We start from the raw sequence: 72,089 nt of genomic DNA on the forward strand, positions 1-72,089 counted from the left end.
ATATCCAACAGATTTGACGGGACATTTTTGAGTCCAATGCCCAATTTTAAGAGAAACAAATTAAATGGAAAAAAATATGTACAAATATTGAAAGCCAACAAAAAAAAAAGTTTTTAAAAATGATCCAAAAAAAAAAAAAAAAAAAAAATGCATGACATACTTTTTGCTATAGTACTGTGTGAAAATCATAGCAGACCTATTGCACTGCTGTGTACAACTGTTGTTCATGGTTTATTATATATTTCCGCAGACAAGATTCATCCATTCACATATTTTTAATTTGAAAAAAAAATAAATAAAAAAGAATTACAAAATAAACAAACACCGCCACCATCCCAAGAGGCGTGTGAAATATAAATATTAATCATGACACAATAAATGATGAATTAATTCATTCGATTTTATAAATTTGTCTTTACATCTTTACACATTCAGTTCTTAAATCGAACTGCATAAAAATAGTAGCAGCATTCTACCCTAGAGTTGAAATTTCCTTTTTTTCTCTTTCTTTTTTCTTCAAATGAGACCTAAATTTAGACTCCGGCTAATTGCTTTGAAAACAAAGCTTAAAATACAGTCCATAGGTTGAATAAATACTAAACATACCATAAACAAAACGGTATACGGTTCAGAAAATAATGCGAGTACCAGACGGCTTTGATATAAACCTATTTGGATGAACCTGCATTATGGTTAATGACAATGATTCTTCTATGTGATCCAATCATAGGTTTTATACATACACTTAATAAAATAATAATAATAATAATAATAATAATAATAATAATAATAATAATAATAATAATGTTTTAAGATTGTTTTTGTTATCTTGTATTTTTTTTTTTTCAAATTAAAAATAATAAAGGTGATGATTGATTGATGAGTTATCTTGAAGTCTTATTTGATTACTTAAAGCACCATTTCATGTTCTTTGTGTGAGCTCCCCAGCCCTTTTAGATAAAAGAATAACTGAATTTATTCTTATTTGTAAATTCCCAAGTCTGACTTCAATCCTACCAGCTCTAAATTAGCAAGTTGTTATACAATCTACACATCCATACAAACACAAACCTATAGACATCATATCTAAATAAGATACAAAAGACTATCTTTTTCAGGTCTAAAAATTTGAGGAAAAAATAAATACGCAAGCTTTCCAACCAATGAAACAAGAATTCCACAAAAAATAATCATAGTTGGAATATGTATGCGCGCATGAAGCATTTATCATGGGGAAAAAATGCTTCTAAGCACGGACAAAACCCTCCCCATCGCTTCTATAAACTTAACTAATTTCTCAAACCAATAGTTGACAATTCATTGGAACATATGCTGCCAGAGCCATTGTTCTCCCATAATCGGGACATTACGTGTTAAGTAAAACTAATATCAATGAAACATATTCATTTATTAAAATTATAATTTCAGAATACACCATATGTACTAGGGGAGGGGGAAAAAAATCAAAAGAAGATAATAACACAAATTTCAGATATCACCACCATCATCACCAGTCTTTCTCTTTTTATAGACTCAGCTGCCTGCTTAGCTGGTTCCCCATTTCAGTTGTGAATCTTAATGGCCTTTTCTAGGTAGTTGTAACGTGCTCGTTTGGGAGTCTTATTCACATGATCAAGACCAAGCCAGGGTCTTGCTTGCATTCCCATACCTTGAGGAAAAAGATGCAAAATAATTCAATTTTCTACATTTCGCTGAAACCAAAACCAACAAAACATATGACAAGTAAATAAAAATATATTCTAAATATTTCATATTTTCATTTAACTTCTGTCTTTAGTGATTTTTGGCAGATTCAGAGTTATCAAACCACACATGTGACCCACAGCCTCAATTTGGTTGGGATGAATGGGTCTTTGTTTTTTTTTTGAATGGGTCCTTTTATAAGGGTGAATCGGTATTGTGTTGGGATGAATGGGTCTTGAGTTTGGGTGAATGGGTCTTCGAGTTAAGGTGAATTGGTCTTTGTGCTGAGGTGAATTGGTATTGTGTCAAGGTAAATTGATCTTAATTGCTTGCATCATCATTCCCCCCCCCCCTCCCTTTTCCCTTTTGAATTTGTAAATTTATGATACTCATTTCACTCTGGGAATATGGAAAGGGATGACATGGATTGTGAAATAATTCTCCCTAAGTACACATGTTGAGCGAACTTTTCATTGGGTGTTCCGGTTCTATTTGTATTGTTCATATATTTCAAGGCGGAGAATTAGGGAAAGTTGCAATAAATTAAAATTGTCAACATGAATGCCAAGCTCAGACAAGTTCGTCCTGATTAGCCGGGTACCTATTCCTCATTAGAGAAGTAAATTATTTAGAGAAAATTCAGTTCCCATAAATTTTGTCCTAACTTGCAAGGTTTCCTCATTGGAGAGGTTTCAGATTTCGAGGTCCCACTGTATTGTAAAAGAACTCACTACCTCCTGACTACAAAGCAAAGAGCACAATGCTGAGCCACTTGGAAGAACTGTTCCTACAATTCTTTTTGGCACTTATCTCCTCAAATTTTGGATCATTTGTCATTATTCTATCCAATGATGACACTGATAAAAATAGTTCCTTTCCCTAGTTTTCCAAATAAGCTAAATGTCATCGTCACAGCCTCATGTGCCTGTTTTATCAGTAATGGTGGGAGGCCTAGATACAGCATAAATATATTAATGACAACAGGTTTTAATTTGAATCTTCGCTTTGGAAGGGTGACAAAAACATTGTTGTTTGTTTGTTTTTAAGGGTTTTACGGCGCTTGCAATACATTTAGGTCATATCGGCGTCAGTAAAAAGGAAGAAAATTGAAAAGTAAAAACATACTGGATGTACAATTAAAGGGACTTGAGGAACAAGTAGGACAAGGGGAATGGTACAAATGGGGAACAGATGTAGATTCCAAAAGCACACTATCAGTGTACTTAGTTTGAGGTCACCTATAAGTCTCACCCAGACACCGGCACAAGTCCCCACTAAGAGGAATACACTCAAATGTTTATAAATCATATGTTAAGAATAAACCAAAATAACTACATAACAGAGAGATGATGTACAAGGAAAAAAAATATCATCTCCTAAAAATAATGATACATTGGACTGTTTCCTTCTTAACCAGGGTATCCGACTAGGGCCAGGACAAAACCAAGTAATCTCATTCCAAGACAAAGACAGAAAGCAAGTTGGAAAACAGATATAAGGGGATAGAAGACACTGTATGTACCTCCCTGCCCACTATGGTGAGGTCAGGAACCCCACCCAGGACGAAAACATTAAAACTTGTCTCAACTTACCAGTCTGAACTGGATGAGGCATAAACTTTTTGAGCTCTACTTTGACATCCTGGGCATCTTCAGGGATGTATTCTAGTCTACCCATCACTACAATAGCAAATTTGAACTGAAAAAATAATAATGATATGCCATGACTCAAAATGCAGCAGCTGTCAATTATGAAAAGTCAGTTAACATGGCAAAATATTATGAAATCATATATCACCAATCCCCACCTAGCCCTCGGTCAATGAAGAATAAAATGAATGAATAAATTTACAAACGAAAAAATTAGTTACGATGGTGAGGCCTATATTGCTCTACATAAAATGCAGTAACTCCTGAAAGTCATGTGAGCAAAAGTCAACAGACTGATAAGATAAACCAAATCTTGAACAAAAGGCAAATTGTCTGTGTATTTGTAGCCAAGTATGGGGTAAATCTCCTTTTTTAGTTACCATTTAAATCTGGAATCCACTCTACTACACATGAAGTAATGGGGGCAGATACATTTTGAAGGCCATATATACACACAAGAAATAATAAAAAATGATATATCCTTAGTTACATGTCAAAAACACACATTGGGCAGGCCCAGTTAGTGAGTATTTCTCACAATATTTTGACAGACTGATAAAGGAATTATCTCAAAATCCTAAGCATTTTTTCTCTCAATCTGTTGAAATTTTGAGTGATGATCAGGATCTGTGGGCTGTTTACTTTGGGTGATAGGCGAGCACAAGGTGGCTATGGGCCTAGGTTCACGGTCAGTGGTTGATTTCTGTTCAGGGCCAAAATATACTTTATTTTAAATTTTCGAGTAATGTTTATTTGACAAGTTTTACTAAAATATATGATAACTGACGTGATTTTAAAAAGTGTGTGCACGGTATGCTGAATGAAGAACTGAAGGCTCATACTATGAGATAATAGTTAAAAAGCCGTCCATGCCATTAGCTTGACAGGCATAGCAACAAGAGGTCACAAAGGAACCATCAATTACCTTTTCAAATTCTTTCTCTGGTATATCCAGTCTTTTTAATATTCTTTCTTTGACATCAGCAAACGGCTCATTCTGGGTGGAGGAAATAAGTATTAAAAAGAAATGAATTCAGACAGCATCCCAAATTAATGGTTTGTTGTTTGTTTTTAAGGATTTTACAGTGCTTGAAACACATTAAGGTCATATCAGCGTTACTAAAAAGGAAGAAAATGGGATAGTAAAAAGTTCTAGAATTACAATTAAGGCACCCAAGAAAAGGTAAGACAAAGGGGAACTGGTTCAAATAGGGAACAGATGTAGATTCCAAGAGCACACTTTCAGTGTACTTACTTTAAGATCACCTAAAAGTCTTATCCAGACACAAGAACAGGTCCCCACTAAGAGGAATACCCTAAAATGTTTACAAATCATACATAATACGTAAACAAAACATAATACCGTACAGAACAGAGAGATGATTTACAAGACAAAAAATATCATCTCCCAAAACTCTTAACTATACATTTGACTGTTTCCCTCCCAGCCAGGGCCTGGACAAAACCAAGTAATCTCATTCCAAGACAAAGACAGAAAGCATGATGGAAAACAGATATAGGGGGATAGAAGACACAGTAAGTGCCTCCCTGCCCAGTATGGTAGGCAAGGAACCCCACCCAGAAATTAATGGTTTTATTGTACAATGGCAAATTAATTAAATGTATGAAAATAAAAGCGTTTTTAAAATTTTTAATTTTTAAATTCATTTCAGTTATAAACATAAGAGTGAAGTTCAATTGACACCAGGCAATGTACGTATTTTAATAATGATGGAAACGAGAAAAGTTTATATATCATGATTTATTTTACATATGATAAAATTACCTCTTTAATCTTGAGAAGAAAGGGTATTCCAAATGTCTGGTACATTTCCTGTGAATGGAACGTAAAGTAAGAATGTTCAATCTACATAAACTTCAATTATGTGAAATGTTATTAAAAATCTTAAGTAAAGAATACTTTCAATACTTCTATTAATGTCATGCAAAAGCAACAAATAAAATTACTGAAACAACTGAGTAGGTATAGATGTGATGGGTCAGAAATATAGAATCTAGGATTAGAAATGAAATCTAAGTATTTCCAATCAATCATGTCTTAACTTCATGAAATGATTTATTCAGTTTGTTGGCTTATTCAAATCTATTAAGTTGCCGGAGTTCATCATCACTAAAATGCTTCTTGTTTCTGGCATAATCAAAGTCTTTATTAAGAAAGGGTTATGACTAGAAAATAAAATGCAAAATGTTTAAAACCTAAAAAAAAATAATACCAACCTAAACCAACATCATCAAATAACTCCATCCTTTCTTTATGAATTCTCCATGCTATGACATAGCGTGTATACAAAATAAAATAAAAAAAGCTCTGCCTTGACATGTGAATATTCTTACAATATCAAAGATAAATTTTGACCGTGTCTGAACTTGTTTTAATCATTTTTATTACATTTAAATACATGAGAATTTAAGAAATCCTCCTGATACAATTTAAAACATTTATATATTTTGTTATTCATTCCTCGTGATGCCCTTACCTTTTGGAAATGAGCGACTGGTATGAGCAACTCATCAGACTTGAGTTTGACCTCATCCGGTGGTATCTCCTCGATGCGATATGTTTTGGTGCCTCCGACCACCAAGTGGTCTAGTGCCAAATCTTCCCTTTGAACTGTTAAAATCTTATAGCTAATTATTTCCAGTAGCCTGCAGACAATATGATAAAGATAAAGCCAGAGTCAAAAAAGTTGAAATCAACTAAGACTTTTATATATTGACAAAACTTTCATACACTCACCCTTCCAGTTAACAAAAGCTTATCAAATAACGAATAAACACCACTGCACTTATCACTTTTGTTGTCACATTATAATTATAATGCAAAGGCAAATAGATGTAATAGGATGGTCCAAACATGAGAGACAAATCCAGTCAGATTTTGACCAGTTGATTCATTAACGATTTTGTTGTTAAAGGGAACAAGCAGATAAGCAGGTAAATGATACATTTATAGCGGGGTAAAAACTAGTAGTGGTATCTCCTCAATAGTTTTTTTTTTTTTTTTAAAGTAGGTGCGTTACACACTCAAATATCATACACGAGTATTCTAGGAATTGCGGTGGTTTCGGTATCGTTGGACTCGCTCAATACACATACTACTCTCCTCATCTTGGATCAATTCCGTTTGAGTAGATAAGGTTTTCCTTCCAGCACATCAAATTGTAATTTTTGGAGAATAAGCATTGCTATTCAAATATGACCTTTAACAATATTTCTTCAACATTGCTACTCAGTGACTACATTTAAAACCAACATTAAAAATCAATTAATTCATTTCTTAATTCACTAAATCCTTTTAGTCTCATAAACTGAATTTCTCTTTACACTTTGATCAAAAAATCATATTTAATATCTCTCACTCTTGATTTCATTATAAGACCATTTAAACAAATTTTGACCGACAACATTGGGGGAAAGGAATCTTTATCGTTCTTTTTTTTTACCCATCAGAATTAATGCATTCCAACACTTTCTATTAACTTCAGAAAAATGTAGGTGAACTAAATCATCAAACATGTAAAAAAAAAACTAGAACTAATTGATGATTTTAGGTAAAATATGAAGATAAAAAAATACAATAAAATAAACGCACAAGATTTTTTTAGTTTTTATTGTTTACAAGTCAAGATAATAAAGTTGAAAAGTGAAAATTTGGTGTGAAAGTGTAAAGAATGGATATGGTGTCTATTTACCTCAATTTACCAGATCCAGTGTCAGCCAATTCTACTTGTTTCTTGGCCTCGTCTAACAGATCTTGTACAGAACCATTTTTATTAGGATACAAAACTAATTCTCTCTGTAAGAAAATGAGTTTTAAAAATATCTTTAGAGTACAAACCGGGTAATACTTTAAGTAGCACCGACATAATGTAAACATCAATTTATTTAAAGCCATTATTAGTCTTGAATTCTAAAATGTTAAAAAGAAAGTAATAAAAGTGATAATGATTACTTGGAAATTATCACTTGCGATTTTTGGAACTCATTGTATTTAAGAGACAATAACAATGGATAATTATTCTGGAAACAAGCCCCACTTTCATTTTACCTGAAAACCTTTAAATTGCAGATAATTCCTACATACATTCGTTTCTATTCCTCTAGGTAAATAGTCACTATCAAAATGGCAAATATTCTCATATATTCAGAAGGCAAAAATTATTGAAAGGGGGGGGGGGTTGAATAAGAAGAAGAAAAAAAAAAAAGAGAGAGGAGAGAGAGGAGAGAGAGAGAGGAGAGAGAGAGAGGAGAGGAGGAGAGAGAGAGAGAGAGAGGAGAGAGAGAGAGAGAGAGAGAGAGAGAGAGAGAGAGAGAGAAGGGGGAGGGAGGGTGGGATAAATTGGGAGTAATTAAACGTCTCACCTCATCTTTCATATTGCCATTGAGCCAAAAGACCTTGAACTGTTTCTTGTTTTCTAGTTCGTTGATTTTCATGTCAAGCTGTAACACAATTCACATGATAATTTTTTATAAGGCATTGTTTTTTCTTCTTTCATTCTAAATTAGATGGACAATATTATTTTTAACTCATAAAAAAATGAATATCATTAGTTTCCCTTGATACAAAAGGATAAAGTAAAAATGATGGTCAACTCCATTTTTAACTAATCACTGTTCTGCAAACAATCAGAAAGTTTAAAGGCAAGTTTGTTCTTTTCTTCTTTTTTTTTTCTTTAAAGAAAAAATAATAATAAAATTTAGTTCACCAACTTATATTGAAGAACAACAACGTATTCATATAGTTGAAGAAATGAACCATTGACAGGATGATACACTATACAAAAAATAAAATTTCTATTATGTGGTCTAGTGGTATGACACTTGCTTTCGGATCGGAAGGTCCTGGGTTCGAGCCTCGCGCTCGGCGCATAGTTGAGTCCTTGGAAAAGGCTCTTTACTCACATTCATTCGCTGTACTCATGTGTAAAATGCGTACCTGGTCTTTAACATTATTGTCTTTGTCCGAAAAATTGTAATATCGCCTAACAGGCGTCATGTCCCGTCCTACATGTTAAATGTTTCTGTTGACCAGGGACCCCTTGTAAAGTGCTTTGAGCACATTTAGTGGATATTGCGCTATATAAAGCTCATTCTTTTTTTTTCTTCATAAGTTTGAAAAAGGCCTAGAAGCCGTCTCCAGGTGCAAAATTGAAAAGAAATATAAAGAAAAGATAAGCTATACTAGCCTGTTGATAATATAGCTTTTTGGGTTGTCTAGGTTTGGAGAAAACCAGAAGATCCCTCAAATTTCCTTCGAAAGTGCACTTGACAGGGTTTCCTGGGCCATCTCTATACCTAGAACCAAGCAGGCAAAAAGGTAATGAATTTATTAATTAAAACGTGTAACATCAACAAATATTAATGAGATATATATCATAACAGTAAGGCTCCAAAACCACTCAACCAATTGTGACCAAATTTTGCATGGTATTTACAATAGACATGAAGATGGTTTGCGTCTGTTTTGAGAATGAGTAGACATGATGATGATTTAATCGAAAGGGTACATGTGTTATGTGTCAACCTTCCGGTTAGTGAGTATGACAATGAGGTTAGAGTACTTGCATTGAATCAATAGCAGTTAGGGGTTTCTCTCATTACTTTGAATACGATCAATTACTTAAAATCTAAAATTTATATCAACCGTTTTCCGCTCTTAACATTGGGAAAGAATTCTACAAGTGAGCAAAATAAATAAGATATCAAAAGCACAAATAAAATGGTCTGTGGAGTTCTCTTATGAAGTAAAAAAAATGTATTGAATTGTCTGTTAAAACAATAGAAATTGAGTTCAAATTTTATTCAACACTCGACTCATAAATATTAAGTTAATAGACATATCACCACGTTTCATTCAACAGACAGCTATGCTTGTTTTTCAATGTAACAAGAAAAAAAAACTGCCACAAAACATTTTCATAGACTCATGTGACAATTCAAGAAGGCCATTTTAAATTTCAATAAACCACAGTCACTAACAACATTTTATACCAGTGTGATTTAATCAAAGTAAAGTCAATAAAAATACTTGACAAAAACACTTTACGATTCTTCACAAATGTAAAATTACAATTTTCAAAATAGGTTTTACATCAACAAAAATATGAATGTACAAACAAAAAAAACAAACAACACAAATCCAATGAATCCTAAAAAAAAAACTCACCCTTGACATTTAAAAAATTGGAGTTTGTAAGGATCCGTCGAAAGATGACTAGCCACAGCGTGTGCCATTTGGTCATAGTTCATCTTCTGAGACAGATCTAGAGTGAAGCCGGGGTCGTTATTAACATTTTTATCACAGAAAGTAACCTCAACTTGGTAGAACAGATCCCTGTTGCATAAAAAAAAAAAAAATTAATTAATTAGATATCCAAAGGAAAAAAAAAAAAGAAAAAAATTCAATACCACGGTTCCCAATCCCCCGAAAAAATCAACTTTTAGATTAAAATCACCACTAAACTACACTGGGAGATACATTATTATAAAAACTCAGAAGAATGCAATTTTATCATCCAAGGGTTTGAAAACTGCTGGGTAGTCGGCTATGTATTATAAACCAGCATCTAATGTTTTTCCCCACATTATCATCTTTCATCATAACTAATTTCTTAAATTCAAACGTGTTTATGTTAAAGAGGAAGAATTGAGCTTTCAATACATGTAACATTTTGAAGATTTTGCATTTTAAGAGAGATCGATTTCTGACAAGTGTTGCACATCATCTACCAACTGCCATATTTGTAACCCGGTATTAGGGAAATGCACTTGTCACCGATTCTGTCCCTTAGTTTGGTCCAACACAATGAATACTATTATTAGGACAACTTAGGCCAACTCATGCACACAAGACACAACATTTAGACGGCAGTCCCCAGTGTTTCTGTACTCGAAATCTCTCATGTTGTCACCAATCAACACAAATTGAGTTAGGCAGCAAATGCATTTACTCAAATGACCGCCTACTTGGAACTCCCACCAAGAAACTCTCTCCAAACTCGAATGAGTTTAGATAAAAAAAAGAAGAAAAAAATTCTTGTTCATGCAGTCGCTTACCTAAATTCAATTCTATGAGAAAAGTCAATAAATGAGGAAACTAATTATAGATAGTAGGCACTTGGCTAAGAAGCTCACAACATTGCCATTCTGAAGTAGAACGGATCAACACACAAAACTTTGTGTAACTATGAACGTTTATAGTCTGGTTAATAGATTTAAGTGAGAATTACTCAAACATTGATGGCAAAAACAATACAACAAGGACCAGAGTGACGTCAACTTCATTCTATCTATAGCCACCTGAAATATTCCCTTGGAGTTGGCAAGGTGTATTGGGAGAAGTCTTCTTCATCCCTCTGAAAGACGATAATGTCACCATCCATCAGTTCGTCCAGGAGTTTCTCCATTGGCAAACTCAAATCTTCCAATCGCTCAATCATATTTGGTTTCACTTCCTAAATTGATACAAAAAAATTATTTTTTTTTTTAAAACTCCTACAAATCAATTTAAATATTTTTCAGTGTCTTTTTAAAAAAAATCTTCAATAAATTTTTTTTTAAATAGCATAAATAATAATAATAATAATAATAATAATAATAATAATAATATAATAATAATAATAATAATAAGTAATAATAATAATATAATAATAATAATAATAATAATAATATAATAATAATAATAATTTTAAAAAAAACAAAAAAAAAACAAATGAGAAGAAAAAACAAAGTAAGTTCAGATCTGTAAATGCTGGAAAACAGAATGAACTTTTTATACCACTCTCAATAACTTTAAAACCAGCATGACATTTAAAAATAGAGGCAAACAAAAGTAAGACTTCAAAGGAAATGCCAGTGGTGAATCCGAAAATCAAAAGTAGACTGTAAAAATGTAAAGACGACTTCTTTCAACCCTTGTTTCATTTATCACAATGTAACTATATCACAGTCGTTGTAGGGGCCTAAAAATGGCTTGCTTGCTCAACTCGCGTGAGAGAAGCTAGCTACCAAGTGCAAAGTTTGCATATTGACGATGCTTCACAGTGCAGGAAGATGGATGTTGGGTCACAACTCTAAAAATACAGCAGTTGTGGTGAAGAGTTCAGGTAACTTTTCATAAGCTTTTCACAGGACTGAAAAAAGTTGGTGGAGAGACAGTTGACAAATACTGGTGAGTCGGAATTCTGATTCTAGTTGGAGGATTTACAGGCCTGTGAGTTTTACTTTATTGTGGTTTTATTACAGCTTTACCAAACTAGTTTGGAATATGCCATTGAACTATTTATTATGATGTGAAAACAAGTTGGTTACCTCATATAAAAGCAATGGTGTGTTGACAGGGAAGCCAGCTTTTCTATTTAATTCTGGGACTAGTTCATCTGAAAGTTGACAAGAAATAAAGCTTTGCACAATGATATACATAAACAAATAAAAATAAAAGGCAAATAAAGCTAATTTGTTACGAACCTTAATATTTAAATCTAGTTTCATGTTTGGGTGGATTAGAAAATGAGAACTGAATTTTAAGTTATAAATCATAACATTTGAATGAAATCAAATCTGATTATTTGCTCAAACCTAAACAAAATTCAATTCTGATCATTGTCACTTTAAATCCAATTTTCAGGTTGACACAGATTGAGGCAGGGATGGGAATGTCCCTTATAGTCAATTCTGTTAAAGTAAATAAAAAAATGGAAACACATATCTGATGGTATGACCTTGTATTATCATGAATAGAATAGTTTACATTTTCAACGTTCTAGATTCCCCCATATCTGTTACCGAGTGAATGCCAAGCTATTGTTTTGTTTTGCCAGTTGTTTTTTACAGGTTTTATGGCACCAGTAAAAAGGGAGAAATTGCGATAGTCAAAAAATTCTAGAATTACAATTAAAGCATGCAAGATAAATTAAGACAGAGGGTTTTGATTCAAATAGGGATCAACTGCAGATTCCAAGAGCATAGCATCAACGTACTTAGTTTGAGATCAATTTTAAGTCTCATTCAGACGCCAGCACAGGAAAACACTAAGAGGAACACACTCAAGTATTTACAAGATAATTTCAAAACAAAAATATAATGATCAGTAAATAATTGAGAGATGACTTATAAGGAAAAATTATCACATCTTAAAACTAATGCTATGCATTTGACTGTTTCCCCTCAGCCAAAATCTCTGGCCAAGGGCCAAGACAAAACCAAGCAAGGGCCTGGACAAAACCAAGTAATTCCATTCCAAGACAAAGACAGACAGCAACTCGACAAAAAAAAATAAAAAAAGCATATTGGGGGATAGAAGACACACTAAGTGTCCTTCTGCCCACAATGGGAGGTCAAGAGACCCCACCCAGGCTAAGTTGTTGGTAATAGTGAATAGACAGATACTCAAAGACAGAAAATACATGTAAGCCATGTCTTCCTGAGATAGCATTAATAGTCAAGAACAAAAGTAAGATTGATGATGCGTAACTTATTTAATAATCTTTAAACAGAGGGAATCCAGAAAAAAAGCATATACTTTCCTATTCTCTTAACCCTTCTACCGCATTGGGGTCAACCGGAAATAACGACCAGTTCCCAGTACTTGCCTAGCAAGTTTGAATGACGTAGCTAAGATATAGCATCCCTTGGGTTTGATCGCGTCATTTCATACGCCAATAACTAGCTTCATACTCAACCCAAACAGCTTAAATAAACTGTTTGCTGATTGGATGAAACTAATAATATCAACCAATCAAACTTCGGCTTTTATTTGATAAAGAACACAATGGAATTTTTATCTGAATCAAGGTCGGGTCTGTGTTACGTTTTTACAACTGACACGCGTGTGACTCGGAAAAGGTGTGTTGTATTAAAACCACCGCCGCTGTATTGGGGTCGGAATGGTGTGTTATGTTTATACAACGGTCGAGGATCGGGGGTTAACTTCTTGATGAAATTAAAATATTCAAACTTACTTGCTTTAGAAGAGATGGGAACATACAAATGACCTGTGTATGAAATTGACTTAGTTCTTGGATCATACATCTTGAGGAAAAGCAAGACATCACCTGTGTGAGAGATTATAATAGAAAAATTTAGAAATAAGAAAAGAAACCAACGGTTAATTCAACAACAAGGTTGAAACAATCAATTGATAAGAAACCATCATTTAACTTTCTGATGCTCATCACAGATAATTTATAAAGAAATATTATGAAAAAGTTAATTTGCTGCCTAAAATTTAAAACAAAAACAAACTTCTATTAAGTTAGTCCTACACTGTTTAATGGGTGGGTTTTTCTTGCTGATTTTTTTTTTCAAATTCTATTCGGCTGATTACTCACTGTCTTTATCAAAGGGAGGCAATTCCTTCAAGGTACTTTCTGGTGGTAATGTCTCCACAAATATGATCCATGGATTTTCTTGTTCAGCTAGCTCCTGGACCTGGAATACATCATCAAAAGACTAAAAACAACATTTGTTTAAAAAGTAGATGTAGTAAATAATTTTTTAAAACAACACATAATAAACTATTGTGAGAAATAATTTATTATGTTTGTTTTTTTAAATGAAGGAAATACAATCCCTTATGATAATCATGTTGCATCACCATATGCCAACGCTAACCCATAAATAAGTTTTGGTATGAGCAAGATTTTGAAGCTGGAAGCCATAGTAATTGTAAAATGCACTTTTAAAAAAATTGGTTCCGCATTTTAGAAATGATTCAAATGTTTTAAACATTACATTATTAATTTATTCATAAGTAATAGTTGAAAAAAACAACAAACAAACCCAAAACCTAATGACTCAATATCTTCATAGGAGCTAAACTGGAAGATAAAATTCTTCCTCACCTGTTTGTTGTATTCAGCTTCCAGAATTGTCGGCCGAAAAGTTTGATTTTGACGGCAATGGAACGGCCATGGCCTTATTTGTTGCACTGGATATTTCTGGTTGAAAATATGGAAGAAGACATTATTTGGGTTAAATGCAGATGTGCAATAATTAAACAAAAGGTCAGTAATTTTCTACAAAAAAATCTGCAGTAAAAAATCCAAAAAAAATCTGTATCTACCAAAAATGTATAATTTCCGAACCTTTTCAGGTTGTCCAGTAAAAAAATCAAAGTAAAATTAGGCCTTGAAAAAAATTTAGCGAGCTACGAAATAAAAAATAATTAGATCCTGCTTTTCTATACAAATTATTACTTTGAAACGGTTTAGAATCAAAGTCAAGTTAAATTTGCTCAAATTCAAAAATGTTCATCTCAACGTTTAGGCTAACTGACAACCCCTCCTAAAAAGTGTATACAAGATGAGATCTGTATATAAGTTTGTAAATGGACACAAAATATTTATTAAATAACATACTCAAGTGAGAAATGCAGGAAGGAAATATAACTATTGCCTCAAAGCAAAGGGACATGGTATCAAAGCGCTTTACAAAGGGTCCCCACTTAATACGTAGGATGAGACATGACGCCCGTTTTCTGGCAGAGACATTGTTCAAGGCCAGGTATTCATTTTACACAAGAGTACAGTGAGGACTCCAACATGCGCTGCTCAGGGGGGTCTCGACCCTGGACCTTCTGATCCAAAAGGCGAGTGTCATGCCAGAATACCACATAGCTGCACATAGCATCATATCCTAAAGGCAGCAAGTAATTGTCCTGTTCATTTAATGCTACAGGAACAAGAATTAACTCCTATGGGCTTTATGGTTTTGGTGATGTCTTTTTTTTTTGTAAAGAAAAAAGAAAATAACAGATTTTAACTCTAAATAATTCATTAAATCCAACTCACCAAGTTCTCAGCGAGAACTTCCATAAATTCTGTGAGTGTTGATGTTTTCTTCACCTTGAAACTTCTGTTTTTTGCAGAGGAAAAATGGTAATGTATCAAATTAAAAGCACAATTAAGGCTTGCAACTGTTGAGTAAATATGAAACAATCATTCACAGACTCTTGCCAACGTTTCAGAGACAAATTCTGAATAAAAACTTAGGGCACATGAAGATGTGATGATGATAGTTGTGATGGTAATGAATGACGATTACAATGATGTCATGTCATGTTGTTGTTGATCATTTTTCTGATATTATAAAATCAAATTCAAAATCGGGGAATTAATTGTAAAATTTGGAAAATAGGGAATGAGAAGAAATATTAGGTCTTTCCCCAAATTATTGACCAATTATTGTATCCTAGAATCTTAAAATCTTCTCAAGTTCTAGTTTTGATCACTAAATTATCCTTTTACTACATTGATCGTAAATCTTATAAGATAAACAACTTACCTGTAGTTGACTTTTTCTATGTCAAAGAGATCATTCCCTTGATGTCCACAAAAGTTGTCTTCTGTTAGAACATGAACACTCATGTACAAGTGGGCTTCTGTCCTCTCCTTGCGTTTTAAGGTTTCCAACTTTCTGAAAATTAATAAGCATAAGATATCTCCATTGAGAGTTGGACCAATGAAAACAAAACGAAAGACGTTTAGTTTTTAGGGTTGATGGCGTCAAAAGAAAAGTCCTGGCCACAAAAAACTCCCCAAAAAACCAACAAATCTTGAGCTGTATTCAATAGTTCAACCAATGAAATAAGTTGTTGCCTTGAGCTCGACTAATGACAACTCACCAGAGACTATACAAACCTAAAAAATGACGTCAAACTATAAGCCTAGGAGGGTTCTTGTGTCAGGCTATGGGATATCGATGACTACGATCTAGCTCGGAAAGGAGATTGACAACACCAAGCTATACTAGTCCACTGAAAGGATACATTAAGAAAGACAGTTAACACAACACTTGACATGCCAGATTGGCCGTGCACCGATAGATAAACGACTGCGCTTAATGGCGGAATGTGGTGAGATGTGCATCCTGTGTATCCCCCCGACGATCATCAGATCACAGGATTGATGATGATAAAAACTTTCACTGACTAAAAATCTAAAGTACTAAAAAAAAAAAAGAAAAAAAAAGGACATAGAAAATCTTATGCTCACCTTTCTTCATTCAGACGATTTATTAAAGATTCAGGAATATCTTTTTCACTCACAGGCATCAGGATTTCATCTGATTAGAAAAGAACCAAAATTGATTAAAAACCACAACAGATACAGACTATGTCAGACAAAAAAAAGATAATTACTAATGTCTATATTTAAAAAAAAACATTTTGCCATATTTCAAGTTCATGAATTGATTCTATTTGTTACTTTGAGGGCTTCTAGTCTGGCATTTAGTGCAATCTTTACAGAACTAGCATGGTTTTGTTAAAGTTTAGTTTGGGACTGTGTTTGGGGCACTGGAGATACACCAAAGTCTCACCAGTAAAAATTACAATGCTCAAGTCAGAGTTTTGCTGGTCCAAAAGCCACTTAACGCATCTTTATTTTTTGCTACTCAAGTTTGGAAGATCCTGTTCAGTTTTCTTATTTATAATAGATCCATCCATGGAAAAAATGCCCCGTTTTAAAACGGTATAAAATTTTAGATTATATTACAAAACTAATATTTTCTGCTGGCGAGAAAATCAAGCCGCACCCTAATTTTTGACACTCGATTAACATTGTTTTGCATCAGTCAGATTCCCTTTGCAATAGTTTTAATAACCTTATATGTAGTTAAAAGAGACATATCTGGCCGGATTTTATAATTACTTTGTTGCAGAGATATTGGAAGACTAACCTCTTTTAAAGTCAAATAAATCAATGTCAAATTTAATTTTTGCTGTCCAAATCTAGATCTGTATTTGCCATTATATTCAAAATATAGGTCATTAAAAGTGTAAAATTTTCAACATGGACAACTAATCTTAACAAGAAATTGAAATTTGTAATTGCAACTCTTTCAAATTTTATGTATAACTTTTTTTTTGTTTAAGAATGTGAAAAGTCAATATTTTGTGACTGCCTTCATTTTCACGAGGTTTGTTATGTCTGGCTCACTAAATATCTAATTTAGTCATGATGTCCAACACAAAACTCATTTTGAAAATTAAAAATTCTTCACAATTAAGAAAATTTTAAAAAAGGAAACAAAAGTATACGTACTCAAATCACATTCACGTATATACACCAACATATAAGCATTTGTACAATGTCTGACGGACAGATCCTCATCTTGTCCGCCAAAGTTGTGGTCGATGGCTTCAGATTTTGTACAACGAGATACGACATCGTCATCAAACTTGCACCACTGAAAAAAATAAGTCAGAGAGAAACTTTCAAATGAAACAATAGATTTTGACAGGGAAATATAGCTTGTTGTTATTATCACATCAAATCAAAATGTATATGCAAGGCATGCTTGAAAGGTCTTGACCGCCTATCAGACATTTCCTATTGTATTGAATGCACTATACAGCAAAATGTGCGCAATTTATTTTTTCATTTTGTCACTAAATTTTTGTCCAACTGCTACTTCTTGTTTTAAAATTATCCTATTTGAAAGAACCCCTATCCAAAATGTCTGTCAAAGAAATCACAAAAAAGGAATTATGCATCAAACAACGGGTTGTAACTAATTTCCTTACAGAAGAAAGCCGGTTGTGGTATACAAAAGCTCTTTTCAATATAAAAAATAGAAAACATGTTTACAACATACCTTGCCATCACCCTTCGTATTGATATATACAACATAATGACCACCATGGTTATCCCCACTGTGGACAAGAACTGCATGCAATAAGTAGGACGCTGCATTCTTTTCTTTTTTCTGTAAAAATTCATCCAGAACCAATCTTTCTGGAAATTCAAACCTGGAATGAAATAAATGACCATAAAAGTAAACTAGAATTTAAAATATTTATTATTCCCAAATAAATATAGGCTGCAAAAAATGTATCCTTTGAGTTGAGTAATTACAGATGTGACAATTATAATCAACAATGTAATTTGACAATTAAAAAAAAATGATGAAAGATGCTTTTGTATAATTTAACATGCACAAAGGTCAAATAATGATAATTATTGCTTATAACATATGCTATCAGTGTAGGCACTCTAAGCCTTCCTAACAACAGCTGGGAGGAAATTTTGCATGTCCACCTCCAGTAAAAATAAGCAGATACAATTTTTGTGATGAAAAGTATAGTATAGTAATATGCGTAGCTTTACAGTGATGAGCAGAATCAGGGAATTCCATTTGAAAAAAGAGGAATAATTCCTGAATCCAGTCTTGTGGTGACAAAATGATCTATCTTTATTTTTCAAATAGGTCTACTTTATGAGATTTTATGAATCGGAAGTGAGAGACATAAAGAGAGAATAATAAATTGTCATACCTATCATTAATCTTTATATTTGCATCAGTGATGGGGTCATACATAAACCTCATTAAGTGTAGATGCAACACAGGTGGGAAGGAGACAAAGACTACACCCTTTTCAGATTCCTGTAGACCGTATTCTCCAGCATCATATTTGTTGTCTCCATCAAGAGTTTCTACAGTACAATATTCCTTGAAAGACTCAATGACTGAAAATAAAAAACACACACAAAAAATAATTTTTTAACATTAATTCGATACAGTCCGTGCCTGTTGTCAAATTATTCTTACACTGAATAGTAGGAAAGAAAAGACAGCAAGAACCAGCCTGTTCTACTCTCAAACTGTATTTGTATAGAATAAATAAATGTAAAAACATTATATTCTGACCAAATAATATGTGAGGACTAAGGAAATCTATCATATCAAAAATGGACAACATAATAACTTACCGTTTTTCTTCCCTTGCACATTTAGCTGTATGTCAAAGAACGTTTCCTCTCGCTTTGAATCATAATCCACATGTTTGCACTTGATATATGACTGAAAAAAAAAAGTTTAAAATTTACAAATTAAAAAAAAAAAAAAAAAAAAGAGTATACCTAATTATTCGAACAAATGAAGCTGAAAATAAACCACCCGGGTGAATACAATCATAACAAAATGCTTATTTTTACCAAGTCAGCCTTTAAAACAATAAATGTCAGGGGTGTCAGAGTGAAATTGTTGCAACCCCTGAACTTTTTCGAAATTCATACAAAGACACGCGAAAGCATGACGAGCCATTCACACCATATGACAAACCCATGGGAAAGAGTGAATAATGTGGAATATTCTAAAGGAACACTTCATTACTTTGATTCAAGTATATGGTTCGACACTTACCTGAAAGGTGAGAATTTTTGGAGAGATAGGTAGTGGTGTCTGATGGCTGAGACAAGTGGTAGTTGATGGCTGAGACAGGTGGTTGTTGATGGCTGAGACAGGTGGTAGTTGATTGTTGAGGCAAGTGGTAGTTGATGGCTAAGGCAGGTGGTAGTTGATTGTTGAGGCAAGTGGTAGTTGATTGTTGAGGCAGGTGGTAGTTGATTGTTGAGGCAAGTGGTTGTTGATGGCTAAGGCAGGTGGTAGTTGATTGTTGAGGCAAGTGGTAGTTGATTGTTGAGGCAGGTGGTAGTTGATTGTTGAGGCAAGTGGTTGTTGATGGCTAAGGCAGGTGGTAGTTGATTGTTGAGGCAGGTGGTAGTTGATTGTTGAGGCAAGTGGTAGTTGATTGTTGAGGCAGGTGGTAGTTGATGGTTTAGGCAGGTGGTAGTTGATTGTTGAGGCAGGTGGTAGTTGATGGCTAAGGCAGGTGGTAGTTGATGGTTTAGGCAGGTGGTAGTTGATTGTTGAGGCAAGTGGTAGTTGATTCTTGAGGCAAGTGGTAGTTGATTGTTGAGGCAGGTGGTAGTTGATGGTTTAGGCAGGTGGTAATTGATTGTTGAGGCAGGTGGTAGTTGATGGTTGAGGCAAGTGGTAGTTGATTGTTGAGGCAGGTGGTAGTTGATGGTTGAGGCAGGTTTGTAGTTGATGGCTAAGGCAGGTGGTAGTTGATTGTTGAGGCAGGTGGTAGTTGATGGCTAAGGCAGGTGGTAGTAACTGAGGCAGTTAATGGGATGGTAGCAACTAAAGTTGTTGAAAGGAGAGGGCTGTAGCAACTGATGCAGTTGAAAGATGAGGAGGTGTAACAATTGCTATAGTTGAAAATGGAAAGAGGGTGGTAGCAACTGATGCAGTTGATGTGGAGGGGTAATAACAAAGTAATAGATGCAGTTCAAAGGGTGGTATCAATAACAAAAATGATGCAGCTGATCTGAGGGTGGTAATAACAAAATAACTGATGCTGTTGATGGGGAGGTGGCAATAACAAAATAACTGATGCTGTTGATGGGGAGGTGGCAATAACAAAATAACTGATGCTATTGATGGGGAGGTGGTAATAACAAAATAACTGATGCTGTTGGTGGGGAGGTGGTAATAACAAAATAACTGATGCTGTTGGTGGGGAGGTGGTAATAACAAAATAACTGATGCTGTTGATGGGGAGGTGGTAATAACAAAATAACTGATGCTGTTGGTGGGGAGGTGGTAATAACAAAATAACTGATGCTGTTGATGGGGAGGTGGTAATAACAAAATAACTGATGCTGTTGGTGGGGAGGTGGTAATAACAAAATAACTGATGCTGTTGATGGGGAGGTGGTAATAACAAAATAACTGATGCTGTTGATGGGGAGGTGGTAATAACAATATAAAAGAAGCTGTTGAATGAATGGTGTTGGTGGGAACTGAGAGGTTAAGGGGGAATTGATGCAAGAATAAGACATTCATTATAGGTTGGACAATTTTCTTTTCTTTGCAAGGGGTTGACTGCATTTAGTCGTATGATGATCTAATTGGCGTTTCTTTGCAGTCACAATCAGGGCTCTCTTAACAACAGCAGAAGCGGTGGCTGTTGATGATGATTTTTTAACTCTCTCCATGGCTTCCTGCTTCATCTCCCGTCTGGCTTGATCGGCTTTTCTTTCCTTTTCATAGTTGCAAAATGCGGTTTTCATGTTCCGACAAAGAGACAGACTAACAGCATCAGTCAATGGCTTCTTTCTTTCAAAATAGGATAGAGCTGTCGCTTTATGTAAACGCAACTCATACTTTATGGTTTGTATAGCACTTAAGAATGGTATTGTTGTGCTTGCAGTTTGATTTGTAATTATTCTAGACATAACTGAAAATGTTGACTCAACTTGAGGTCCATGAAAAATGGAAAGCATAGCAGAAGCAACTTTTGTCAAATTAGGGTACTTCCTGACTAGGCTATCTTGAGTCCACCACCAATCCACTCTTCCTTCATCGTCGTTATAATCGGGCAACTTGTCGTCATTTACGTAAGCCCTCACCTCATCAAGACATGCATCACTGTTACTTTTAGACAAAATAAAGTGCGACATCCCAACCAACCTATCCAAGTTCTTTTTGACAGCAGTGTGATTTGTCAAACTGGGGTCAAGAGCTGACAAAGATGCCAAAGTTGGGCTGTTAAGAGGCAATTTTTTGAACATGGCCTTGGCTGCTGCTATATATCCCTGCAAAGCCTTTTCTCTAAAGGTTAATGATGCTTCCACAGATGGATGGCCTACAAATTCGGTAATTGAGAGGAGGGATTGCAGATTTATGTCTTCAACAGGTTGTTGGTTATATTTTCTGGTCTCATAAAGCATGCCAAGAATTTTTTAACAGCAGACATCTGGAAATCTGATAATTTATGAACCATGGGAGTGGTTATCTGAAAAAAACTGACATATTGCTTAAAGATGGGTAAAACAGACGTAAACAACTCCAACTGAAGCATGGTATCACTCGAGGTGTGAAAGATAGCCTTGATAATCCTATCTTTCCTTGTCCTGCCTTCAACCGTCATCCTCCTCCCTGTTAAATTCTCCAAAATCTCATGCACCTGCTTTCTTGCAGAACTAGATAGTTCATACTTCTTCAACAGGGATTTGATGACTGGGCGATAAGCCTTTTTATCAATTACATTCAGGAAAGAAAAGTAAAAAAGTTGATACGCATCAAACATCCTGACTGTTTCTAAAGCTCTGTAATAACTAGACAACCACCTAGTACCTGCATACATTTGAGGCACAGTGAAAGATACTTTCAAGATGTCACAAAGTTCTTTTAGGCTCGACTTGTGTTCACTACACCATTTAAAGTCAGTGTACAAGTCAGAAAATAGGCATTGTAATTTTCGCTCAAAGGGTGAACAAAAACTCTGGGCTATTATTTGCATATGGTGACAAGAATCACCATCAACATCTAATAAATGGGGTGCCTTTTCCTGACGAATTCGAGTTTCCACTCCTGAAATATGGCCTCTCATGACAGCACAGCTATCACTTAGGACAGAAACAAGGTTGTCCCATGGCAGTTCATTCCGATCAAAAACACAACAAATGGCTTCATAAATATTTGAAGATGTCGCCCTTAAAAGTTCCACCGATGCAAGATGATGAATCCTTACCTCCTTCTCTTTTGTGTAACTAACAAGAATTGACAACACCTTTTTATTATTTGTGCTGGTGGCCTCATCAATATTTAAAGAGAATGGTGTACTCTTCAAATCCTCGACAAGAGCCTCCTTAATCTTATAAGCAGCAGAAGACTTTCCAAGGCGAACACCAGACAAAGCCTGGAGATCTCGACTACACGCCTTAGCAAAGTCTACTAAGCCTGCAGCCATAGTCAAGGGCAACGAGTTTTCTGCCATGTATGCAACAATCATGGCCTCCATTGTGCTCACTCTATCTGAATAGGGGATTCGAGGCATGGGTACCTCACTACTAACACTTGGACTTGGATCCTGATTCCCAGTAGTTTCCTCTATCACTGAAGACGGTTTCTGCAATTGGGTTTTGCAAAAATAGGGAAAAGTTTCTTTGCTGAGGAGGCCATAGCAAAACTTCCCAATCCGTAGTTGGACTGTCTCAACTTTATGTTCTTTACATGTGTCTCTGTTTTTACATGTTCTTTTAAAGTACTAAGCCCCTTGCCACTGTATGACAACAGGGAATTGCACCACTCGCATCTTGCCTTTCCACTCAAATTAATCTTCCCAATGCTGTCTCCTATCTTTACAACACCCACCATCTCCACACTAACCTGTTGATCCAGCCAAGAAAATTTCCATTTGTTTTTGCACGTTTTGTCGATCTCCTGAATTAAGGCTTCCTCGCCCTTTTTCAGAAATTCGAATACCATTTTATTTTAATGACGGTAAACGTTGCTACACACACAAAAAAGGAAAGAGTTGTAATTCACAAAATAATTCAGAAAAACAAGTACACGCTTCTTTAAAATCCAAGAGTCCACGCTTCCACAACAGAAAATTAAACAGAATAAACCTCGATGATCAATGTACGCTTTATTTATAAAGCCCGAATTTCGTTTTTCGTTACTCCGGAAGTTAATGTTTTGGATCTACTTTTTCTTTGTCATTAGATTCCAAAAAGTTATCCCCATGGATAGCAACGAAACGAAATAAAAGCAGATATCCGCGAAGCGCGGAACATCGAAATTGGCGGCCAACCGCGAAAAATCGAAAATGGCGGCCAACCTCTGAAAATCAAAAACGCAGCCAACCGCGGAAAATCGGAAACGCGGTCAACCGCGGAAAATCGAAAATGCGGCCAACCGCGGAAAATCGCGGATCCGCGGAATTCTGACACCCCTGAAATGTCAAGAAAATAAAAATCAAAACTTACCAACATTTTACCCTCAAACAATTTTGGGATGCTCCCTTCTACACATGTGCCCTTCATTTTACTTTCCATGTTGTCCACAAGCTGTAGGATACAGATTGAAGGGGGGGGGGGGGGGGGGGGGGAGGAAGGCATTAATTGGGACTAAAGGAGCTTATTAAATATTTGCATCTTAAGAGCTCAACAAATCCAGGGCAGATTTACAATTGACAAGTCTTCATAGGTACTGTAAATAATAGAGCCATGTGATTGTATAAAACTGAATCACCAGGCGGAATCAAAGTCCAGAACCTTCTTTTTCAAGCAGAGATTAAGAGAAAAAAAAAAAAAAAAAAAAAAATCCCTAAACAAACAGCACTTAAGAGTGGAAAATTGATTGTGAAAAACAAGATCAGCAATACCTTTTCATGGAAAAGTGAAAAGATGAACTTGTCAATTTTTCTTTTGGGTGGTCTTTCTAATTACTGGAGTGACCCTGTACACAAAATTGGTGTGAGCCCCACCTCAAATAAGTGCATGAGTGAATTCAGACAAAAAAATAATAATATATTATGACTCAAAATACAGAAATTATCCCTTGATACTATAATCTTCTAACTTACCACTCTGCATAATTCTTGTACATCATGCTGCATGAAAGAATCTAAAGTTTCCCACCTGAAGAAAAAACAGAAAATAATCCATTATAACAAAATGAGAACAAAAAATAACAAGTATAATACGATTTTAATTTATCTGAATTTGCAAAACTAGTATTGATACATTTCGTTAAGGGAACTATTCCCCATATTTAACTTTTAAAATCAGCCCAATAAGGCTATGTTCCATTTAAAAAATCATAATTTCTAGTTTTAAAAACGTGAGTGTTTATTAATAAGTAATGGCAAAAATCAATGTAATACATTATATTTGACTGAGAAAGAGATATATTTATATACCATAAAATCCATAATTTTTGAGAGATCGAAATTGAATCTTTAAGAAATTCACTTCGTTTTAACTAGTTCGAAATCTTCACATTTTAACATGTAACAGGGAGCCAGAGACCAAAAACAAAAAAAAATATTTTATTAGTTAAAAAGAGTTAGAAAGATGAAAGCGAAAGATTCCTGCACCAAACTACCCTTGGTTTCAACATGTGTAACAACAAAAAACCATGTCCTGAAAAAAATTAACTAAAAATGCAGCCAAAGCTATATTTTAATCCTCACCCAAATGATCTTGTTAGTTTTTTAGTTCCAACAGGTTTATCTGAGAATTGTAACTCATAAAAGACCCTCTGAAGTGCCAAAGGAACACTACGGGCATTGTCATCACTTTCAGTTGGCATCAAATAAACAGCCTATGAATAAATAAATTATACAAAAAATTTGAAACAATTACTTATAATTATTAAATCTACCTATTTAAAAATTACACAATATAGTATACCAACTGTAGACAGGTCTGTCACAGGTGACAAACATAAAATTTGTATTTTCTTTGGAAAAAAATAAATAAATAAAAATTAAAAAAAAAAAAAAGATAGATTTTTAAATTTCAACTTGAGATGCAAAAGCTTGTTTTAGATATCATTGCTTTTAAAATGCTTTAGAACAGATATACTTTTTACAAGTCTCTGAGTGACTAATTACTTGATAATGATCATTTAAACACAAATAAAGGGGCTTTCCTTCATCGATTAAAATTTTTTAACAATAATATTCCAAACATGAAAAAATCCAAGTAAACACCCAATTCGCAAGTTATCCATTTCCTCTTACCTTGCGAAGTTTGTTTGTGAAGAATAGAGTTTGCAACAATGAGTTCATATAGCAGGTGGCACCTTGATTTTTTAGGCCAACATAACCAGTATGTTTCTTAGAGTCCCAGCTGAAAACAAATAAAAAACAAAGGAAAATCATCACTAAACGAATCAACTGTCTTCAAAATATATCAGATTGCAATTCGTTTAGAAGCAACTATTATTTGTATTTCAAAAATCAAATAATAAAACAAATTTAAAATTTAAAAAAACACATTTTTAGAGACATTCTTATTGAAACCACATTGCCCATATGAAGAGAACAATAATAATGACAACAATGATATACAACACTAAATATATAAAGTGAACCTCAAAGCCCCAAAACACGCTACCAAATTTACAACTAAACCTTTTTACATAAAGGTAAAAGGAAAATGTTTAAATTTATTGGTCTCAATGCTCCCTTCATAAAAACTTTCCCAATCAAAAACAAGCCTAGCTGTCCCAAATTAGGTTTGGTGTGAAAACAAAATAAGACAACCAACCTGACACCATGTGGTGCATCTGCTGTGACATGAACCTCCAAAATAACTTTGTCATTTTTTATATATCCACTGGCAGGGTCAAGGACATCCTTGGGAGTGAAAAACAATTTTAAATGGATATCAACAGATATGTCACAATTCAAAATGAGAGCCACCTTAAATCCTTTTCATCTTGCTTGACAATGTAATGAAGGGTATAACCATATTCAAAGGGGAAGAAAGAATGCATACTGCCTACATGTAATTATGAACATCTATCATAGTGAAATCCTGGAAAACCGAATAACAAAATGTACGCTTTTAAAACCTTGTGCAAATCTAGGTAATTTGTAGTTCTTTATTGATGGAAAATCATACTATGTCGTGGTCTCATCACAAGTCAAACACTATTAGGTGTGGTCATTGGCAAGATCATGGGTGAGTGATCATGCAAAATTCTGGTTCCAGTGACCTAGAATGAGATACTTTACACACATTACCCCACTCAACTCATGTGTGAAGAGTACTGGCTATAAGCAATGATGGATACGTTGTCAGAGTAAAAGATGCCTACCAGGCAACTGGTACTGTATGAAATAGAAATATGGTTCCAATGGCCTGCAGGTGGAATAAATGAAACATTGTGAATCCCATTGAAAATGTGCTGTTGTTCACATTTTATTCAGTAATATATCAAAAAGTCCCTACCCTATTTCTGTAAAAGAAACAAACTACAAGCTACAAATAAAGTATTTAGTTACTATTAGTGCGGGGCGGTCCTTGGCAAGCTTAAGGACCACGGTCCTACGGTCCTTCGGAAATGAAGACCGCAAGGACCGGTCCTAGGACCGGTCCTTTTCGACATTGAACATTCCTGAGAGACTGTTGGAAATTCGAACCGGTTTGACCTTTTAGAGCGTGGGATCGTTCATTCTTGAACCGTTAAAGACCGCTACACGATGAAAACCGTGGCCTACAGGAGTAAAACACACGGAGTAGTCACACTCATTTCAAATTGTAACCTAATTAGAGAAGAGGGGTGATGCCTTCTTTATTTGCTCACCGTACTTCATTGTTACTTCGATAATTTAATAAAATTTGAAATTTATCCCCATTAACGGAGATAATGGCATCGCCCAAGGCGTTGATCGAGTTGTTCGTGGCGTTGATACACACACGCAACTCCAACCCCCCCCCCCCCACACACACACATTAGAGGGCAGGGAGCATTGAAGAGTAAGAGAGAGACGTGAAGTTATAATAAGAGGGGGTGGATGAGGTGATAAGAGGGGTCGATGGTGACTTTTCGCCAGATCTAACAAACTCAGCTACCCATTCATTGCTGAGTAGACAGGGATTCAGAAAAAAATCGACTGCACCCGGGATCGATCTCTGGCCCTTTGCGTATAAAGAGAGTGCTCTATCAACTGAGCTATCGGGGTCCCCAAATATTCTATTGGACTTTTTTAAAATTCAGACGTTATAACTGGGTTTTTTGGAAGGAAGAAACTAATGAAACTCATATTATTTGATTAGTAAAAACACCAAACGAAATTTTAATATTATTGTATTATTTTAAATGACAACACTGCGATAGAAAGGAGTGGTGACAAGAGATGGACAAAAGAAAACAAAAAATCGGATTTGCTACTTGCTAGGTTCGACACACACACACACACACACACACACACATCTTTTGTAGTCACATACATTTCAAACAATAACCCATTAGAGAAGAGGGGTCATGCCTTCACCATAGATCATTGTCATTGCGATCATTATGGTGTAGTAAATTTTGAAATTTACCCCGTATAATGGAATCGTCCAAGGCGTGCGCCTCCTGTTCCCCCCATCTCACACACGAAAGGGCGGTTTGCGGAGTGGAGGTTGGTGGTCGTCTGCCTGTATGGTCGTCCGTGTCGTTTAGTGTATGGCAAAGGGGGGTGGGTGCGATTAATTAAGTGGGATGGGTGGTGATTGGTGGAAGATAGGCAACCGAAGCAACGAATCGCTGGGGAAGTAGTAGGCTATGGCGCGAGACCGTAGGACCGTGGTCCTTGCAAGGACCGCCCCGCACTAGTTGAAAGGTGATAAGAAGTGAGGACCGCCGCCGGTCTTCCCCTCTGGGACGGTCTTCGGTTCACAGCTAAAAGACCGTCGGACCGCGGTCTAGACCGGTCTTCAGCGCGGCACTAGTTACTATATGGTGTACTTACTTGCCATGCCATGAAATGGCTGAATCCCCAATCATTTTCTTTGCTGTAGAACAAATGCTGAATATCTGAAAAAGTAGATAATCATATATCGGCATCAAGCTTAAATTTCGACTCTAATGTATCTGTTTACTTTGAATAACATTACTTATCATTGAAGTTACAAAAAGATGTATCACACAAAAAATATTTACATAAAATATTTCAAAGCAAATCATGTACAGAGGATTTACTTCAATATTCAAAGGCTGAGTGAGTCCAGATGATAAATATTTAAAATGCATATAAACATTTAATAGCATGACACCCAACTTCCATTGACATCAAATGGTGAAATTAAACTTTATGATTTTGTGTGTGTGTGTGTGTGTGTTGGGGGAGGGGGACTGACACAAATACGTGAAAAATTTTTTTAATAAAGAGAAAAAAGATACCAACTTCTTTTGCAGGGCTCCTCCTCAGGGTCCCATTTCAGCACTCTAAGCTCTGCTGTAGCATGACAGGACCATGATGTAGACTCGGACTCTCCATTGCATTGAAGAAAGAAACCAAGACCCTTCTGCCTCTCCGCATTTTGTGTTTTCCGTGGCATTGCCATGATTTTCCTGCAAAGAAAAGACCCAAGTCATCACCTAGACTATTTTCCATACAATTTACAGAAAATCAAATTTTACGAGGGTCACTAGATAAGTCTCCGGAATTGTGTATAAGTAGTAAAGATAGATCTATAATTCTGGTGGAATTTTGATATACCCATGCTACACTAGCTGAATGTTTATGATTTGTATTTTTCAATCGACACTCCCAGCAATGATTTTTAGTAAATCACTTGTTTCACAATATCAGACCTGCCAAATTGAAAACGTCAAATTTAGCAATTTATATGTCAATTTTTAGTAATTTATAAAATCATGTACGAACAACCACAATTTGACATTGATGATCACTTCAACATTACATCGTCATGCTTATCTGCTGTAGAAATGCTTTATTATTATTATTATTAACATCATTGTAGTTATTATCATTATTATTATTATTATTTATATTATTGTAGTTATTATTATTATTATTATTTATATTATTGTAGTTATTATTATTATTATTTATATTATTGTAGTTATTATTATTATTATTATTTATATTATTGTAGTTATTATTATTATTATTATTTATATTATTGTAGTTATTATTATTATTATTATTTATATTATTGTAGTTATTATTATTATTATTATTATTATTATTATTATTATTATTATTATTATTATTATTATTATTTATATTATTGTAGTTATTATTATTATTATTATTAATATCATTGTAGTTATTATTATTATTATTATTATTAATATCATTATAGTTATTATTATTATTATTATCATTATTAACACAATTACCATTATTATCGTTACTATTTAAGTATTACTGAGAATTTAAAATTCGCAATTTTCCATACAATTTCGTATTTTTGTAATTGGCCATGAAATCTGACTAAAATTCGTAAGATTCGGCAGGTAGGCAATATGGGGCTATGAAAGGTGATTTCAATGTATGAAACCATTTAACCTTGCAAAAATGTTTTACTTTTCACAGGGATCCTCAAGTATTTCCACACCCTTTGCCCTCACTACTTACCATGGCAAATTTCTGACCATGCAAGGTGGACTGAGCACCGACTCTTCAAGTTTGCTGAAATTTTCGACAGTAAATTGGAATGTGGCCTCTGCCCTGCTCTCATCTGCAAATACAATCCAATAAAATTTGATAATCAGGAATATTGCAAAAGTCAGATTTTTATGGAGAGAAAGAGAACTTGAGTAAATTTTACACTTCATCTTTCTCTCCATATTTAGGCCCATATAGGTACCTCAAGTTTAAGATTTTTATTTATACTTAATATTATTATTTCCTTTTTATTTTGAAACAGCGGTGGTTAAATCTTAAAAGATGAAGAAAAATCGTATATAAAATGTGATATAATAAAACTTAACTTAATCATATTGGACATTTTTTTCACTCTAAAATCTAAGGGTAAATTTAAAAAAGAAAATAAAAATTGACATATTAAAAAAAAAATCTCTACAACTAAATCTTGGTCGTGACAAACCCACAGGCTCTTCAATCTGACCTTCTGTCTAACTCATTGATTATGAAGAGGAGCGAGACACCAAACGGAATCCAGTTGACCCCAATATTGAAGGGTAGAAACAAAAAAGTTTTGAAAACTAAATCAGGATTATTTCTGCCAGCATTTCTATGACAAATAACTAAATCTAATTAGGATAACTAGCTTGAACTCACTATAAAACAAATGAGCTTGAATTAATTAAACATCAAATTGAATTTTTCTTTTACAAACCTTCTTCCATTTCTTCGTCATTTGATGTCACCGGGGGTTTCACATCACCATTTACAGCAGCAAGGGTATCTACCTCGTTGTGGCAGTTGTTTCCTGTGGTGGGAAAAAAAAAAAAAAACAAACTCAAAGATTTACCATTTGTAAAAATGGAAATTGAAGCATAACAGCAAACTTATTTGGTGAATGATTCTTAAGGAAGAGATTGTATTTTTCGAATCTTTAAAAATGATGCACAGCAAAATCAATTTAAATCAGAACTGATGGTGACAAAAATTGAACGAATGCCTTTAAGCCCTTTTTTTTATTAAACAAACCCAACTTTTAGAGCAACTGAGACGATAAACTATCATTGATAATCTAGCTAACTTGCCGAGAATGGGAAACTATACCTGTTTATTCCACCACACATCAAATTTCTCAATGACAATACCAGTACAAAGACTGAGGGAAATGTAATTTTTTTTTAAAAAGGAGGAACTTGCCCCTCCGGCGGATCAGAGGAAAACCACCAGCACTGATAAATAACAATGTAAATTCACTTGTATCAACCTCACTCCTCATGAAAAACCTTTTAAATCTGTCTTTTCCTGTGTATATTACTACTGGTAGTTTTCAGGTCATGTTTTTAAATGTTAAATTTTACTGATTTAATTTAATGATAAGTTTTACATAATTGGAAAGGTAATATGATTTTCCCAAACACCCATATTATTCTCATTGCGCTGAAGTATGTACTTAAAGGCAGAAAAAGAATTATAACCAGGGGCACTGTGTTCAGTCTTTTGACTTGACATCTGAGAAATTTGTTAGAAGTGGAAGTGACTAGATAATGTGGAGTGCGGCTTAGGTCGGTTTAGTATTTTAGTCAACAGAAAAACAGGGTCACTAAAGTTACAAAAAAAGGAAAATATCTGTATGTCTTGTTAACTTAAAAGCAAGGTAAAAAGTAATATTCTTCAAGAAAGACATGATCTGATAAAATATCACCACAAGACAGGACTTTCTGTTTGGACTCTGACTCGGCAGGTCCTGGTTTCAAATCCCTATGAGGATTTTAAAAGAAGTTCATTGTTTGCGAGTGTACATTTATATATATTTGTTATCATTATTTTTTTCTAAACGTTTTTTGATGTCATTAAAAAAAAATATTTATCATTATTACTATTAATCGCATGCCAATAAACAATAAATTAAAGTAGTGTTCACCTTTCCCATAATGAGACAACTGTTGCTACTGATGATGAGAATACAACCAAACGCTAGTCACTTATGTGTCTGTGTGTGGGTGGGTGAGAGAGAGAGAATAGCTCCAATACTGTCATGTGCCCCTCCACACTTTTTCTGAATTTTGTTCAACCCAATATCAGAACTCTTCCACAGAGGAGGGTGAATAGCTTAATTTGCTGGCCCAGTATAGAGTTCACGGGGTTTGTTAGCCAGCCTCGTTGTGGTCCCCACAGTAGTCAAGAGTAAAGGGGTGCATGATTGGTACTAAGTTTGAAAGCCATATTTTTGTGTCGCTGGATAGCTCAGTTGGTTGTGCGATCACTCGCTGACCTCTCTCTCTCTCTTCTAGGCAGAGGGTGACATGTCAATTGGATCCAGAGTTTGGAACTGACCCTGTAACTTTTTATTGTTTTCATCTGGCACTTCTCCACACTGTATTTTTCTTATCATGACACAAATCGTAAAACTATATATCGAGCTATTTTCACATCACCTAACACTTGCCCTATCTATTTAGTTGGAATCATTATTTCCAATGTTCAATACACACCTGACTCATTTGCCAAACCATAATCCATAAGTCCACTTTTCTAAGTAAAATGCATCTACGCACCAATATATTAACTGTCTTTTATCAGCTTAAGATATTTTATTAATGAATCCGTAGTAAATATCTGGGAGCAGAAAATGATTGTTTCTCTTCAAACTATAAAGGAGTGTCACAGAGCAGTAGTGCATTAAAATGGCTTATCTTACAAAGCTGCACAAACTGGTGCACACATCTTTTTAAAACTCTTATTTCATTGATTTTAACATTTGATTTTGAACTATATTTAGCTTTCTTTATCTATTTAACTCATAATATTTTTTTTTCTTGTTTGCAATGCATAACAGAGCTCTTGAATCTGCATAAACTAAGGCACATTTAGCTAGCTGAAGAGTCCCCTTTAGTGATGAGAGGTAATTCACGGTTATGAATGCTACAGCTATATGAACCATCACCAACAATCCCCACCCACTGAAGCCTGACTCACCCTCTCGCTTCAAGTGATCATAGTGCTCAATTTCCAGAATTTTCTCAAACTTTGACATCACACTGTCATTTCTATAGCTTTAATTTCCATGGTATATAAGATACCATTTGAAAGACCAAACTCTCATTCATAACCTGCAAATTATACTTTTTCTCCAACTTTAATCGTGCAGATACTCATTTCTTTTTGGTAGAGATTTTTTCATGTTTTCAATATATGTCATAAATTAAAAAATAATAATCATAAAGCCGTCTTTTAATGTCATTCTTACGTTTGGAAGACATGCTACAAATCTCTCGCTCTCTCTATAGTGTGTGTGTGTGTGTGCGCGCACGCATGTGTGTATATATGTATTTTGATAGATAGCAAGATAAAAATAGATAGACATATGGAGAGATAGTATATATTGTAAGTCTCTATCTAAGTAGCAAATAAAAGAATATTTATGTAAAAGGTGGACTGTAACTTGTATGACCACAAAATGTTACACCATGATTTTAGGACCATCTTGGTGAAGAATGGGATGAATTTTTGTATATCAAGTGTATTTAATTTTTATTCCGATGTGTATTTAATTTTTGTCCAGCAGTGCAGATTACACCGTGCATGAAAAGGCCAAGGTTGTTGCACACTAATAGACAGGTAGATAACTACGCCACTCGGACAATCGTCATAATGTAAACAATGGCAGTGATTGGTAGACACAGCAAACTGCACAGGTTTAGCTATTGATGGTATGTGTTATATCAAGTCTATCACTGGTGTAATTTGTTTGAAGCCGGCCATTCCGACTTGACAGACAGGGAAGGGAGAGGGCGTTCGATAACTGCGACGTCAGAAGACAATGTGAAGCGAGTTGATGAGCTTATTCGTCATGTGTGTATATATGTATTTTGATAGATAGCAAGATAAAAATAGATAGACATATGGAGAGATAGTATATATTGTAAGTTTCTAAGTAGCAAATAAAAGAATATTTATGTAAAAGGTGGACTGTAACTTGTATGACCACAAAATGTTACACCATGATTTTAGGACCATCTTGGTGAAGAATGGGATGAATTTTGTATATCAAGTGTATTTAATTTTTATTCTGATGATTAAATGAAACTATTCTAACTGGACTGTGGGTCAGAGATGTGGATAGCTGGAATTCTGGAATGTAGTTAATTGAATTGGAATGTAGCTGACTGAATTTAGGGTTGTGGAATGTGTGATAATTAGCCATTCAACCAGTTTTTCCCCCCCCGAAGCAAAGCACATTTTTGTCCAGCAGTGCAGATTACAACGTGCATGAAAAGGCCAAGGTTGTTGCACACTAATAGACAGGTAGATAACTACACCACTCGGACAATCGTCATAATGTAAACAATGGCAGTGATTGGTAGACACAGCAAACTGCACAGGTTTAGCTATTGATGGTATGTGTTAAGTAAAATTCCCACTGTTCTACCGCTTGATCAATAGAACCAACACAGAAAACTATGTGTAAATTTAAACGTTAATAATCGTGTGATAACTAGTCACCCATTTGGCAGTATAAAAACAATAACAATGATCAGAAGAAGGTCTATTTTGAACATACTCTTTATAAACAACCAGCTATGTTTGTCCTACCAAGTGCGAGGGTGTGTCACAAATTCCATGTTTTGATTGGTCAAAAATCTACTAGTACTAGTTAATTTGCATACTTTTTCTCTGAACTTGGAAGAACAGGGGTGAGAATAACTGGGTACAAAAAAGGATGAAATTTTACAGTGCATAGATCAAGACCCATCCATGCGACGATAACCTATAAATTTGAATTTCATTAAAGTTTACTGAGATGCAATTAAAAAATATGTCTCGCAGCAATTTCTGACACCACTAGGAGGAATTTCAAAAGTTGAAAGTGTAATTACAACATAATGTGGTTGTTGTGGTAATGGTGGTCATAGGGATGATGATGTGGTGGTGATGATGGTAGGGATGATGATGTGGTGATCGTTGTAGTAGTAGTGGTAGGGAAGGTGTGGTGATGTTTGTAGCAGTAGTGGTGGTAGTGATGCTGATGTGGTGGTGGTTGTTGTAGTTGTGGTAGGGATAATGATGAGGTGGTAGGGAAGGTGATAGAGTGGTGGTTGTCGTAGTGGTGGTGGCTGTAGGGATTTTGATGTAGTGGTTGTGGTGAGTCTTTTTTATTCATTAAAAAAAAAATAATCGAAAAAGACGGAATTGTGATGTTGATGGGCGGAGATAAACAACCATTTAGGTGGAAGATTCTCAGCCCTGGAAGAACATCCATATACAGGCGCAACTCAGGGAAGACCCATGATCATGCCAGCAGGAAGAAGTGTTGAAACCTGAAACTTTGCCAAACCTGAAAATGTTCCTACTCTTATTTCATCACCGTTTTTATACCAATATTAAATGATTACACAGCAAACTCAAAACACTGAAACTGGAGGTATTTGACTTTGAGATAGCGCGAAACCGGAATTCCGACATGAACTGGAAAACTGGCACCCATGCCCATGATTATAATTATATATATATTAATATTAAATGTCATAGGCTATATGCAATTTATATATTAAACAATAATATAAACATTATAATATCAAATACATAAATATATATATATATATATTATATAATATATATATATATATATATTATATATATATATATATATATATATATATATATATATATATATATATATAATACGTAAGTACTCAATGGATTAAAATAATCGAGAGTCGGATATATACAATACTTACTATTTCAAATACGCAATATTTTTGACAGTTAAGGCATTTCTCATAGAATAATCATTAACTCAAGTGATGCTACCTTGCATTCCGGAAGTTACACTGACAGTGCCTAGTTGCTACAGCTGATCAGTTGTAACAATGGCAGCTCGCCTAGCAGTATTTCAATATTTAGCACCCATCCCAGAAAATATACTTTTTTGAACTAATAGCAATAATTTATGGTACAATCTTTACATTTTCTTAAAGGGAAATAAGATATTTATTGAGAGAGAGCAAACCTAGTAAGAATTTATGAAACCAGTAACAGTCACCTTTCTATTTCGAATGGTTGAGTGGTGGAATGAGAAGGAGCAAGGCTTTACACCTTATTACTACACACATAAGTCTAACAAACGCATATACACAAAGAGCCCACGTACAGATGCACACATATGTGTGAGTCCCTGACATAATCAGTCACATGTGGGTGGCTCTTTGTTGGCTTCGTTTATGACTTGAAAGGCCACTAACTTGCCTTCAACAAGTTGAAGGACATAGCTAAACTATTGACCAATCAGAATCAATTAAATTTTTACTACATTTCTAAATATTAGACCTGTAAATGAGCTCTATAAAAATTGACTGAAACTCTTCAACAAACTGAAGATTCAATTATTTAAAAAAAAATAAGGGCATCATTGGAGAGGAGAGTGATAAATACAATACATTTGGTGTTATTTCTTACTGGAAGTATGACTGCCATAATTTGATGTAGAAGGAATGCTAAATAAGCATGTCATTCATATAGGTAAAGATGACATCATCAAAGTCATATTCCTGCATCTGGAATTTTTCTGACATAGTCAGACATAGAAAAATAATCACCATTATCATCTTTAACTTCTAGCCATGACCAATTGAATTTATTCCTCTTTAACGATGCTCGACAAGTCTGAATTGCGATCCATGAACAGCTCAGCCATTGTGAGAACATTAGAATGTAGCAATTAGCAAACTTGATTTTCAATCAGTTAATGACAGAAAAAAAAAATTAAATAAATATGACTTCTAGCCAATACACTGAATTTGAGTAGAAGTGAATTATCAAGAAGAAACTTCGGCAGGCGTAGCGGAAAAATTCAAAGAATCGAAATGAAGGTAAATCGCCACAAAACAGCAAGCTCGCTTGGGGTTGAGCAAAACAATGGCAGAAAACGTCCTGATTTGCGCGGGAATTAATTAGGCTACTTACCATTGTTCCTTATAATCAGGTACCCAATCACTGAAGAAACGGTCAACCAGTTTGTTTACAACGCGAGGCAATCGAAATGTGCTTGTAGCAATCTATCCTAATCTAACTTTCGATTTAAAGGTTTCTCCCATTATCATCTACTAGAGATGTTACGTCCGGCATTCGCATTTTACTTTTTTTATACTTGTAAAACCCAGCTTGTAAATGTGGTCAATTTTGGCTTAGATGAAACATGAAATTTATCGCTCGGCGGCTCAGTTAAAATTGGCTACTGTTGGGATCACGACAGGTTGGAAAGTGAAAAAATAATTTAACGAAGGCTGTGTGAAATTACACTGGGATGTGTTCAGTCACGCCAATTCTAAAACGGCTCCCATGAGCTATGCGTAGAGTTATGGAACACTCCTAATTACTTTATGGTCATTCGACTACGATTTGTGAATTCTTTCTTTCTTTCCTTTTTTTAAATAATTGAATTTGACAAACTGACTGATTTCAGTTAATTAACTGAGAATTTACAGGTCTGAAATTGAAATATAGAAAGGTTAACTCCATTCATAAACGGGGTTAATCTTGTCCTCAATAATGGACTGGCGAACTCATTGTCGTCCTCAATACTGGAGCGGTGCTCCACAGACTCGCGTTATGCTCGTCCTCATAAATGGACCTGAGCGCTACTAGACTTAATATAAGATAGAATTAATGGGAAATTCCACGGGTAACGGACTGACAAATCAGACCAAAAATGCATACATTTTGTGCTCTGAAATGCAATGTATTTATTGTATGGAGCTAATATTTCCCATGGACATGAATCATGTCCGCCCTTATCATATATCAAAAGGATAAAGATGAATTTTTATCAACTTGAATTTTTTTGACATTATAATGGTGGTAACGGACTGACATCAGAAAATCCATCTTTTTCAATTTTATATGTAGATGGATCAAACTTTCTGAAGTTAAACCTTCCAGTAACAAATGAGTTCTTTTATAGTAACCACGAGATGTTGTTCCACAACACACTAGCAATATTTAAAAGATTGTCTAAAATTTGAATCTGCAGTCTTTGAAAAAGTGTCGGTAACGGATTGACAAATGGATGGTAACGGACTGACACCTCTGAATTTTATTACTCAGAATAACGGTTACTACATAAAATCCAGAGCAAAGAACAAATTATGTAATTAGGAGCAACACTGAATACCCATTGTGATTGATCAAACCAATACTCTTCCTTCTATGGATGTCAAGCTACATTGGGCATGATGAGTAACTTGATGGGTGACATCTGATTACCTCAATCCCAACTTTGCTTTTGAAAAAATTAAATAATGAAATAATGATTCGCGGAGTTGAAATCTATTCTATCACAGCCAAACGGGAACTTTATTTCAACTATGAAATTAAATTCTCAAAAAAAAACAAAAACGTAGATAAGAAAGGACTTAAAAACTGGGGAAGGTTTAACATTCATTTGGTACTTATTTTTGAAGCTTATTTTTATTCTGTATTTCATCTTGATTCCTGAAGCTTAGGAATTGTCAATAGGCATGACCGTCACTTCAAACTGGTCGATAGAATTGGCAGTCAATCTCTTCCTCATCTGCACTTGACCAGAAAGCCAGTTATAAGATCTGAGAAAGATCTTCAAAAATTTCGTTTGGACCATTTTATCCTTGTTACAATTTTCTTATGCAGATTGTGGGATTTCTCTTCGAAGTACATTCTGAGGTTCTGAGGGAGCAAAATAAACTTAAGCCAATTTTGATTCCTGGATGAAATTCACTAACAATCGACAACCTCTTTTTCAGGGTTTTTTACACGAAACTTTTTTGAATTTTCGTCCTTTCTCTTTTTTCATCTCTCACAATTATGAAATCTTTTTCACTTGGTGCTCGCCAAGAGTACTTCTTGTCCAAATAGAAATTTTCGATCAAATTATTTTATTTCATCTTGAAAGCCCATTTCCATGATTAAAATATTTCAAAAACCATTGGTTGATGTATTGGATGCCCTTAGCAGGACAGGCATAGTTTAATTTTTTAAAAAGTTTTTGGGAGGATTGTAGACCCTCAAAGTTGAATTCAGTATTTTACTTTCCTGTGCTGAAATGTGAGGCAGATGTGGTTTAGGTGTGCTCGGTTTACTTTCTTTTGGAGTTGTAACTTGATCGGCTTTTCTCTTTTTTTTTCATTTTGCTTGAAAAAATCCCGTTATTTCTTTTAAGCGTCCTTTACAATCACTTTCAAGTTTTCTTTGAGACTCCTGCTTTTGTTGCCTATCTTTTTCCTAAACAACGTAATGCCCATCAGTTTTCAGTCTTTCTTGATAATTTGAACCATGGATAGAGTAGGAAACGTGAACCTGTAAATAAAGAAAATTGAGCGAAATTACATCATAAGCTATGAAAGACAAATCGGAATAAAAAGCAAATCTGTTTTCTTAAAAATAATACAATAAAACTAAGAAAATAAAACTCATTTTTAACTTGTATCATATTACTTTGTAACAACCAAAATATTGACATTATACACAGCTAAACAGCTTGCTGACCCACTACATTTAAAGTGACTCAAAAGTTTTTCACATTAATTTAAATGTTTGATTTTCTTTTTATTTCTCCCAGGGCTTCTTGCCCCTTTAATAGAAGACTACTACTAGCTCCATTGTCATAAGGATATTATAGAGCAAAAAACAGTGTTTTTTCCCTTAATTCAAACATAGCAAAGATCTTCAAGTGATCAAAAGATTCACAAGCTTTAAAAGATTCAACTTACCTATTGCAAAATAGCAGGCTTGATGTTGAAGACCAGTGTTTGAAATTTTATGATCCAAATGTTTATAAAATGGCTGCCTGATCAGTTGAAACACATTGGAGTGGACATTACTCTTGAGACTTAAAAAACAACTTTTATATATTGTCTTTGAATTAAAATAGAATTAGTCAGTCTGTTACTGTCAGTCCGTTACCCTAAAAAATGTCAGTCCGTTACCCAACAAAAGTACCTTAAATGATAAATTTCTTGAAAAATTATCTTACAGTGCTAAAGCCATTCATGTAAGGACAGAAAATCTGAAATAGTGAGTCTGTACAACAATCACATCTTTCGTAGATGAAAAAACACTGTTTTAATGGTAACGGACTGACATACAATTTCCCAAGGTCATTAAAACGACCGATGAGGACAACATTTCATTAAAATCGTAAATTTGAATGTTTATATAGGTTCCTGATACTTATAATTGTTTTCATATAAATAAACAACAGCAAAGGTGGCTCTACTTTTGTAGAAGTTGCAAGATTTATAATATTGAGAAAATATTCTTTTCGTTCTTCAAATAGGGGATGCCCTTACATAAAGCTATAATAAGCATCCTGTACCACAAATATGCACGAAATATTCATAATCCTGAATGATTTTCCAACAAATTGGTACCAAATTTTAATATGTTCTTAAGAATTTGTAAAACACCCTTTCGGTTGACATTTTCATGGAATTTCCCTAATATAAAAAGAATTAATGAAATGTAAAGGTTAAAAAAATATAAGCGCCTATATCCCTTGTTCTGAATTTTTTTCAATTGGCAGAACATCTGTGGAGAAAAAATAACCAAAACTCCCTGACTTTGTTCTGCCTCTACTACTTTCTCATGCTCATTATTACAGTTTAAGTTTAATATCAACAAGATATGAAGTGAGTAGAAAAGTGCCAGAAGACAATAGAGAATAAAATTTTTTTTTTCCCGCGGCGGTGGTGGGGTTTGAACCTGCGACCTTATTGGTACGACAACTCCGCCTGGCAGGTGAGAGCATGGCTCTACCGTGTGAGCTATCCACGAACACAAAAATATTCGTTTCAAACCCAAAGTCATTTCTAGATCCCTCTCTCACCCACTTCTTGAGATCGCCGATTCGTTCACCACCATCGCAAAGTAATTTTGACCAGCAGTTAAGCTTAATAGCCAATATTCTCATCACAAACATATAACATAGAAACGATTGAGACATTGAGTATGCTCCGGTGTATGGGGTGAATTTTTAATTCAGAAAAGTGAGTGGAGCAGGCACTTATGTTGGTAACAATTTAATATCAATAATATTTCAGCTACTTTTGTTAATTTGGCTCCTACTCCTAATATCTGGAACATCTAAAGCTACGGCAAAACTAAACTTTCAAAGATGGTTGCACAGCAGTATCTCGATTGCAAATCTAAATCGATAAAATTATTGAAAACAAGCTATTTTTCTGGTCTAAATATATAGATAAATATCACTCTAACTCTAACCCCAGATGAGCAAGTCAGTATATTTACAATTAGTCATTGAAGTGGCGTCTGCATGTGCAATTTCAGCAGAAGTGGGAATAAAGAATGGCTAAGACTAAGAACAAATTCTAAGATAAAAAAATAAAAAAATAAATTCAAATATGTAACTTTTGAAATTCAGTCTGGATAATCAATTTTTTTTGCCTGAATTTTAGGGATTTTTAAATTTAAACTATATTTAAAGGGAGGATTAAATCGATTAATAGACCGTCTGCAACTTGAGTTTGAGTGGTTAATTTCTAAGTAATCTAATCTAAGGTTGGCACGAAAAGTGGCGCTCCCACTTCCACTGCAGTAGTGAAGTGTGAGTGGGTGGGAGGGGGTTCAAGTTGTGGAAAATACGGGAAACCTGATACGTCAATTCTTCTACAGTCACTCAATTGTGACAATATAGACTCATCCTCATTCAACAGAAATATAATAAAGATGACACATCAATTATGTCACTGACAATGGACAATGTAAACAGTAACCAGCGGCCAGCAGTAAACAGTTGACAGTAGACCACTGCCATTGCAAACTGCTAAGTAATTGATTGTCAGTCACTCATTGTCTAATTTTTTTATTTCTAGGCACTAGCAAGCAAAACAATCTTATCGCTAACAGTTACAAACCGTCTTGATCGGTGTCCATTTCCTCAGCCTCTGTCACAACCTTGTTCTTATTGTCATCATTCGCATGGTTCATCATGTTGTTCATGTCATTCGTTTGAGAAACTCCAGTTATTTTGACCGTTGGTTGATCTCGCCCAGGAGTCTGAAGACTTCTTTGCGAGACGGTCCCTTTTACGTGCTTACTTGCAATTCGCCCAATTTCTGCAGATTTTACCCCTTTCACGGGGCAAACTGCTGTGGAAAAAAATTTGATCTCTAGCTCACGGCCAGTAAATACGGCGCCGGGATGAGAACAAAAATAAACAAGATGGCGGTCTCGCGGTTGGGCGCAGTTCAGTTTTAGTTTTAAAATTTGATACAATAATCAGAGTCACTGCCACTGAATGCTACTATTGTAGTAATCATTGAAAATACATTTTCCGAGTCGGCATCGACGTTCTTCATAATTTTGTGTAGACATCATTCTCAGCTTTAAAGGCATAGACCAGTCGTTGAATCCCAAACCCGTTAGCGCTGAATGTATTTACGCTTGCGCAACTCTTAGTTTCCGTTCGTTATGCCTAGGCCTAAACTTTAGCCTAGTTTGTCTATTTTTTCATAAACAGAACAGAGGCCGAGAAGAGCCTTGTATTGATTTACTTTTATCTACCATCAATATAAGTTCGTTTTTGGTTCAGTGATATTGTCTGTTCCCAACTCAGACAACTATCACTAATATGAATCAAGACGACTTCCAGGACAGTGATCAATCACCAGCTGATCACTGGACGTCGTCTTTCGAGGATGAATGTTTTCGAGAAATTGACACGCAAGTTAGGGGAGTTGAACCACGACTTCAAGCTGCTGAAGAACTTGCAGCGCAGCACCTATGGCTTGGCTTTCAACACACATCAACTGCTATAGCCCAGCTATACAATACCAAAAGTATGTATATTAAATGATATGATGACTGTAATGGGCTAAAATAGGACTGAGTACGACGAAGGCCTTACTACTTCTTCACAACTCACATTCACATACTCGTACTCCACGACGACCTGTTACAGTTGTTAGTGCTAGCATGTCAGCATAGCGAATCAATTCCAAATTTTAGCCATGAACATCGTGTGCAAAAAGCATTCTTTTAATTTGCAACTTTATTTTGCTTTGATTTGCCAGCAGTCACGCCACAGATCTAAAAAAAAAAAAAGTGCGAGGCAATTCGGACTCGAGTCTGAATAGTCTCCCGTGGCTATTCGGACTCCAATGTGCGTGCGCATACAGAGGGGAGGACGACGACACAATTTGGGCAGTAGGCAGAGGGTGGAACTGATAAAGAAATTATGTTTTGCCATATGACACTGCCGACTCAGCTCATACCCTTACTCTGTAGAAGTAGAAGGATTGTTGCCTGTCTCACACAATCACTATCACAATGTTGTTTCTTTGTCCTGATTTTATTTGGACATTGTTTTATGGTGTTAGAAAAGCTTTTTGTTTATACTTATACCACAGTTACTTTGACTGACTTTTGTTACTTTTTAAGTTTTAACTCTCTTTTTATTTTTAATTTCTATTTGGACTTGATCTATGATTTTGTCTTTCTCATCAAATGTAGCGGGTTCAGACTACCTCTTGATAGTTACTACAATCGTAATTTTGATTTGATTTCATTTTATATAATTATCAATAATTAAAATATGTTTAAAAACAAAACATAACTATACTGCCACGGGAGACAATTCAGACTGAGTCTGTTGATTGTACATGCACATAGGAATTTGAGTCTGAATGGCCATGGGAGACTATTTAGAATCGAATCCGAATATCCGCATCCTTATTATTATATGATTAAACTACTTCATGTAATCGAAGTATTAAATTAAAATTTTACCAATGACACCAAGAAATGCAACACAATAAAATGATAATTATATAAAAATTGAGAGTATGAAATATGTAAGTCATTCATCGTAATCAAATGTCAATTGGTAGGGACAGTTTGAAACTAGCAAAAAAAAAAATCATAATTAAAAGAAAAAAAAAGAAAGAAATTTTTAAAAAGAAAACATTTTTCAAAAACAAAATTCCAAAGGTTACAGACATTGACACCAATGTTACCAAATGTTACAATCAGTATTTACATGTCATACATCATATTCAAACATCAAATTTGACAGTACTTTGGCAACGCCATTTTAAAAAGAATTACACTTAATTACATTCAATTAACCAACACAATATACAGATTTTTGCAATGACAATGAATGGAAGTCTGCGGCTGAGGTAGTAGTAATGTTGCTGTCATTTGACATCTGTGCTATAGTTATGGCATTGTCATGGTGGGTACTTTGATAACATTTTAAAATGTATCCATAATTTTATAATTTCTTATAATCTAAAACTTGATTAATCTTGACTTATATGCTTTCTGAGAAACACAGTCAGGAATCAAGAAAGAAATACACCGATAAAATGATAGCAAAATTAGCCACATAGTTTCACAAATAACACCTTAGTCCATGGTGACCAATGCAGCAAAAGGCCGAAAATAAAGTTCCAAAAAACGAGTTTCACCTTAACAGTTACAGAATTGTGAGCCTATCAGTAACCACTAGCCGTGGTTGTAGGAGTTAAAGGTTAAGTTAGTTTTAAAGTTTAGAGGGAGAAGTGCTATTTCAGGCCAAATAACCATCAAAGATTACGGTCGATATATTTATCATTTTCTGGCAGATTCTGGTTGGATATATGGCCTCCCAAACAGCCTGACCGTTGATCATAAAAAACCCCAACTTATCCAAGACTAGGGAGAAATTCCATATGCATCCGTTACTTACACAGTACAAAGAGTAAATAGATGTAGTTGCTCACCTTGAATTAAAGCTTTGTTTGTACAAAGAAAGAAGCAAATTAAATTAACTTATCAGACCACTAAAACTGGATTTTCATTTTTGTCATTTCCAGTCAAACAAAAATTGTGCACCATCTAGGTTAGTTACCAGTTCTTGACAAGGCAATACCCGGGGTTTTGACTGGTTTTCCCCCAATATTTCTTTATAGTTTAAATGAAACAAATGACTATCTTTGTCAAATTGTAGTCCAGTCGTCAAAAGACGTTAGTCTTATGACTTTGGAGGTGCTGGGTTCAGCTCTTAGTAATGTCATTTATAAATTGTGTAATTGAATAAAGTTTGAGTTCAGGTGCACAGCTAAGACAAAATGCTACGTCCAACTTATTTATCAGCCCTCTCTAAAAAAATCCCCTCAAATTGATATCCCAAACTATTCAGTTGCTGATGAAATGCAAAAGTTAAGGTGGAAATTATTTTGTATTTTTCACATATTTGGATTTTCTTCATTTTCACTTCTGTTCCAAGATATATATTCCAATAAAATGCCAAGTGTATAAGTAGTATTGTCCTTTTGGCAAAAAAATGAAGTTGGTTTGATCTGAATTAAAAATTTATCATTATTATAAAGTGCTATTTAAAAAAATTTTTTTTTCTAATGATACCAAATGTTTGAAAACCAAATATTCAAAAGAAATGATATGTTAATTTAAAGTGAGACTAAGCCGCTGGAAGTGTGGACTGTAAAAAGTATAAACAGAATTGACTATAACTAACAGCCTCTCTTCTTTTTTAAGATGTTATATTCATTTTTGTTTGTGACCTGAAATTGCATTTCCGGCATAGACCACCCATTTGGATTTCAAAACTGGCCTAAAATGACCACTGACATAGTTCGGCTAAAGATTAATTAGTGTCAAATTGAGAACAATTAATTCAAAGTTTATTTTTTTTTGTTTATAACTATAACTGTGTATAGTATATAAACTCCAGCCATTCTTTTGTATATAATTTTTTAGCTCATAGTCTGATTTAAAACAAAATTATGTCACCCTTGTTGAGTAATATTTTAAACTGAATTGCTTGCAGGCACAGACGATGATGGCTATCTGTTAATGGTTCCTTTTAATAAAGCTGCAGAATCTCTTACAAAGCTGTATAAAGGTATTGTATTATAAAGAGACCAAACTTATGTCCTAAATTATACATGATTTATTCATTTATTTATTTATTATTTTTTCTTCGATTATAAATCATTCTTTGATTTTAATGGACCAATTATAGTTATTCATTTAATTTCAGCATGCCACATGGCTGTATATGACAATGAAAGGTTTTATTTTAAAGAGAACTCTGTTCACTTAGTACTATTTTTTTTGTAGATTTTTATAAGCTTTTTTTAACATGGAAAAAAATTTTTCTTTGATATGGAAATAGTAATCTTTTGTATTGTTTGATCCTGTGCACTTTATGCCATTCTGTCGTTCTAATCTTCATTTTTAAAATCTTGTGTTCTCAGATAGTTTAAACAGTGCAAGAGAGTGCTTACGGGTTGGTATGCAAAGTGGGAAAATTTCTAGGAGTAAAGACATTGCTGCCTGGGCTCGCAAGAAACGAAAATGTATACGCAGAGAAGAATTACTGGCTTTCCTTTGTGGCAAAACCATACCATCACATTCACACCACCATCACCACAGAAGCCGACAGGGCCGACCTGGTGATCGACAGACGTCGCGTTACAGTCCACATCTGACAGAATCCACAGATAATTCCGACTATCCATACAGGGACACCAGTCTTGGTATGCAAGGTACAAATAATATTTATATACACTTTTTTTTTTGACATGTGGTTAAAGACAAGCATTATCAATTTTTTTTTTTTCTCAGTAGAAATCATGTGCTCTGGGTAAAAAAAATAAAAAATTGAGCTTTATATAGCTCAATATCCACGAAATGTACTCAAAGCAACCTTTAACATGCAGGACGGGACATGACGCCTTTTAGGCGGTATTACAATTTTCCGGACAAAGACAACGGTGTTTAACGGCCAGGTACTCATTTTATACCTGAGTACGGTGAGAGAATGTGAGTAAAGAGCCTTTTCCAAGGACTCAACTATGCTCCGAGCGCGAGGCTCGAACCCAGGACCTTCCGATCCGAAAGCGAGTGTCATACCACTAGACCACATAGCCGCACGACGAGAGCCTTTTCAGCATGATTTTGCTGACAGACAATCATGATACAATGATCATTTCAGATAATCTACCACTTGAATGACAACATTTGGATCATTAGAGGGAGACATTGAGTGGTTATTGGGAAAGGGGATTAACAGTGAAACTTGCAAGTTAAGTTTTGTCCGATGATTTCTGAGCAGTATTCCCACTCCCACCAATAGGTTTTTAATAGCGAATAAGTCAACCTGTTTTTGTATTTAAAATTTTTTTTTGTTTTCTTTTCCTCTTTATTTTTCAACTATTCCTGAAAATTTGCAACCAGTTGGTTCAGACTCTGCCACGATTTGATGTCCAATAAAGTGTAACACTACTGCAATGATGAAATATCTTACTTGTGGACGCTAAAATTGACAATGTCTTGTAAAGTACACTGGAATGGAATCAGACACATTGCAAACAAATAGATATTATCTTTAAAATATTTTTGAATTTTTAAAGCAAATTTAACTGGACTTTCAATTATCCGTAGATCAAGGATAGTGGATTTCAGTGGTTCATAATTTGTGGGGGGGGGGGGGGGGGGGGGAGAGAATTTTCTGAATAATTCTGGCATCACATTAATATTTATCATACCCAACCATAGTTGTTATAATTTTTAATAATCATAATGGTGATGTGATAATGCAAATAATGTTTTTCATTAGTTCATGTGCATTTTTTTTTTTTTTCGGATGTTGATTGTGAACATTTTCAGTGAATTTCAATGTTTTGAGTTGAGACCCCTGAATTACATTTGGTGGCAGTTGGAGGTTTGTGTTCAAATGAATTGAATACAAATACAAGGAAATATGATCCTATGGACAGAGATAGCTATGATGACATTGCTCTTGCTTAGGTTCATTCATCTTATCCATTCGTCTTTTACCCTTTTTTCTTGTATTGCATCAATTTTTAAAAATACTATTAGCCTAATTGCCCATTTTAAAAAGATAAATTCCAGGCATCTATTGTCTTTTATCATTTTTAAAATTTTATTTAACTTTTTTTTTTTTCGAACATCAGGTTTAAGTGGAGCCATGTCCAATGTTAATGTAAGTTACAGCCGCCATAGCCCTACAACTTCATGTTCGATTGGACCTTTAAATAGACCTCATGTTGACGACTTGATTCATGATGAATTTGGACGCTCTCCTTCAGAACACAGAAAACGAAATAATTCCTCTTCTAACATGGATGTGAGCATGGACAGCCCTTCTAGGAAACGTGGGAAGTTTATGTGATCGTGTGAAATGTTTCAATCAGTAATGAGGAAAAACTTGTAATTATAATAAACTACTTCTTAACATAATTGTGTGAAAGATTGTGTGTGTTTAGTAATGTTGTGCACTGGTCACCACCTACAATCCCAGTGCTCAGGAACAGAATTTTATAAAATAGTCATTAATACAGGGAGTTTGTTTTACATTGATTTGCCAATTCTACAGATTCAATCAATATATGCTCACTTATTTTGGAGCTAAGTTTCGGATATGTTTCCAAATTGAATGATATTACATCAATTCTAAATCTGTTTGTGGTGACAGTTTGGTTAAGTAGGGTTGAAAATCTTGTATTTTTAGACTTTTTTTTTTCTTGAGATATGGAATTTTTCATATTAAATATTCCTACAGATTTTGTTGGTTTTTTTTTTTGTTGCCTGTGTTAGGTCTGCATATTTGCATCATTGAAATTTGTCTACCTTTCTGACCTCTACTGGTTGATCCGTCTACGAAGTTTGGACATTTTTGTTCTTGTTGTTTGACTTTTGTTTTATTTTTATCTTTTCCCCTCTTCTAGTTTACTCTACTTATTTATTTCTTCCATTGCTTTTGATCCGAAAGAATATGAAAAGAATAGTCGTAAGATTTTATTGGTAGGTCTTTATTTTGGTTGCAACATTTGAAGTTTTTGGTTTAAAGAAGTTTATAATTTGTTTCTTTTGCTTTGCTTGATTTGATTTGATTTTTTAAAAAATATCTTTTTATAATTTCCATATTTTCAACTGCATTTATTTTTCTAATAACGCCATTAAAACAATGGACACATTATTGGAAACTGGTAATCTAAGATGGATTTAGTTGTTGGGGAAACAAGTCTTTCTGTTTGTTAAAGATAATTTGGATTCTCTGGTTAACTGGGATTTTAAGTGGTAGGATCTCATATGGAGACCATGGGATTGTTATTATAGAGTACAGTTGTTATTGTGATAATTTGAGGCTTGCAGATATGCGTTCTTTTGATAAAGATTGATGGAAGTCTTGACCTTGTCCAAAACAATTTAGAAATGTTGTATTAGGACCCCCCTCTCAGATCATTAAATGCATTAAAAACTCACATGTTCATAAAATTAGTGAGGTCATCTTATGGGTTTTTTTACTGTATGTTTTTTTTTTTTTTCTCCATTTAAAAAAAAGTTATGGTCAGGACTCGATCAAACATAACTAAGTCATTCCTCACTTCAAAATAGATTAAGACTACCTTTGTACAGTACAATATTTTAGAATCGTTATAATCATTATTTATGGTTTGATAGTTGTATGTGTTTGTTTTTTATTTGTTTTTTGTTTTTTAATGTTGTTAGTAGATGTTTATTTGATCTTCAAGACTTTATGCTCATATTTCACTGTCAAAGTGTTTGAGTATGTTGGGGGGGGGGGGGGGGGGGGGAGGTACTGATGACACGCTGTCACCTATTGAATTGAATTACTTGGAATTGTCCAAGTTTGCCTGCGTTCTGCATTTATCACACTCCAATTGACTTAAACAAAACTGAAATATAGTGTAGAAAGATTGTTTTTTGTTTTTATTTGGGGGGGGGGGGGGGGGTTTGGTTTACCTTGTGTTTTGATTATTATAAATATAGTTTGTTATTTGTTAGATTGTTGAATGGCTATTTTCTCAACAGTGGCTTTTGAATCAAGAGAGACTGTAGAATGCACTAACACTAATAACATTTTATATTGGGGGTTTACCTCATTGGATTCCTCACTCGATAAATCTTTTTAAGTGTATACGCCATTCATGAAAGTTTGTATTTTTAATCAAGTGAGTGTGCAAATCAATGGACATCTCGATATTAATTCGTGCAAATCAATGGACATCTCGATATTAATTCAGATTCCTTCCAGGTAAATGTTGCCTTTTGAGTGTAGAGATGGAATGTTTCTGTGATAACCCCCATTTTTCCTTTAACTATTTTGTAAAAGATGAGGTTGTCTGTGGTGTTACGATTATTTTTCCGTTACTGAAAGGCCTGGTATGGTTATTTTGTAATAGGTCAAATTTTTTATTTGTATGTGGTATTGAGACATATTAGTAACAATACCGAGTACATCCTTAATTAACCGTCTGGTGGGCATCTTGAGAGCTTTCTCTGACTAGATACACAGGTACATTTATCAGTGCTGGTGGTTTTCCTCGGATCCGCGGAAATCCGCGATTTTAGTGTCAGAGGAGGAATTTCCTCCTTTGAAAAAAGACATTTTCCTCAATCAAATTTTCTGGATTTGAGAGGTTTGATGCGTGGTGGAACAAACTGGTGCAGCTTCCCCGCTATCCAGAAGATAGCTAGAATAGTTTATCGTCTCAATGGCTCTAAAAGTGGGGGTTGGTGAAGTAAACATGTGACGTAAAGAAAACCATTCATAATTTTCCTCCTTTTTGTCACCGTCAGCACTGATTTATTTCATACATGGGGCCAACATTATACCCTTTGTATTGTAAGGGTCGTTTATCGAGGAATATCGTTTAGCTTGGATTTGATTTTTTGTTTAGTTTTACTTGGTGTTTCTTCTCAGCCAAAATTGAAACAAGATAGTGACCATCTCTTTTGTATTATATTGGGAGACAAAACTGTCTGGCTCGCTTTCTATCCTTATAAATCATCTCTCTGTCATGTTTTGTAATTTTTGTTCTGAAAATAATGATTTGTAAACATTTGAGTATATAAAATAAATCCTGTGCTTGTGTCTTGATGAGACTCCAAGGTGCTCTCAATCTTAACTGGTACGCTCTCGGAATCTGCCTCTGTTCTGTATTTAAACCAGTCTCCCTTTGTCGTACTTATTCTTGGGTGCTTTTAATTGTAAATTTTAGTAATTTTAAACTATTCCATCTTCTTCCTTTTTACTGGTGCTCATCATCATCATTGCCTTTTTCACCCTGGGTCAGGGTATAGGCCACAGACAAACAGTTTCCATCCTTCTCTATCCTGAGCCAACTTTTTTATCTCATTCCAGGTCTTACCACTTCTTTGTATATCAGCTTCTTTAATTCTTCTCCATGTTCCTCGTGGCCTTCCCCTTGATCTTCTGCCCTGAGGGTTCCAGTCCAATACTTTCTTTGTTATAGTTGAGTCATTCTTTCTAAGCGTGTGTCCAATCCACCTCCATCGTCTTCTTCCTATATCCTCTCCCACTGGTTTCTGCTGTGTTCTTTTCCATACTTCTTCATTTTTTATTCTATCCATCCATTTTATTCTGAGTAGCTTACGCATGCACCTGTTTACGAAAATCTGTACCCTCCTTATACATGCCTGTGATGCGTTCCAAGTTTCACATCCATACAGTAGGACAGACTTCACGTTTGAGTTGAAAAGTCTTAGCTTTAGTTGAAGGGAGATATCTTTAGTTCTCCAAACTCTGTTCAAAGATGTGAATGCAGCCTGTGCCTTTCCTATTCGTGCTTTCACCTCTGCTTCCGTGCCTCCATCCTTGTCAATTATACTTCCGAGATAGCAGAAAGTGTCTATATCTTCGAGTTCCTGATCTTTTACTTTGATCTGCTCCCTTTGACGCGTACCTATCCTCAAGACCTTTGACTTTGCAGGGTGAATTCTTAGACCAATTGATTCCGAGAGGCTGTTTATAATTGTGGTTTTTGCTTGCATCTGGTCCTGGGTGTGGGACAGAAGAGCCAGATCATCTGCAAAATCCAGATCATCCAACTGTGTCCAGGGGGTCCACTGTATCCCATTTCTTCTCCCTTTGGAGGTTTCCTTCATTAGCCAATCAATGGCAAGGATGAACAGGAATGGTGAGAGCAAGCATCCCTGCTTGACACCAGTCTTAATTTCAAAGCTGTCAGTAAGCTGATCTTCATGTACAACCCTGCAACTTGATCCTTCATACATTTCCTTAATGAGGTTTACTATCTTTTCAGGGAGTCCATAATGTGCCAGAATTTTCCACAATGTTGCTCTGTCAATACTGTCGAAAGCCTTCTCGTAATCCAGAAAGTTGACAATAAGAGGAGAGTTCCATTCTATAGACTGTTCTACTATGACTCGCAGAGAGGCAATCTGGTCGGTGGTTGAACGGTTTTTCCGAAAACCTGCCTGTTCGTCCCGCAGTTTAGCATCTGTTGCATTCTTAATTCTCTCTAAAATAATACGGTTGAAAACCTTTCCTGGGATAGAAAGAAGAGTGATGCCTCGATAATTATTACAATTACTGAGGTCCCCTTTCTTTGGAAGCTTGATAAGATGTCCTTCCTTCCAATCCTTTGGGAATATCCCGTCATTCCAGATTCTCTCAATAGTGGGTGCAGGGCCTCAGCATTTCTTTTCGCATCAACTTTTAGAGCCTCCGGTGGAATCTGGTCTGGTCCAGCAGCTTTCCCCCTTTTCATCTTGTTAATGGCACCCACAATCTCTGCTATCGATGGTGGATCACAGCTAATTGGTAGCTCATTCCTTGCAGGCAAAATTTCTGGCTGGTTGTCTGGTGGTGGTCTGTTCAGAAGGCAGTTGAAATGTTCCCTCCATCGTTCAGATTGAGCCTCTTTTCCAAAAATAGTTTTCCCATCTTTGTCTTTGACTGGTACCTCTGGTTTCCCATATTTTCCAGCAAGTGTCTTGGTAGTTTGATAAAGGATCCTCATGTGTCCTCCAGTCGCTGCTGCTTCTGCTTTCTCTGCAAGTCTGTTCATGAATGCTTCCTTGTCTTTCTTCACAGATCTTTTGACTTCCTTAGCTATGGCTCGATACTGCTCTTGTGCATCCAGCCTTGAAGCCCTTGTTCGGCTTGCATTCACTTGTTCCTTCCTTGTTCTCCTCTTTTCAATAAGGTCCAAGGTGGTTGGACTTATCCATTCTTTATGTTCCGATTTCTTTACCCCCAATACCTCATGGCAAGTTGTTATGTAGACTTCCTTGATCTTTGCCCAATGTGACTCTACATCTATGTCCTCCTCGAGCTCAGTAAGAGGTTGGAATCTATTACTCAATTGTAGTTTGAATTCCTCATTCTTTTCCCCATCAAGTGCATTCACCTCGAATTTTCTTCTTGTATGTGATCTGGCCCCGTGTTTTCTGAGTCGGAGCTTAAGCTTTGCCAATAGCAGGTGGTGGTCTGATCCAACATCTGCCCCTCTCTGTACTGTCACATCTTCCAATGAACGTCTGAATCTACGAGAGATACAAAAATGATCAATCTGATTCTCTGTCACACCATCTGGTGAGACCCAAGTTGCTTTGTGGATCCTCTTATGGGGGAACACTGATCCTCCAATCACCAAACTGTTGAATGCACAGAAATTTGCAAACCTCTCTCCATTATCATTCATTTCTCCCATGCCATGACGTCCCATGATACCTTCATAGCCTACGTTATCCTGTCCCACTTTTGCATTAGCATCTCCCATCAATATGTTGATGTCTTTCCTTGGCAACTTGTCAATGACTTGTTGTAGCAGACCATAAAATGTATCTTTGTCCTCATCTGTTGCATCATTTGTTGGGGCATAGATCTGTACAATGTTCATGCTGATCTTCTTACTCCGTGTTGTAAAGGACGCCATGATGATCCTTTCTCCGCATTGTTCCCATCCTCTCAGTGACTTCTGGGCAAACTTGCTTAGAATTATTCCTACTCCCTGTGTATGAATCCCGTCCCCTCTCCCTGAATATAAAATCTTCTCCCCAGACTTGAGGTGTTTCTGTCCGGATTGTATCCAGTGGGTTTCGCTTACTCCAAGTATATGCAGCCTGTATCTTCTCATCTCAGTCACAACTTGAGAGCTTTTTCCTGCTTCATACATGGTGCGAACGTTCCACGACGCAATTCGAAGCTGCTTGTTTGGCGAAGACGTCATCGGGTCAGCAGAGTCCTTTCGGCTTTGTCTGTTGTCCTTCATAAATTCTGTAATTCCAGAAACTCTTCGGTCGCCCAAGCTAAAAAAAGGATTTAGTTTGTCTGTCTGTGTTTCTGTAACGGTTTGAGTTTAACGGAAAGGGGTGTTAACCCTTTGCCAACCCCCAACCTGGAGGACCAGGTGACTCAAAGATGGGGGAATCACACACCATTAGTCGCCTTTTACGACACGCTGGCTTGGCGTTGGGCTATTCTTGACCCTCTCATTTGAGGGACCCCGGACACCACACGGGGAACTGGTGCTCTGAAATGACCTAAAAGTGTCACAATTTGCTGTAAAATTCCTAAAAATAAGCAATAAGATTATTGAGATGTCATGAAATTAGATTGGAAAAGTAAGGTCTGCTCATGTGGACCAGAGAGATCAGTATTGCCCTTTTATGTTTTTGTTCCTTCTGGGCAGCTCATTTGAGACGAATTTTACAAGTTCAAGAGTTTATTTTAGGCCAATAACCATAACATTAAAATATTTTTGAGCAAGTTTATTAAGGAATGACAGTCTTTAAGTTATCATATATGGCTGAAAAAGCAATAATGATAATGATGATGATAATAGTAATAGTGATATGCTCTGTTTGAGGTCTTTTCTTTTTAACACTGTTTACAATCATATGGCAATTTGTATTTTCCACATCTTGTGGGGGGGGGGGGGGGGGGGGGGCTGTTACAAAAATTTTCATTTTTCAGACCTTTCAACTTTCACCAGTTAAGAGCACTGATGAATACATTAGTAAGAGTCAAATTTTTGGTGTAAATGAAGTTTGATTTTAAAAGACAAGTCATAGCTTTTGTCTGCAAGATCTTGAAACATACTCTCAAGGCTTGTAATTTTATTTTACCTTTTCAAAGCATTATTTTCAAAATTATTTTTTTTAGTCTTCTGCCTCTGACCTCCCCCCGTCCCCCTCAGAGACTCTTTCCCTGGATCCTGTGGGAACCTTTAGCAGTCCCGACCCACGGCAATGTAAAAAATAAACTCTGGGTATTATTGTGTTGGCATTTATTGAAATTCGCCGAGATTTTAACCTGAATCTTGTGGTGTGGGATCGAATGCTCTTGGACCTACAATCTTTGAAATAGTCCCCTTTGTCTTTCCTTTTTCTTTGCCACACGTAAGCCAAGCAATCATTTTCCTTCTTCTTTGTTTTCTGTGTCCTGAAAATAATGCAGGTGCTTCTGGAAACAAGCAGCGTTTATAGTTAATCATATTTCCCATTTCAACAACTGTAAACCACCGAGACTGTTGGGTAATGTTTGCTACCCCATGATCTTTGATTTTCCAGTGCTTTTTTTTTCATTCCATATTTCATTGCGTTTTGTGTGGACTTTTTGCCAGGTTTTAAAATTCATCTTAGCAGTATGTCCTTCAACAACATCATTATTATATATAAATTTCACAGATCCTCATTCGATTTCTCAGTTGTAAGTCTTCCTGAAATCTATAAAATTGTGGAACATTTCTTGCTGGCATAGAGGCCAACTGTCCTGATAAAATTGGGACTGTCCCGATTTTGCATTCTGAGATAAATGTATAGTGGAAAAAAAATAGAATGTTTATGTGTATGGAAATGACCCTTGCTTGTCCCAGGGTTAAGCATTTTTTTTTCTTTTTTTTTTTTTTGCTTGCAAATTAAAGTAAGGAACACAAATGCTCTAAATCTAGATTGTATTCTATAATAGTCCAAACTTGCCGTTGTTTTGGGTCATGGTGGTATTGTGCATTAGGAAAAATGTCCTGTTTTAGCTCTTTGAAACGTTGGTCGTTATGTGCTGGGGTTTTTCTGCCATTATCCTTTTGCTTGACAGCTAGCTTGTGAAGTCTTTTAACTATTCTATGATCTTCTTTTTTTACAAAGATTGTGTCAAGTTAATTGAGCGCGGGGAATCAAACTTTATGAAATAATGTTATCAGTATATCAAGTGGTTGTATTTTGATTTTAAGATTGTGTTTGTGTATTTGTTGATATGTCCCCAAGTCATGTGGTGTACTACTATGCTCTTGGGCACTTGAAAAGTGGTGTTAAATACATGCAGTGTCATTTGACATTTGATCATGCAAAGGTTGGTCTCATTCCTTAAAATGCCAACCTTTCCTCAGCGGAGTTGCTGCATTGTGGTTTTAACATTTCTGTCGTGGCTCAATCAAAGGAGGCCGTTAATTGTATTTATTTATTAATATTTTTTTTTAATTTTATTATTTTTGTTTTTTTGTTTGTTTTGTTTTAAAAACCCCTCCAGCAATATTATGTCCTTTTGTTGAATCAGAAAAATACAGTATAAAACCGTTGCGAAAGTGTGGCCATGTGATAAGACTTTTGATGATGGTGCGCTATTAAGAAGATTGTAAATGTTCTTGGTGGCACACATATAAACAGTTTAATTGTGAATTGAATATGTGTGTTGACAGAGAGAGAGAGAGAAGGGGGTTGGTGAAAGAGGGAGGGGGGGGGGGGGGGGGGGTTGTGAGATTGAGAGAGGTAGAATTTTGATGGGGTTTTTTTTTTTTTTTGGGGGGGGGGGGGGGGGATTTTCTTTTGTAAATAATAGCACTTGATTATTTGAATCTTATACCCTTGTATTTGGTTGAGTCATACAGAGTTCTGACTATTTTCAAATATACTACATGATTTAAAATGATAATAAAACAATTAATATTCTAAACACAACCGGTTCAATTTTATTAATTGGTTATGTAAGAAGGGAAAGCCCAAATATAAACGTCTGTGTCTTTTATCCATATAAATGGCATTTTGTAATTTGTAATGTGTTAATTAGGCTTACATGCCCCATATCTAATTTGTCTCGTACAAAGTCTATACTATAATCTATGGCCTTTGGAAATCTTTTTAAATGTTTCCATTGTCTTCCTTGGCTATGAATTCACCTACAAACTACAAGTGTTGAAAAGCACTGTAAGACCCTTTCAATCAAACTAGTCCGCTTTGTTTTATCCTTACTCTATTTCAACAGTTGATTTTATAATATTAATATTTTAGCATTTGTACAACACATAACCATGACTAAGTCTATGCACTACACAGTTCCAAGTATGGCAATGATATAAATAGCACTCAATCACACACACACACACACACAAACAGACATACTTTCAATTATTAATTCAAAAGAAGAAGACGTCGATATTTTATGGTTTTGCTCTAATTTTATTTTATTTTACTAGAGACATCCTCCGAAAAGTAACGGGAATTTTGTAATAACTCATAAAGTTTTAAATCGACTTGAAACTTTGTCCATAATAGAGAGTCAGTCTTTAGCTACGTTTGAATGAAGTTCCCATGCAGATCAGTGCATTTTTGCCAGTGTAATGACAACAGCGAGAAGATACCTAAGCAAATGTATTGTTTGCCAAGCTTTCAAAACCAATCTTGACACTTTCTTAACAAGATCCTCTTCTGCACTGTACATCTTTTTGCCAACAGGGCACTTTAAGCGCACACAAAGTGGTGTACATGAGATGTTGGCAGATCTGGACTGAGATAATCAAACATTCCAGGATATAATTTATTACTGGAAAGTCCCCATCGGCTCTACAACGGGGTATGTCACGGTTTCGTTGTCTTGTTGACACTAATCCAGATAGTTTCGGTCGAGAGACTTTCAATCTTTGAAGCTCTCTTTATATTTTTGGAACCCATCTGGCACAAATTTTCTGGTACCCCGATATGTCATGGACAGTTTCATGAATAGTGCTTTGTAGAATTTCAAGTTTCAAAGCATTGTCCCAAATCTTTACTGTCCCATCACATTTGATGATCTTGACTCGGAATAGCGTTTCATTTCATTGCTTTTCGACGTTTTTTGTCTATCAGACTTGGGTTCATTTTCTAGAGTTGTACGACAGTTTTTGAACCAAAAACCCTCATGATTAACATGAGACTTAGACATTACATTCTCACCTTATGTTTTGCTTATTTCATTATGAATTTCTGAAGGTTTTTATCCTTTTATTATAAACAAACACCGAGCAACAATTATTACCTCCAGCTTTGACCATTCATGCATGATTGGAGTCGCCATCTTAAAAAACAAGAGCGTTTCATAATGGGTTCATTGTTTGTGTTGAAATTTCACGACATATAAGAAAAATTACTTTTTCGTTGTTTATGTGTTTACATATAGAAAAAAAAAGTTGGTTTTAGTGGGGGGGGGGGGGGGGGGTGTTCAAAAGTTATGCCCATTTTCCTGCTTCTTTGTGATCGTCCATTATAGTCTTGTAACTTGTTGCAGTCTTCCAACCAGCTTGAATTTTCGTATTCTAATGAGTAATTTTATCCAAAATATGTAAATATAGGACAGTCATTGGAAAAAGAAATAAGAGTCCAAAAAGTTCTCAGCTTTTTGAATTGTGTGGTTATCTTGTATTCTCACACTTTTTTTAAATGAGAAAAGATGCGTTTTTAGTATCAGACCAAGTCTTGGAATTGTGAATAGCCCGTATGATTTTACCCTTGCTCCTTCGGGTAGTATTAGTATGATCCATTCCCTATTTTGTGACATTGATGAAAAAATCAGCGGTTGCATCATACTCATACAAATAAGAAGAAGAAGAAAAAGACTAATAATAATAGTAATAGATGGCTTCTATTAGGGCATTTTCAAGATTATATAATGCTCAATGCTTCATAGTTGAAAATATGAAATAAATGTGCTCCGTCCTGTGGTCGCATATGAAAAAATTGAAGTCACTGTTTTTATTTGGTTGGCAAATCTGTTGTATTTGTTTTATGCATGCTACAATTTGAGTTTGCCCCACTCGACAAGGATCATCCTCTTATGCCTGAAATTGGTCTAGTCTAAAAGTAAAAGTAAAAGTGGTGCTAACCATTGTAAACAGGGATTGCTTCTGGATCTGCTTCAGTGATTTGAACTAGATAGTTCCATTTATACCCTAATCCCATTTTCTATGGGCAAGAAACTGAACATTTCGATCTACACTAAAATGTTAGGAATATCTTCTTTATTTTTACCGGCGAAAAAGTGACTAAAAATGTAGCCATAGCCGTCAAAATCCTAAGACTAAGAACAAGCAAACAAGACTCTCTCTCTCTCTCTCTCTCTCTCTCTCTCTCTCTCTCTCTCTCTCTCTCTCTCTCTCTCTCTCTCTCTCTCTCTCTCATTAAGTTATTATTTCTCAGTTAATAACGTGTTTTTGCAACCCCTCATAGTGGGATCATGTGTTAGTGCCTAGGTAGGACTTTTTATGTGGCTTCAAACTAGACTCCCACGTTTCATTTGTGCCCCCCCCAGCCCCGCTCCAGCTTTTTTTTCTTCTGTGTGCTGGTTAGTTTCGACCTTTCATTTATTTACTTTTCCCATTAGCGACTTTTTCACAAACAATGAAGTAATCTAAAAGTGTCACAAATACGTAATTATTTATTTTAATAAAAGGTAGTTTACAACATTTAAATTCCCTTAAGATAAAACAACACCGAATTCCACTGGTCAAGGATAGGTAGTACGGGGTTGCCAATAACCTTGTGTGATTGATGATGATAATAATAATAATAGTATACATGTAATAATAATAATGTTAATAATAATAGTATAATAATATGATGTTAACGTGTGTGTGTGTGTGTGTGTGTGTAGGTGCAGTTTAAACGAATTACACTGGGGCGTGGTACTCAGGCCAGATGGGTCTTGTTTAGTTTCTTAATCATTTACTATTTAATAATAATATCATCGACAACACGCTGTGCACTTTGTATATACTATATTATATTCTTTTAAAAAGAATTATATAAAAAGATGAGATGATATCAACAATAGTAATACCATGTAATGACATAAATGTATTCGTTCTGACGAGTCAAATGTATGAATACTGTAATTTCCTTGTCTTCGTCATTATTTCATTTTGAATAAATTTATGTCTGAAATTTATTTTGATTTTCTCTTACTCTCTTTTGCCTGTTGCGTATCGATAGGTCTGTTTTCATGAACGCGGACAAGCGTCCGCTTATCTCTAGCCTCTATCTCTGACTTAAGTCAATGACTTGAAAAAATAGGATTTCATGTGAGCTGACTAAGCAAGTCGCAGACTAAAATCACGCACCTTCGGACTAATTTTGGCCATTGGGTGGGGTTCCTGACCTCCCAAAGTGGCCAGGGGGGGGGGGGGGGTACATACTGTGTCTTCTATCCCCTTATATCTGTTTTCCAACATGCTTTCTGTCTTTGTCTTGGAATGAGATTACTTGGTTTTGTCCTGGCCCTGTCCGGAGTCCTGCCTGGGAGGGAAACAGTCAAATGCATAGTTATTGTTTTGGGAGATGATATTTTTTTCCTTGTAAATCATCTCTCTGTTATATACTGTTATTCTTTTCATTTTAAACATATGATTTGAGTGTATTCCTCTTAGTGGGGACTTCTGGGTGGGGATCCGGACCTCCCATAGCGGGCAGGGGGGGGGGGGGGGGTCCATACTATGTCTTCTATCCCCCTATGTCTGTTTTCCGACATGCTTTCTGTCTTTGTCTTGGAATGAGATTACTTTGTTTTGTCCTGGCCCTCCCTGGCTGGGAGGGAAACAGTCACATGCATAGTTATTGTTTTGAGAGATGATATTTTTTCCCTTGTAAATCATCTCTCTGTTCTGTGTTATTATATTTATTTTTAATGTATAATGTAAGCATTTGAGTGTATTCCTCTTTGTTGGATTTTGTACTTGTGTCCTGATGAGACTTAGTGGTGATCTCAAGCTAAGTACATTGGTGGTATGCTCTTGGAATCTACATCTGATCCCTATTTGTTCCCAGGTCCCCTTTGTCTTACTTTCTCTTGGGTACTTTAATTGTAATTCTCTAACTTTTTACGATCCCATTTTCTTCCTTTTTACTGGCGCTGATATAACCTAAATGTGTTGCAAGCGCCGTAAAACCCTTAAAAACAAACAACAAACAAACATTAGTGAGGACCTGTGCTTGTGTCTGGATGAGACTTTTGGGTGATCTCAAACTAAGTACATTGATAGTGTGCTCTTGGAATGTACATCTATTTCCTATTTGAACCAATTCCCCTTTGTCTTACCTTTTCTTGGGTGCTTTAATTGTATTTCTAGAACTTATTACTATCCCATTTTATTCCTTTTTACTGTCCCTGATATGACCTTAATGTGTTGCAAGCGCCGTAAAACCCTTTAAAACAAAACAAACAACAGTCTCTAGTCTCTGACTATCTCTGACTTTAGTTAAGGACTTAAAAAAATCGGATTTCATGAGAGCTGAATAAGCAAGTCTCAGACTAAAATCAGGCACCTTCGGACTAAGTTTGGCCAAGTTTTAGTCATTTACTGAGGCAGGACCAATCTTAGTCTGAGAATAGTTAAGACATACTTTATTGATCCTGAATGGAAATTATCATAATGTTACACATCATTCATCGTTATATTAGCACAGATTTATACACTGTCATAAACTAATTGATGGAAATACTAAGCTAATTAAAAGCAAAATAAACATCAAATATAATAAAATAAAATGTTCATAAAATATACAGCAGTTACTAGGATACATCAACGATACATCATAGCGTCGACAAGATAGCAGCTATTTTTAGATTGAGAGCGCTTCGATTCGGAAGGAAATTACGTCGGTTACGAATGACAGAGGCAAAAAGTATCCTGTTCCTATTGACATTGGCTTCAAAAAAACATAAGGTAAGTGCAGATCGTCGAAAGTACACATTAAAAAAAATAAATAAATAAATAAAATTCCCTTTATTCATCCCTAAAGGGAAATTTGTCTTTAGGGTCTATTCCAAGGGAAGACTGGAATAACCCAGGCGTCAGCCGCAGAGCAACAGCTCAAAGTGAGCTAGGGCGAGGTGACTTGCTCAAGGCCACAACGTAGCGGCGGGTGGTTGAACTTGGTACCTTTCGGGTAGGAAGCAAAGACCGTACTACTGAGCCACGCTGCCCCTAATTTTTGTGTGTAAAAACTTTTTTAAAAACTGATCTAATCGGCCCACAAGCTGCGAGTGAAGGGAGACTCGAAATCGAAGGATTGCATCAAAGAACAACAACAAAAATGATTAGAAATAGAAAGTATAGTGGAGACAAACGGTATTCTGCTGGCATTTTAACTGACTGAAATAATGTGATTCATCAGAACACACTTTCTCTTTTGTTTGTTTTTGTTGTTTTTTGTTTGTTTGTTGTTTTATTCAATTTGTTTTGAGTTTCAATATGAAACTTCATTGGCCTAAATATAGAATTGACAGTCGACCATGGACATCATTGATTCACACAATGGCAAAATTAAATTAAAATACGGAAAGGAACGAAATATTATATATACCGGATGTGTTGCTAATTTCCTCTTTTGGAAATCTTTTGCGTTGAACGTATGAAGGCTAGTATCTTACCTGCCGTCGGGTACTAGAGAGAATAATGCTACCAGCACAAAATAGTCGAATTAATCACCGTGCTTACAACGCCCACTTCTAGGCAAGAGACCAGCTAGTCAGAGACGAGAAAAGAAAGCGTGCATGAAATCAGATTTTTTAGTCACTTGCTCCGCTTATAGCTTAACTAGCGAGTCATTTACTAGACTAATAAATAACTAAGATCTAGTCCGCGTTCATGAAAATGGGCCCAGGCCTCACAATCAAAGGAACCGGTGTCGATCCCGAATGCAGTCGAGATTTTTTTTTAATCACTCTGTCCCCTCAAGTCTGATTGGGTAGCTGGATCTTTCTTTGGATTTACAAGCATCCTAATCCTGAGTGGGGTCTTTTGACCTCCCATGTTGGGCAGGAGATCACTTGCTGTGTCTTCTATACCCCCCTATATCTGTTTTCTGAGTCACTTTCTGTCTTTGTCTTCGAATGGGATTACTTGATTTTGTGCTGGCCCTTGTCAGAGTCCTTGGCTCATAGGGAAACAGTCAAAAGTATAGTGTTTGTTTTGGAAGGTGATAATTTTTCCTTGTAAGTCATTTTTCTGTCATGCACTATAGTTATATTTTTGTTTTGTTTTGAACATTTGAATGTATTCCTCTTAGTGGGATCCTGTGCTGGTGCCTGGATGACTTGTAGGTGATCTCAAACTAAGTACATCGATGGTCGGTATGCTATTGGAATCTACATCTGTTCCCTATTTGAACCAATTCCCCTTTGACTTTATTTTTCTTGGGTGCTTTAAAAATTTAATTGTAAATCTAGAATATTTTGACTATTCCATTTTCTTCTTTTTACTGGCGCTGATATGACATAAATGTGTTGAAAGCGCCGTAAAAGTAAAACCCGTTTTAAAAAAACTATACATTGCACGATTCTCAAATAGCACAACAGAACTGTCATGGGACTTCAATGCGATCTATCTTCATCCCTGTGTCCCTTCCTTTTCCACCCAGCAGTGAATGAGAGGGGTTTATCATAATTTACACATTCTTTTCTGCTATATTGTGCGACTATGTGCTCTTTGGGTTTACCACTCGTTTTCAAATCGGAAGGTCCTGGGTTCGAGCCATTTAGTCTTATTCAAAGGGGGCTCCTTATACAAAACTGTGCCTCAAAACTTCGCTGATGCAGCGGATCTTCTGAACGATGTTCAAGTATAAAAAGGAAATCAAAAATATTGACAAGTTCTTTGAGTTTTAATGACTATTTTTAACATATTAGGATATGACACCATAAAGCATCTGTTGTTCTTATGTTATTGTTTAGAGCTGTGCCAGCAATCTTGAGCTTGGGATGTCTTTATTCTTCAATTTTAGACTCAATGGAGACACAAGTTATCAGTGACAATTTCGAGTTTCACTGAAATAGAATAATGTCATGTAGTTTATTAATAATTGCAAAATTGAGGATCAGATACTTATACTTCTTGACAAAGTTTGAAAATCATTGTTAATAAGTGCGCGTCGTGTAATTCCGTAAAGTATTGTGCGGCGATGTGGTCTTGTCGTATGGCACTCGCTTTCGGATCGGAAGGGCCTGGATTCGAAATAAATGACCGATATGTTGGTGTAAACGGCTATTTAAAAAAAGTCCCCACAAACGTTCTTTGATCAATCATTAATCTTCAGGCGTAATTTGAAGCCACACCACGTTGTGCCTACGAAGATTATCCTGGAAATAGGATCGAAAATGAAAAAAACAACAACTTATCATTAAAAAAAGAATTAGACATTTAGAAACAATTTGAGTGTGCCTAATTTCACATGGATAATTTGCCTTTTTCTTTGTATGTGTGTCAGACTGAGCACAAAGATATCAATAAAATTGTTCTTTGTATTTGCTCTTTTTGTCTACTTTTTGAACTTTGTCTTGAAAACGTCGAATGTTAAGCAAAATTAGATTCCAGAATTAAAATCTTTTGACAATCCCTTACAATTCTTCCCTGCCATAATGAACAACTCAATAATCATCGTTAAAGACTAAAATTATCGAAAAGTATCGCAAGCGCCCTGAACTTATAAGACAAATAGGAAAGTAATAATAATAATAGTAGTAGAAGCGTATGGCTACACCTCCAAATTTATTTCGTCAACCCAGCTTCTAAAGTCTTCCTCCGCCCTAAGTACGGTTTCGTAGCAACCTTTCAGTTTAGTGACTGGACAGTGGAGGACGATGTGATCGCTGGTCTCTGGGGCTGGCTGACATTTCTGTATCACTGTAATAATAATGCTGTGATCAAAGCTCAAATAAGTAGCTTGATATTGGGATACTTACCGTTGTGAGAGTCCATGTAATTACATAAATAACACTCATTGGCATATGACCTTCCATCAGAAGCACAAACAAATTCCCTGTGGGTGGAACATTTGGGTGTGAATGTAGAGCCAGTTTCGAGAGCAAGGTCTGAGGTGTCAAGGTTGTACTGTGTGCAGTCGGGCTGGAATTGAAATTATATTAAACAAATTATGCATGCTCCTTCAAATCAATCATGGTAACTTGCCTGTGAATAGGAATGTTGTATTAAATATTAATACTTTATAGACAATATCATAAAGTCTAAGGCGTTTAAGGTCCCTGGCCAACAGCAACACTTCACACGTAGAACAAGACATGACGCCTGTTAGACGATATTACATTGTTTTTTTCGGACAGAGACACCTTAACGGCCAGGTACTCATTCTACACCTGAGTACGGTGAGATATTGTGAGTAAAGAGACTTTTCAAAGGACTCAACTATGCGCCGAGCGAGACTCGAAACCAGGATCTTCCGATCCGAATGCGAGTGTCATAGACCATTTATTTATTCATTGAGCACTGTTCATGACGATAATTCATTTACCATGTGTTTGACAATTGCACGTGTGGATCTAAAACAGACTGTAGAACGATAGCTTTTGTTATGATCTCCTATTGTCCTACTGTGTAGTAAGTAGATCATTCATTGTGAATGATTTCAGACGGTTTATAAGATAGGCTACTGCTCAAATCCTCTAAAAAGGAATCAAAGTGGCTCAAATGCAGTTGCTTGGGGCACTCCAAATTGTACTTTGCATTTCTCACTTTTGCCCTTCAAGTACAAAGGAATCACGTCTTAGCCGTGACTTTTGAAGTCTTTTGAAAGACTGATTCAATAAATATGGTTTGTATTGCAAGATTCCCTAGTATTTCAATTTCAGGATAGTCTCTCTCTCTCTCTCTCTCTCTCTCTCTCTCTCTTTCTCTCTTTCTCTCTCTCTCTCTCTCTCTCTCTCTGTGTGTGTGTGTGTGCGCTTGTGTATGTATATTTGGATGGATGGATAGATGGATGGATGGATGTGTATTGTAACAATATCAATACTCACAGTCCTTCTCTGTGGGCAGACATCTCCCATATCTACAATGAATAGGGTTTGGTTCATTTTTGCAGCCTCGCACTGAGCCCTCTGAAATTTGCATTTGTTTTCTGTTTTAGATGAAAGGAATTAGAGATAGCAAATCAATTTACGTCCTATGTTGTCAAAATGATCATTTCCCAAAATCAAGAAGTACAGAGAAAAACCAAGTTTACACTTTATACTGTGCAGATTTTGTGATAAGTATTCATTATATCCATCGATGTCTTAGGTTTGTCATTCATTCGTTCATGAGACATTTTCTGATCAACTTCTCCTCCTCCTTTGCTCCTCCTCCTCTTCCTCCCCATACTCTTCCTCCTCTTCCCCCGTCCTCCTCCTACAACAACCATAACAACAACAACAACAACAACAACAACAACAACTGCTGCTACTACTACGACTACTACTACTACTACTACTACTACTACTACTACTACTACTACTACTACTACTACTACTACTACTACTACGAGTACTATTATTATTATTATTATTATTATTATTATGATTATTATTATTATTATTGTTATTATTATTATTATCATTACTATTACCACCTCTACCAACACCACTGGAGTTGTTTTTGTTTTTTTCTTCGCGGGCATCACTATTTAAGGTAAAATCCTAATGAATAGAACATTGTGAAAATAATTACTCTTTTAAGATTGAACTACAGACCAGTCTCTTTGATATATCAATGACATACACATTTTTGGATAATACAATTCAAGCAATGCCACGTATCATTAATGATCGCTAGTTAAAACTCCTCAAAGCTGTTCAATACAGTTTCAGGTTTCAGGCAATGTAAACGCTGTCGCCGTTGATGTCAAACGTTGATTCCTTGAATAATGGTGTACATGCTTTCTACAAAGAGACGAAAAATCCTACTTTACAGTTGGGACCTTAAGCAATGGTATACATGCTTTCTACAAAGAGACTATATTATATCCTACTTTACAATTGGTACCTTAAGCAATGGTATACATGCTTTCTACAAAGATACTATATACCCTACTTTATTGTTGATTCCTTGAGCAATGGTATACACGCTTTCTACAAAGAGACTTTATCATATCCTACTTTACAGTTGGGACCTTAAGCAATGGTATACATGCTTTCTACAGAGACTATATATCCTACTTTATAGTTGAGACCTTAAGCAATGGTATACATGCTTTCTACAAAGAGACTATATCATAATATCCTACTTTACAGTTGAGAACCTAAGCAATGGTATACATGCTTTCTACAAAGAGACTATATATCCTTTACAGTTGGGACCTTAAGCAATGGTATACATGCTTTCTACAGAGACTATATATCCTACTTTATAGTTGAGACCTTAAGCAATGGTATACATGCTTTCTACAAAGAGACTATATATCCTTTACAGTTGGGACCTTAAGCAGTGCTATAAATGTTCTCATCAATAACGTAAACTAAACGCTGTCTCATTTGATATCAATCGTCGATGATTTGAGCAATGGTATAAAGGTTTTCTACAAAGATACTACACCTGGCTTTTAACATGATATCGGATAGCTCACACGGTAGAGCCACGCTCTCACCTGCCAGGCGGAGTTGTCGTACCAATAAGGTCGCAGGTTCAAACCCCACCACCGCCGCGAAAAAATTTTTTATTCTCTATTGTCTTCTGGCACTTTTCTACTCACTTCATATCTTGTTGTTACCAACATAAGTGCCTGCTCCACTCACTTTTCTGAATTAAAAATTCACCCCATACACCGGAGCATACTCAATGTCTCAATCGTTTCTATGTTAAATGTTTGTGATGAGAATATTGGCTATTAAGCTTAACTGCTGGTCAAAATTACTTCGCGATGGTGGTGAACGAATCGGCGGTCTCAAGAAGTGGGTGAGAGAGGGATCTAGAAATGACTTTGAGTTTGAAACGAATATTTTTGTGTTCGTGGATAGCTCACACGGTAGAGCCACGCTCTCACCTGCCAGGCGGAGTTGTCGTACCAATAAGGTCGCAGGTTCAAACCCCACCACCGCCGCGGAAAAAATTTTTTTTATTCTCTATTGTCTTCTGGCACTTTTCTACTCACTTCATATCTTGTTGTTACCAACATAAGTGCCTGCTCCACTCACTTTTCTGAATTAAAAATTCACACCCATACACCGGAGCATACTCAATGTCTCAATCGTTTCTATGTTATATGTTTGTGATGAGAATATTGGCTATTAAGCTTAACTGCTGGTCAAAATTACTTCGCGATGGTGGTGAACGAATCGGCGGTCTCAAGAAGTGGGTGAGAGAGGGATCTAGAAATGACTTTGAGTTTGAAACGAATATTTTTGTGTTCGTGGATAGCTCACACGGTAGAGCCACGCTCTCACCTGCCAGGCGGAGTTGTCGTACCAATAAGGTCGCAGGTTCAAACCCCACAACCGCCGCGAAAAAAATTTTTATTCTCTATTGTCTTCTGGCACTTTTCTACTCACTTCATATCTTGTTGTTACCAACATAAGTGCCTGCTCCACTCACTTTTCTGAATTAAAAATTCACCCCATACACCGGAGCATACTCAATGTCTCAATCGTTTCTATGTTAAATGTTTGTGATGAGAATATTGGCTATTAAGCTTAACTGCTGGTCAAAATTACTTCGCGATGGTGGTGAACGAATCGGCGGTCTCAAGAAGTGGGTGAGAGAGGGATCTAGAAATGACTTTGAGTTTGAAACGAATATTTTTGTGTTCGTGGATAGCTCACACGGTAGAGCCACGCTCTCACCTGCCAGGCGGAGTTGTCGTACCAATAAGGTCGCAGGTTCAAACCCCACCACCGCCGCGGAAAAAAATTTTTTTATTCTCTATTGTCTTCTGGCACTTTTCTACTCACTTCATATCTTGTTGTTACCAACATAAGTGCCTGCTCCACTCACTTTTCTGAATTAAAAATTCACCCCATACACCGGAGCATACTCAATGTCTCAATCGTTTCTATGTTATATGTTTGTGATGAGAATATTGGCTATTAAGCTTAACTGCTGGTCAAAATTACTTCGCGATGGTGGTGAACGAATCGGCGGTCTCAAGAAGTGGGTGAGAGAGGGATCTAGAAATGACTTTGAGTTTGAAACGAATATTTTTGTGTTCGTGGATAGCTCACACGGTAGAGCCACGCTCTCACCTGCCAGGCGGAGTTGTCGTACCAATAAGGTCGCAGGTTCAAACCCCACCACCGCCGCGAAAAAATTTTTTATTCTCTATTGTCTTCTGGCACTTTTCTACTCACTTCATATCTTGTTGTTACCAACATAAGTGCCTGCTCCACTCACTTTTCTGAATTAAAAATTCACCCCATACACCGGAGCATACTCAATGTCTCAATCGTTTCTATGTTAAATGTTTGTGATGAGAATATTGGCTATTAAGCTTAACTGCTGGTCAAAATTACTTCGCGATGGTGGTGAACGAATCGGCGGTCTCAAGAAGTGGGTGAGAGAGGGATCTAGAAATGACTTTGAGTTTGAAACGAATATTTTTGTGTTCGTGGATAGCTCACACGGTAGAGCCACGCTCTCACCTGCCAGGCGGAGTTGTCGTACCAATAAGGTCGCAGGTTCAAACCCCACCACCGCCGCGAAAAAATTTTTTATTTTAACATTATTATACTCTGTTTTGCCGTTGAGACCTTTAAAAGAATTTGCCGTTGAGACCCTAAGCAATGGTATAAAGGCTTTGTCGTTGATACCTTAAGCAATGATATAAAGGTTTTGCCGTTGATACCTTAAGCAATGGCATAAAGGTTTTGCCGTTGAGACCTTGAGCAATGGCATAAAGGTTATGCCGTTGATACCTTAAGCAATGGTAGAAAGGATTTGCCGTTGAGATCTTAAGCAATGTCATAAAGGTTTTGCCGTTGAGACATTAAGCAATGGCATAAAGGTTTTGCCGTTAATACCTTAAGCAATGGCATAAAGATTTTACCGTTGAGAACTTGAGCAATGGCATAAAGGTTATGCCGTTGATACCTTAAGCAATGGTAGAAAGGATTTGCCGTTGAGATCTTAAGCAATGTCATAAAGGTTTTGCCGTTGATACCTTAAGCAATGGCATAAAGGTTTTGCCGTTAATACCTTAAGCAATGGCATAAAGGTTTTGCCGTTGAGACCTTAAGCAATGGCATAAAGGTTTTGCCGTTGATACCTTAAGCAATGGTAGAAAGGATTTGCCGTTGAGACCTTAAGCAATGGCATAAAGGTTTTGCCGTTGAGACATTAAGCAATGGCATAAAGGTTTTGCCGTTAATACCTTAAGCAATGGCATAAAGATTTTACCGTTGAGAACTTAAGCAATGGCATAAAGGCTTTGCCGTTGAGACCTTAAGCAATGGGAGGCTTTCGACAGTGAAACTATACCCAACTTTGCCATTAAGATCTTAACAATGGTTTAAAGCCTTTCGGGCGTTGGTGTTGAGTCCTAAAGCTAAGGTATAAAAGCTTTCGACGATTGACTATAATTTGCCATCATATAATATAATGATATAACTCCATTTTACATTTTGGCTTAAAAACCGTAAGTTCATTTAATCGATGAGTAGAACTAAATAATCACATTGTCAAAAATTTACAACCTGGTCACTTCAAAATCTAAATTTGCAAACTCACTCACCATACACAACGTTATCGCTGCCACACACGTGCTGGATGTCTTCATTGCACAAGTCATTGCAGTGATCCACGGGTGGAGGGGCAGTGTAACCAGCAGGACAGGCGCTTCTACGGACAATGACCAAATGACCACGGTGGGTTTCTTGGTAATAACAAGCAGCTATACTGAACTCACAAGGGTTACCTGAGGAACGTTTTTTGAATTGATGAAATTAAACAAAAGCAATTCTCACCATAAAATTAATATGATTGAGTAACGTATCAATTAAATACGCTTCAACAGTCGTAACGCCACTTCCCTCGTAATGACGCATGGTAACTTAGTAACTGGCTCTAAACAATCGGAACAATGGCGGAGGCCCTTATGATAATACTTCCCCGATGAGTATAAAAGCGTATTCAGAGGGGAAAAAACATTATAAATCTGATCATTTTTTGACTTTTACACATTCTGATCACAAGACATATGAAAAGTTCTAACCAGCATGAAGAATAAAAAGTACATATTTTCTTTGTATAGAACAACGATGGCCGCTGTTGCTGGGCGACGTGACATCAGACTATTGAATCCAATTGCTCATTTGCTTATCTTCTAGGAGCTTCAGCTGCTAATAAAAAGCCCAAATCAACTGATTATATGAGATTGAGAGATTCAAAGGTTTATTTTTAGGCTATTGCCATTATAACTCATGTATAATGAACAAAATATTTCCCATCAACAAATCAAAATAGCTTAAATCAATAATAAAGCAAAGAAAACAATAACAACAACAACAACAACAATAATAATAATAATAATAATAATAATAATAATAATAATAATAATAATAATAATATATAATAATAATATCAATAATAGTAATAATAATAATAATAATAATAATAATAATAATAATAATAATAATAATAATAATAATAATAATAATAATAATAATAAAATAATAATAATAATAATAATAATATATAATAATAATAATAATAATAATAATAATAATAATAATAATAATAATAATAATAATAATAATAATAATAATAATAATAATAATAATAATAATAATAATAACAATACTATCTAATAATAATAATAGAACGTAAATGAAATATGTAAAGGGCATTTTTAATGTTTAATCCACATTCAACGCACTTTACAACCAACAAACAATTAAGATCACATAGCCGCACAGATCACATAGCCACACAGATCACATAGCCGCACAGATCACATAGCCGCACAGATCACGTAGCCGCACAGACCAAAAGAAGACTTACGGTACGTTTGGTGATCCGATGCACAGACTTGATTATCTCTGTAATGTGTACAGTCATGATCGCAATGGTCAGCAACGTTGTGGATTTGGCACAAGCCTGTGATGAGATGTCGTGAATTCTGTAATCGTTACTTAAATAATGATGATGGTGATGATGATGATGATGATGATGATTATTATGATAATAATAATAATGATAATAATAATAATAATA

At 35.6% G+C, this 72,089-nt stretch overlaps 3 protein-coding genes across 5 annotated transcripts in view; 1 reads left to right on the plus strand and 2 right to left on the minus strand.

Moving 5' to 3' along the window:
• Positions 1 to 1,522: 1,522 nt before the first annotated feature.
• LOC144973543 (ubiquitin carboxyl-terminal hydrolase 7-like) lies at positions 1,523 to 42,518 on the minus strand. 2 transcript variants are annotated; one of them, XM_078916091.1, is made up of 31 exons: positions 41,970 to 42,518; positions 30,779 to 30,871; positions 30,055 to 30,157; positions 28,855 to 29,021; positions 28,420 to 28,484; positions 26,225 to 26,313; positions 25,696 to 25,804; positions 25,144 to 25,274; positions 24,535 to 24,589; positions 23,936 to 24,016; positions 19,085 to 19,175; positions 18,649 to 18,841; positions 17,970 to 18,123; positions 17,417 to 17,561; positions 16,367 to 16,436; positions 15,657 to 15,788; positions 15,164 to 15,227; positions 14,216 to 14,311; positions 13,703 to 13,802; positions 13,334 to 13,426; positions 11,685 to 11,752; positions 10,674 to 10,828; positions 9,541 to 9,708; positions 8,561 to 8,669; positions 7,737 to 7,814; positions 7,067 to 7,170; positions 5,852 to 6,020; positions 5,140 to 5,187; positions 4,279 to 4,350; positions 3,297 to 3,402; positions 1,523 to 1,669 (listed from the first exon to the last, which is right to left on the minus strand). In XM_078916091.1, the coding sequence occupies exons 1-31, from the start codon at positions 42,052 to 42,054 to the stop codon at positions 1,563 to 1,565; spliced, it is 3,300 nt and encodes a 1,099-aa protein (XP_078772217.1). In that variant the 5' UTR covers positions 42,055 to 42,518; the 3' UTR covers positions 1,523 to 1,562. The 2 variants fall into 2 exon arrangements, with proteins under 2 accessions (XP_078772217.1, XP_078772218.1); XM_078916092.1 differs by lacking the exon at positions 41,970 to 42,518 and adding an exon at positions 39,807 to 39,877.
• An 18-nt stretch (positions 42,519 to 42,536) lies between these two features.
• LOC144973544 (HUWE1-associated protein modifying stress responses-like) lies at positions 42,537 to 49,331 on the plus strand. 2 transcript variants are annotated; one of them, XM_078916093.1, is made up of 4 exons: positions 42,537 to 42,893; positions 45,887 to 45,961; positions 46,317 to 46,607; positions 48,039 to 49,331. In XM_078916093.1, exons 1-4 carry the CDS (start codon positions 42,686 to 42,688, stop codon positions 48,254 to 48,256), a joined length of 792 nt encoding a protein of 263 aa, XP_078772219.1. In that variant the 5' UTR covers positions 42,537 to 42,685; the 3' UTR covers positions 48,257 to 49,331. The 2 variants fall into 2 exon arrangements, with proteins under 2 accessions (XP_078772219.1, XP_078772220.1); XM_078916094.1 differs by having other exon boundaries at positions 46,317 to 46,598; positions 48,039 to 48,399.
• A 14,433-nt stretch (positions 49,332 to 63,764) lies between these two features.
• LOC144974208 (follistatin-like) overlaps positions 63,765 to 72,089 on the minus strand; it is a 9,746-nt gene continuing 1,421 nt past the window's right edge. The window contains exons 2-6 of the mRNA XM_078917123.1: positions 71,877 to 71,972; positions 70,609 to 70,791; positions 65,930 to 66,030; positions 64,862 to 65,024; positions 63,765 to 63,946 (exon numbers count right to left, since the gene is read on the minus strand). Of these exons, the coding sequence (XP_078773249.1) occupies positions 63,906 to 63,946; positions 64,862 to 65,024; positions 65,930 to 66,030; positions 70,609 to 70,791; positions 71,877 to 71,972 (584 nt within the window). The 3' untranslated portion in view covers positions 63,765 to 63,905. The remainder of the gene's footprint in view (positions 63,947 to 64,861; positions 65,025 to 65,929; positions 66,031 to 70,608; positions 70,792 to 71,876; positions 71,973 to 72,089) is intronic.

The sequence above is a fragment of the Berghia stephanieae genome, chromosome 5 (genome assembly GCF_034508935.2).
Source record: "Berghia stephanieae isolate SIO BIC M18660-M18661 chromosome 5, UCSD_Bste_1.3, whole genome shotgun sequence".
Classification (NCBI taxonomy): domain Eukaryota; kingdom Metazoa; phylum Mollusca; class Gastropoda; order Nudibranchia; family Aeolidiidae; genus Berghia; species Berghia stephanieae.

Coding starts and splice junctions, on each gene's coding strand:
- LOC144973543 (XM_078916091.1), bottom strand. CDS start 42,054: ATGAACAACATGATGAACCATGCGAATGATGACAATAAGAACAAGGTT. Junction 7,171..7,736: donor ATGGCAATATGAAAGATGAG/GTGAGACGTTTA, acceptor ATTTTCTTACAG/AGAGAATTAGTTTTGTATCC. Junction 4,351..5,139: donor TTCTTCTCAAGATTAAAGAG/GTAATTTTATCA, acceptor TCCTCCACCCAG/AATGAGCCGTTTGCTGATGT.
- LOC144973544 (XM_078916093.1), top strand. CDS start 42,686: ATGAATCAAGACGACTTCCAGGACAGTGATCAATCACCAGCTGATCAC. Junction 42,894..45,886: donor CCAGCTATACAATACCAAAA/GTATGTATATTA, acceptor AATTGCTTGCAG/GCACAGACGATGATGGCTAT. Junction 46,608..48,038: donor CACCAGTCTTGGTATGCAAG/GTACAAATAATA, acceptor TTCGAACATCAG/GTTTAAGTGGAGCCATGTCC.